General features: G+C 37.6%; 1 protein-coding gene across 1 annotated transcript; it reads right to left on the bottom strand.

Moving 5' to 3' along the window:
• Window positions 1-31509: 31509 nt before the first annotated feature.
• Window positions 31510-56012, bottom strand: Gm28553 (predicted gene 28553). The gene is made up of 7 exons (XM_017318794.1): window positions 55895-56012; window positions 50496-50562; window positions 49841-49875; window positions 34884-35001; window positions 34035-34134; window positions 31899-31997; window positions 31510-31539 (listed from the first exon to the last, which is right to left on the bottom strand). The coding sequence occupies exons 1-7, from the start codon at window positions 56010-56012 to the stop codon at window positions 31510-31512; spliced, it is 567 nt and encodes a 188-aa protein (XP_017174283.1).
• Window positions 56013-72089: the final 16077 nt, after the last annotated feature.

Raw genomic sequence — 72089 nt, 5'->3', positions numbered from 1 at the left:
AATAGAGGAATGCCTACAAAGGACTGGGAGGGACCAATTGGGATAGAATTCAATGTTAACAACTGTGATTACAAGCAGCCCCCCTCCAAGGTTTGCTTAATCTTAGAAGCAATAGGCAAGAGTCTCATGCCCTTACAATGGTTCCTCTTCTAGTCTATCATATAGTACCCCTCCACCCTAGGCCATTGTAAATTCCTGTGCATGGTTGAAACTCAACTATCTATAGTTCTAAGTATCTATTCTGCTTGATCCTTATAACATAACATTCCTTATTTCGAGATAATGGTAAATTCTTGCATATGGTAGTTTGTCCTGAGATTTCTAACTCTATGTAGCAGTTAGTAATGCCTGATTTCTTTCACTGTCTGTCTTACAATACTAGAGGTTAATCTGAATGTACCCAAATAGGCAGCATCCTTACTGAATTCAAAGACCATGGTTTGCTCAAGGACTGCCTAGGAGAGGAATTTATATGTGTGGAATCTAACTTAGCAATATGTCAAAACCAATCCTTAGAGGCACTTACAATAAATCAATATTAAGAGAAAGCACACAGATCCATTTACCGACTAAAGCAAGGGCACTGGAGCATTCATTATACATGTTGCCATGAATACAGGAGACTAAATTTCCATGAATTTTTCGCCTCAGGACCATGTCTAGGCTTTTTGGCCTGTCAGGTGGGTCACTACTCGTGTGTTTGTAGCAGTTGCTGAAATCAAGGCATGGAGGAAAATGGATTGAAGGAGAGTGTTTTGTTAGGTGAGTTAACATAGATTTGGAATGAGGGTATTAACATAGGTTTGCTCTCATACGGGTTTGAGATCATTTTTATATATTTTCATGCATGTGTGTGGTTGAGTGATATTATTATCTAGGAGAAAGATAGAAAACAAAGTAGAATACATATCATAAAAAATATAAAATGGTGTATAGCAATTGCTGTATTATTGCCGTGATAAACCATTATTACCAAGACAACTAGTAGAAGGAAAGCTTTTTTTGTCTTATCATTCCAGAGAGATAAGATTTCGTCATGATGCCACAACTCAGCCCTGAGGCAGAGCTGGGGCTCCAGAACTCCTCCCACATACAAAGATACCTTGACTACCAGATCTGTCATAGCCAAGCTCACAGATGAGATACCCCTTGCAGCAATACCTGGACTACCTGGGACCTCCAGGGTCCCTGTGCAGGCAAAACCTATTTGTCTTGCCCTGCTACAGACACATCTTCTTTTTGGCCCACTTCTTGGCCTGTGCCAGAGCCACTTTTCAAGATCCCATTCCACAACCCTAGACAGCCTGATTCCTGGTAGCTGAATCCCAACCAGTACAGAAGCTCATACAAGGAACAGGATCCAGTCAGAAACAATAAGCCAAGTTAAAATCTGAGATAAACAGATATCAAGAGGCAAGTGAAAAATTGGAAAAGACCCAAAAAAACACTGAAAGCTTTAAAAAATCAACAAAACCCTAAAAAAGAAAACTATATACATTTAAATTCTAAAACTAAGAACATAAAACACTAACAAAATATCCCAAAATTAAAAAAAAAAGACAAACACATTTCTAGAACTCTAAAAAGAGCCCCCCCAAAAAAACTAAAACCTTTAACAAACCCATAAGCCAAAAAGAAACAAACAACAGCAACAAAACAAAACAGATAGAAGGTTTAAAAAAAATCCTAAAATTCTTTAAAAGCCCTAAAAAATCCTAATAACCCAAAATACCTTAAAATCCATATGAATTCAAGAAACATCCAACCCCCCAAAAAATAAACCCCAAAAAACCCTAAAACCCCCCAAAATCCAAAATTATTTTAAAAATCATAAAAAACTAAAACCCTACATAAAGTCCCTAAGTCATTCAATCCCCCCTAAAATTGTAAAAACTCTAAAATACTTATAACACCATAAAGATACCTAAAACCTTAAAAATAGGAAACCCTCAAAAACCTTAGCATCTTTAAACAAACCCTAAAAAAGCCCTAAAAAGCTTTCTAAAATAACCTAAAGTGCTTTATATTTAGTATATTTTATCTATCTACCTATCTACCTCTCTACCTCTCAGCCTATCTTATCTATCTCATCTATCTCTTCTATCTCATCTATCTATCCATCTATCTATCTATCTATCTATCTATCTATCTATCTATCTATCTATCATCTATCCATCCATCCATCCATCCATCCATCCACCCATCCATCCATCTATCCATCCATCCATCCATCCATCCATCCACCCATCTATCTGAGAGTATCTTGCATGGATGACAAAGATGCTATGATCTCTTTGGTGACAGGTGTTATATCTGAATGGTTTTGCATACATGGCCATGTTTATAATTTGTTCTCGGCAAAAAGTCCAAGATCTTTAGGATCAGATGGTGAATAACCTAAAGCCTCTTTTTCCAAACAGGGTTTTTGGGTCTCTTGTGATAAAAAGGAAGTGTCTGAAGGTCATTGTGCAGGTGTTGATAGTTCTACTATACCATGGGCATACAGAGAAAGTCTCTGAGGAAAAAAATCCAGGTTGTATCACTCAAATCCAATTGGACAGATAAAGGAAACCCTAGACTCACTATGGTAGATAGTGAAATTTCCAAAGCTCCTGGAGAAACATTCGCTATTCCTGGCTTGCTTTTTGTACATGACAAGCTTCCAGATTTTCCTGTAGAAGACAGGCATGGGCCTACAACTTCTAGAATAGATAAAGAAGGTTCTGATTCACTTGAGCAGATGAGGGCATTGTCAAAGATTCTAGGGCAGATGATACAGGTCATAGTGTTCCCTGTCCAGATAAAGAAATTACCATGACTCCTTTGGAAAAATGAGTAGATCCTGAAGCATCTGAAGCATATGGATCTGTTTGTTGGACCATTTGTGGAGTAATCAAATAATAATTTGGTCTGTAGCATGAAGTTTAAGACCCCTCTGTAGGTTTAGAGTGATTATGTGTAAATGAATGGATTCAAAATGCTTAAGGAAAAAAGTGAGGAACTAAGATGGACAGAAATTGCAAGTTACACTGGTGAGTCACTGCATATCACATGTCCTGGGGTAGCTGTTGAAAAAGATTGTCCACCTGATGCAAATGATGAATATCCTAGAGTCCCCAGGGGAGATGGCAAAGGTTCTATAGAGCCTTATGCAGTTCCTGAAATACTCAGAGGTCCTTGGATAGATCTAAAAGTCCTTGCTTTATTTGGAGCAGGGTCAGTATATCCCTGACACAGCTGGGAAGTTGGTGAGTCTTCTACTGTATAGTATGTAGATGTGGACTGAGTTCCTATACCTTGTTTATGTAAAGAAGGATTTAAAAGCCTTTGGAACATGTAGAATCTTGGGTAGACCTTTGTGGACATGTGGAAAGACATAAGGTCTCCTGTGCAGAGAGGCAGGGACTCACACCTCCAAGAGGAGAATCTGAAGATGCTGGAGTCCCTTGTTCTGAGGAGGAAAGACCTAGAGAATTAGAAGAACATTCATATCATTGGTATGTATTCATCACTGCCTATGATGAGATAGAAAGTTTCAGAGGCCCCTGGGTAAATTTCAGAGGTGCTAGATACCCTTAGCCAAATGGGAAAGTCTCTGCACATCCTTGGGTAGAATATGAATGTCTAAAAGTTTTTGGAGGTGATGGTGGCAAAGTTCATAGAGTCACTGAAGTTGAATGAGAAGGTTCTATATCCTCTATCACTCAAGGCAAATGCCCTAAACTACTCTGTGAGTCTTTTTTTTTTTTTGTGTGTGTGTGTGTGTCAATATCCATGTGAAACCTGTTGAATTTTCCAGATTTATATGGTTGAAGAAAAAATAACTTTGTATGTGCAAAGTTCCCTCTTCTGTCCTGAAAATTTTCTTGGGCTTTTGAAAAGATGGAAAAGCTTCTAAAACCACATAGGTACAATATGCTCCTGAACACCTAGTAGAGGTGTGAAATGTCCTCCATATGATGGTGAAGGACAAATGGATACTTGACATTTCTGACTAGGTGGGGAAATTCCAGTGTTTTTTGGGAAAGCTGGGAATCTTTATGCAAAATGTTAGTAAGTTGGAAAAAATCCCATATCTGTTTGCAAAGAAGTTGGAGCATTCAAACTATTTTGAGCAGATAAAACATTTTGTGCAGTCCCTTGTTTAGATGTGGACAGTTTTAGAGACATTTGGGTAGAACAGAAATTTCCAAAGGCCTCTTGGGAAGATGAAGAACTTAGAGTTCCCTGTGAAGCTAAAGAAACTCACAGAGGCCTCTGATCAGATGACACAGATCCTGGTAGCACCTGAGTATATTTGGTAGACCCCAAAGGTCCTGGAGTGGGAGGCAAAGTTCTCACAGTCTGCACAGTGTGCCCAGACAAAGAACTTTGCACAGGCAAATTTCCAATTGCAACTGTTCAGATATGTACTTCCCTACTATGGCTTGTGCAGATAAAGAATGCCCCTCTGTGGCCTGAGCAGATGTGGAATACCCTATAGTACTTTCTTTAGATTTAGTCACTTTCAGACACTTTTCTTCTGATAGACAAGAATCCCACAGTTCCTTACTCAGATCTCAAAGATGATGGTGTCATCTGTAGCTATGTAGTAAGATTCAGATGCAGTCCAGCACATCTGTAAGTGTCTGAAGTCTCTCGGAAAGATGGAGCATATTCATTTGTTTCTGATATAGCTGGGCAAGGAGCTGAATGCAGTAGAACCCTGTCAGTAGGCCTTGAGTGATGTGTCATTGCCTGGGCTGAGATGGAAAGTGCCAGAGGCCCCAGGGCTGATTGCAAATGTCCTAGAATTTCTGGACCAGATGGAAATATTTCTGCACCACCTTTAGGAAAAGATGAATGTCTACCAGGTTCTTGAGGTGATGGTGGCAAAGTTCATAGAATTGGCAAAGCAGATGGAGAAGTTTCTATATCCTTCATTACTTGAGGCAATGGGCCCACAGTAGTCTCTGTGTCTTTACATTGTCCCATTCCCAATATCCTTGTGGATTCTGCCAAAGGTTCTACATACCTTTGGATGGATGACAAAGAAATTTGCATAGTCAAAGTTCTCTTTGCAGCTGTGGGACATTCCTTAGACTTTAGAGAGGTCAGAAAATATCCTTGAAACTCTGGACTAGAAAGAGGGTGATCCTGAGTACCTAGTACAGATGATGAGTATGTTACATCTCGTGATGAATGATGAAATGGATTTTTGAGATTTCTGGCGAGGTAGGAACAGACCAATGAACCTTGAAAAAGCTGGGGATTTTTGTCCAAAATGTTAGAAAGAGGAGAAAATCTCATAGCTTCCTGGCAATATGTTGGATGATGCACAGTCTTTGGAGAAGATGTCACAGTTTCTACAGACCCTAATTTTGATGTGGACTGTTTTAGAGACCCTTGCTCAGAAAGGGATATTCCAAAAGCCTCTATGGAAGACGAAGAGCCTAGAGTTCCCGTTGAAGTTAAATAAATTCCCAGAGGCCTCTGATCAGATGACAATGACTCTGAGACTACAAGAGTCACTTGTGTAGACACCAAAGGTCCTGTAGTGGTAGCCAAAGTTTCCAAGTCTGCTTTGCAGACATGGACTTTCATACTGTGGCTTGTGCAGATAAAGAATGCCCCATAGTATCCTGAGCATAAGCATACAACCCTATAGATGTTTCTTTAAATTTAGTCCCTTGTTCAGATAAGCAAGTTTCCACAATTCCTTGTTCAAATCTTGAAGATGATTGTGTTACCGGTAGTGATGTAGTAAGATCCAGATGCAATCCAGATCTTTTGGAACTTTCTGAAGTCCCTTGGGTAAATGGAGAATATTCATTTCTTTCTGAAACTGCTGGGGAAGAAGCTGAATGCAGTACAACCCCATTGGCAGATCCTGAGTTATGTGTCATTGTCTGGGCTGAGATATAAAGTGTCAAAGGCCCCTGGATTGATTGCAAAGGTAATAGATTCCCTAGACCAGTTGAGAGCATTTCTATACCTCCTTTAGGAAAAGATGAATGTCTCACAGGTTCTCGAGGTGATGGTGACTAATTTCCTACAGTAGGGAAAGCAGATTTAGAAGATCTGGCATCCTTCTTCACTTGAGGCAAAGGGTCCAAAAAAGTCTCTGTGTGTTTACATTGTCTTAATTCCAATATACCTATGGAATCTGACAAAGGTAATGGATTCCTTTGAATGGATGACAAAGAACTTTGAAAATGCAAAGTTTCCATTGCAATTGTTAAGTTTTTCTTGTGCCCTTGAGAAGTAAGCAAAAGTATTACAGCTACTCGAGTAGGTATTATATGCCCCTGACCATCTGGTGCAGATAGGTAGTGTTCTGGATAACCTGGCAAATATAAAAATTTCTTCTGATTTTTCTGGCTAGAAAGGAGAGGTTCATTAGTGTGGGGAACATGATGAACATTGTATGTTGAGCACATGGAAAAAATTTGAGAGCCCTCTAGTGTGTAGATTGATATTTGAAAGACTTTGTTAGAGATGCAGAGTACCTACAGGTTCTTGTTTGGGTGTGAACAGAGACTCTTGGACAGATAGGGAAGTTCCCAGAACCCTTTGTACAGATGGTCATGATCCTACCATTCCCTCTGCAGGTAAGGAAATTCCCAGAAGTACTTGGTAAGATGGAAAAAATCCTATTTCCTGCTTGTCACTTTCTTTATAACCTGGGCTGGACAACAAAAGTTGTTGAACTCCCTGGGCAGCTATGGGCTGTCCCAAAGTAGATTCTTGATTGAGGTAAGCTTGTCCATTCACCTGAGTAGATGGTGAGAACAATGGAGAGATTTATGCTACAAGAGTTGCTTGTGAATACAAGTTGTCACAGTTTCTTTTCATAGATGGTGGAGGGGATTGACATGCTTGTATTGGTGAGGAATGTCCAATAGGCTTTGGGACTTGTAGCAATGTTCCTGTCATCCATAGGACACATGAATACATTCCCAAAGAACCTGAGACGAAAGAAAAATGTTAATGAATACACTTGGCACACTCTGAGGTTCCCAGAATCTTTTGGGAAGATGATGACTGCTGGATAGACTGTTGAGCATATAGTGAAAGGCCTAGACATGCCTCAACAGATATGAAAATTTGGTAGACTTCAAAGGTGCTAGATCCCTTGGGACTTCTAAAGAATTCTCCTGAGATCATTGGTCAGGTTGTGAATATCCTGTATGACTTGAGGGATGTGGCAAAGGGCCTGTAGTACTTTGGAATATTGGTGAGGTATCCTGAGATTCTACCATGTTGACTAGTTCCCTCGCTTCTGTTGGAAAGATGCTGAATGTTCTAGAAACCTCGGGAATCGTCAGCAAAAAATCCAAAGTTTCCTGGAAAGGTATAGAATATTCTGGAACTGCTTGTTTACATCTCACAGTTGTTGGAGTACCTGATGTAATTTGTGGAAATTTCTGAGCACATGGTACAGAAGACAAAGGTTTCACTGTCACTTGGGAAGATAACAATGTTTTTTTTGTTGTTGTTTGTTTGTTTTGTTTTGTTTTTGTTTTTTGTTTGTTTGTTTTTCTTTCTTTTTTTTTTTTTTTTTTTTTTTTTAGTTTTCCTGGTGGATGAAGAATTTTTTTCAGATGGAGATGTTTCTGACTTCCTAGGTTCAGATTTGGGAGGTCACATAACCTCTGTAGAAGGCAGAGGATTTGTAGTCCCATGGAAAGATGGCAAGGTATCTAGAGATTCTACCATGTGTGACAAGTACCATAGCTTCTTTTGGAAAGGTGCTGAATGCTCTTAGAATTCCTGAGATAGAAGTAAAAATCCCTCCTTCACCTGGACAGGAACAGAATCTTCTAGAGGCCCTTGGTTACATCTGACATTTGTTAAAGTTCCCGTCATTGTGCATGGAGGTTTCTGAGCATGTGTTGCAGTTGATGAAGGTTTCACATTCCCTTTGGAAGATAACAATGTTTTCTTAGTCCCCTGGTTAGATGGAGAAGATGTAAGAACCTCTGTATCAAATGGTAGATGTCACAGGGTATCTTACAAAAATAGAGAACGTGTAGAAGACTTCCCCAAAAAAAAAAAAAAAAAAAAAAAAAAAAAACTGAAAATTTTCTCAGGTCCTGGTTCAGATGGTGAATTTTTTAGGGCCTAGTTTCAGATTTGGGTAGTCCCATAGCCCCTCTAAGAGACAAAGAATGTTTCTCAGTTCCTTGAGTAGATGGAAATATTTGAGCCTTCCCATGAGCATGTTGAGTAGATCCTAAAGCCCTTGTATTACTTTGTGATGGTTCTACAGTCCCCCGTGGTGATATAGACTGTCACAGAATGTCTTATTCTGATTTGTATTTTGTACCTTTCCTTGTGGGATGATATAAAGACTCTAGTGTTCCTTGTGCCAGTGATGACATTTCAACATTTCTTTGCAAATGGAAATACCCTAGTGTAGATATTGAAGAATGCAGAGTCTGTTTATAAGGTATGTAAGTGGGCAACATGCTCTTGGGTAGACAAGAAAGTTTCCACAGTCCCTTGGTCATTTGTTGAACATTTCAAGGTATTTTGGATAGAGATGTTGTGGGACTCACCTGAGGAATAGTTGTAGCTTTTGATGTTTTTTTTTTTGTTTGTTTGTTTTTCAGCAGGACATGATGCAAGTATTACCTTTTAACAGAATTTCTGAAGTGTCCTATTTCAGAAGGATCAACAATTAACCTGGTTTTTTTGTTTGATTGTTTGTTTTTTTTTTGTTTTTTTTTTTTTGTTTTTTTGTTTTTTTTTTAATTCCTAGAAACTGGATGCCTGTGGATCACTTTGGTAGAGGGCAAATGTCTACTGCTTTCAACCAGACAAGACAAGGAAAATAAACACTCTAGGGTAGATGGAAATAATTGTAAAGCACCCTGTTCAGATATGATAGACATATGACCTTTTGCACAGATGGTGAAGGTCTAAATTTCCTTGTGTATATGTACAAGTCTTGACAATAGCTTCAGAATTAGGAGAAGGCCCTAGAGATACCTGCGTAGATGTGGCCTCTCTTAGAGCTTCATGGACATGTGTAAAAGGTCTAAGAGCCTCATGGGCATTTAGTGAAATTTTTAGACCTCCTTGTGTAACAGTGGAAGTTCCAAGAAAAGTTTCTTCAGCTAGAGAATTGGATAACAACTTCTGTGTAGATATTTCAGGTGTCATAGACTACTTGATGGGCAAACAGGTTCCAAGGGCCCTTTGGAAGATGAAGTAAAATCCAGAGCTTTTTCAGGCATTTGGAATATATTATGGAGACTTATGCAGGCATGGAGAAGGACCAACAGCCCTTGTGCAGGTGGATAAGAATGTGTATTTGGAGAAGAGGGCTGATCCTCTTGAGAGATAGAGAAGTTCTCATAGTCTCCTGTGAAGTTTGGGGAGATCATATGAATTCTTGTGCACAGGTAGAATACATGGAATTCCCTTCTTTGGGCTGTACAGGATGCTACAGACTCCTGTGCGTGCAAATCACATCCGATAGCACCATGTTCACATAGGATTGGACCCAGAACCTTCTTTACAGATGGGATCTGTCCTAGAACATCTTTTGAAGATGTATCATATCCATGAGCCATTTCTAAAGATGGGACTGTGGCTAGAACTCTCTTCTGTAGATTTATCCTGTCCTACAGTCCCTTTATGTGATAGAGTAGTATGCAGAGAGTCCTGTACAGGTTTTGGAAATCCTAGAAACTTGGACATATATGGGGAATTCTTCACAGCCTCTAGTGTGCCTAGTGGCAGCTGAGAGGGTGATATCCTCTTAGTTGTGTATTCTACGACAAATATTGAAATTGTTTAGCTCACTGGAAGTGTTTTGGAATAATCTCTCAGGTGTTTGGGGCCTGCTGACAAATCAAGAGGGCTCTTTTGGCTGATAAGAGATATCTGAATAATTCTTGATCAGATCAGGACTTTCTGAAGACCCATTGTTTGGACAGAGCATCTTTCAGTCTTCTACTAGAATGACAATGTTTGTGTCACATTTCATAGCAGGAGAATGATATAATCTTCCTTTCTGTGGTAGAGAAAACTTAAGAACTGTCTTTGAATCTGTTCCATAGAGGGGGATAATCTTCTTGGCCCCCTGACAGAATGAGAATTTATCATAACCCCTGGGGAAGTTGCCTATGGTTCTAGTTCACTTTGTGCAGAAGTAAAGTAGAGTCCCTTTGGAGGACTTAAGTGATTCTACCACATCTTGAGTATGTGTGGAACACTCAAGTGCAATTCCATGAATGGCAAAGTACTTGAGCTCCTTGTGGAATTTTTTTCTCTCTGCTTGGGCAGGTATGAGCTATGTGAGGCTCACTTAGGAAGTTGTGCATTTAATTCCCTTTTACTGTAAGAGATGACATGAGCCCATTTTATAATGATAAATGACTTTGAAATCCCTCTTGGTTTAATGGGGAAGTTTTGAAACCCCCTTGTTCAGCAGGGTCCGCTCTCAAACTCATTTTACTAAAAGCAGATTGCATATGGCACTTTGGGGGAGAAAGGGAACATCTTTGGCTGTCATTTTGAGAGGACTTAGCTCTCTGCCCCGCCTTGGCATCTGTCAAACATGTTGAATTCTCCTGGGAAGAGGAGGTGGGACTTGATGCATTAGGGACTAATAAGACATCACTGACATTACCGTTAGGCGAAGAAGGTTTGGAGCCCTCTTTGTCTGATGGGGCCTGTTGCTTGACAAGAGAGTTCTTCTCCAAAATGCTTTGGAGGAGAATTGGAAAGAATACAGTTATGTAGGGTAGGGAACAAACTTTTGAACTCCTTCTGGAAGAGGAGGCATTTATGAATTTCTTTTAAGCACACGTGGGAAGTCTATGGGATGCCTGGGCAGATGTGCAATGTCCCATAGAGTCTTGGAAACTTTGCGTTAGTTCTCAAAACTTTTTGGTGCATAAGGACCTGCCCTGAGAATTTGAAGATCCCAGATCTCCTTGGTTAGATTGGGAAGGGTGTAGGGAACCTTGAATGTGTGGGGAAATTACCTGTCCATGTTGTCCAGCAGACGATGGCCCAGGCACTGTGTTATCTTCTTTGAATTTGTGACTGGTATCTCCAGCCCTGTGTTTGGAAGATGCTGCAGGCACTCTGGCACCCGACTGGTCAAAATCCCTAGGTTCTTCAAACCCAGTGGACATAGGCTGGCTTCTTTTCACCTATCTATGCATGGACACAGCAGATGAGGCCACTCATTTTCTGGTGGAAGGTGGTAAAACAGATTGTCTGGTACCCTGCTCAGTGGGTTACTCATGAACTCAGGAAACATCAGAGAAAGTGTAACTGATCATTTTTTTTTGTTCTCTTTTAGCTCCTTCAGAGGGCCCAGGGTCGTGTAAATGGCTAAACGCTTTATAAGAGCTTTGGGTTTCTGTAGCTCGTCTGCAACATGAGCATCAGATTTTTTTGAATGTGTGGTCTTCATAGGGCTTTAGGCACCTGAACTTGTGCCGTTTCTGTATAAGGAGCCCTGGAGGCACAAAGTCCTTCGGGTCTCTGCTGGTCAAATGCTTCCCCTGTTGGCTTAAGGTGTTAAATACAGCTGGGGGTCAGTGAAGTGGGCCCCAGGCTATTCCCCGATTGGGGTAGGGTATCACCTTTCTTTGGGCGACACTGAAGGCAGTACCAGGCTCTAGAAGCAGGGAAACCTGTGGTCTGTGGTCATAGGGTCAAGTCTGTGCTGAGGCTCGCTGCCATCTCTCCACATGTCTTGCCATTTAATCATTAAGAAAATTGTTCAAGAAACATGAAATGGGCGACTGACCCTTAAAGGGGCAAGGAATGGACTTGCCAATGGTGACTTGCAGAAAGAAACAATGAAGCAGCATCCTTTAAGAGTGATGCTCTCTCCTGAAAATTTTGGACATATCGTAAGGCAAATCGCACAGAATATAAGTAACAGTGGCCTCAGGAATCAAGCAAATTTTGAGAACGGCTGTCCTCATGCCTTCTCGGGCCTGTCCCGAGCCTAGATAATGGCTACCCTCTTGCCTGCACAGGCCAATCTGGAACCTGTAGATTGGTTGTCCTTGTTCTTGCACTGGCCAATCCTAGGCTGCCTCACTTTGCAGTTCGGCTTCAGGTAGCACGGCAATCGTCCAAAGTTTCTGAATGAGGAAGGACCCCGAGGACTCTCTTCTTTAGGGTTCAGAGTGCTACCTGGTCTGGTGCCCACTCTAAGGGGTCATGACAAGGAATTGTTGAAGTCAGAGCATGATATGAAATAATGGACATGTTCTTAGGAGGCTGTGATCTCAAGTCCATTTTACACCAGGATAGATCCCTATAACCTGTGGTAGTCAGTGAGATTTTCAGTGACGTCAGTTTCCATCTCATAAATGAATGGGTAAGTTTTATCCATACAATTCCTCCTCAGAGGCTATGGGGATAGACAAACACTGGCATACTTGCTAGGGAAAGAACTGGTGATAGTATTTGAATAGAGCAAAGAATGCATGGAATTGATATCACAGATATTATTCTGTATTTTAAAAACGAACTCTCCTAGATAAATTTGTGACAACTGTGAGTCTAACTGGATGCTGAAAGACATCTCTGAATGACTAATACTTACTGAAATATTACTGTGCAATTAACATGTTATTGTTCAGAGAATAAGGGCAAAACAGTAATCTATTTATAGTGCAGATGCAAGTTTTATTTCCAATATTTTAACTGTTTTTGACTAGATTCAGAACACAGACAAAGTTGGACTCCTGAATGTAGCACTAGTGGCCTTAAAGAATTGTTTTGTCTGTCACAGTTAGCAAGTTGGGTTCTTATTCATTTTCATATTTGGATTGCTTGTTGAAGGTCATATAAATCTCCTGAAGCACAACAGGATAATGGCTCACATCAGTGGCAACACATGGAAAATTCAGTTTATGTCCAATGATGCAGCTGGAATATAGTTGCACAGGATTGTTTATTAAACACTTAGTCAAGCTGATTCTTTGAAAGGTCATGTTTTATAGAAATTGGTACACTGAGAAAGTGTAAAATTGAGGCTATAAGTGAAGATCCTACTTTACTGACACAGAAACTTTTTTTGCCTGTTTTGTACACTTTGCCAGTTTTCTAAGAGCAGTTTTTGATCTTGCTGGATGAAAGGTGTTTATTGGCTCCTCTCTTTGATTTTTGTGAAGGATTTCTGTTTCCCTTTGGCTATGCAGCAATAAAGGCTTGCATCATTCAGAAACTCAGGGACACTTTCTATCAACCAGTTATTTCCTTGTGCCATTGCCTCAGTGCTATGCCATAAGTTCTTTCTTCTTGGAATTCTTGAATGCTTTACCACCCCCTCTCTTTTTTTTTTAACTCCAACTTATCTCAGGAGTTTATATTTAAAAGCTATTTGCTGTCAGAATATCCACTCTTCTCCTACAATCTGGGGTAACTTGTATTCCTGGCTAATTCTGTATTAACTATTCTTATCTGAATTTCTAGTTGGTCTTTTGCTATCTCTGAAAACATTGAATTTAAGTAACAGAACAATCCTGCTAGGCATGAAGAACTTGCTGCATGGTAAAATGGGTAGGAAATTATATGTATCGATTCAGATAATATACACATTTTGAGAATTAGCTGTGCAATCTTAATGTCAGAACAAAATAGCTTTCTGGATTTAAGTTACTGTTACTATGTTTCTTTCAGATAATCTATAAAGGCAAAATGAGTAGTGGTTTATAAATGGAGAAATGCTTGATTTAAGCATGGTGATATTGAAAAGAAAGTTCAATTTTTCACTTTGAAATTAAATCTATGAAGGTGATTACTTGACTTATGTTTTGAAAAGTTTTCTGTGAATTTTTCTAAATATTGGATATGTTTTTAAACATATCATTATTAATAACAGCATTATAATGTTCAAATAAAATGACTTTTATTCATTGTAAATGTAATAATGAAAATAACTGAATAGGTTTGTAGCATTTAACACAGTAATTAATATTCTTTAATAAAGCTTTTAAAATCTATTCCTTTTCTTAAGTTTATTCTCTTACATGAACAAACAACTGAATGACCAGGAAAGACATAAGACCAAGTCTTTTTGTAAACTAAATTAATATCTTTTGACATTTGGCATGTTAAAAGCTTGACACTGGAAGTCAGTCAAACAAAATGTTGGTTTGGATATTTAATAGGGCCTTGGTGTACTTTCTTTTTCATGACTGGAGCTGTATTGATGACACCATTGTGCTTTTATGCTATTTCGTCTAGCAGAGTTTTGTGGAAAAGTAAGACACTCTTGTTTGTCCTGTCTTAATGTTTTCTTACAATTTATCTTCTTATGACTCCTCCTCATCCCTTCTCTCTTTCTCTCAGTCTCTGTCTTTCTGTTTTTCTGTGTCTCTGTCTATCTTTCTCTGTCTCTCTGTCTCTGTCTCTGTCTCTCTCTCTCTCTCTTTCTCTCTCTCTCTCTCTCTCTCTCTCTCTGTGTGTGTGTGTGTGTGTGAGTGTTTGTGTGTGTGTAGAGTGGATGAGGGAGAATGGAGGTGGATCTTAATGGCATGTATATATAATGTTTTTTCATGTATGAAGCTGTACATATATGTAAGTGTATATGTTCATGTGTGTGCATGTGCATGTACAGACCACATGTTAAAGCTGTGTAATTTGATGACTTTCACTCTGTTTACTGAGCAGGGTTTGGGTTGTCTAGCAAGGCAGCTTGACCCAGGATTTCCAGTCTTCCTCTGCTCAGAGTATAGGTGAGCAGACACACTCACTCACCACTGGGTACTGGGTTATCTGAACTCTTTTCCTCACATTTGTGTGGCAAGCACAATATCCCCTTAACTATTTCCCAGCTCCTATTATTTTTAAAAAAATGTTATTAGGAATTGGCTTTTACTTCCTTTATTTCTTTCTCAGCAAGTTCATTGATGGCATATATAAATATGTTGATTTTTTAATGTGACTTTGTATCACTCCAATTTGCTGAAACTGTTTGTATATAAGTTTTCTGTTGAAACTATTAAGGACAGGATTGCATTTTCTACAAATGGGGATCAATTGACTACTTCCTCTCCCATATGTATCCATGGTGGTATGTAAACATGGGCAGCACTGTGTAAATTAGTACACTGGTTTTCAAAACTAGACTTATGAGATAGTCTAGCTGTCACACACCAAGACAAATACTTAAAGATCCCACGTCCTACATCTGATATATGTTCAATGCATGTTTATTGCAATATTCACAATAGCTAGGAAATGGAATCGTTTCTTTTCCATTATGAACTTAATAGATGAAATGTGGTATATAGGGCCGGTGAGATGGCTCAGTGGTTGAGCGCTCTGACTGCTTTTCTGAAGGTCCAGATTTCAAATCCCAGTAACTACTAGGTGGCTCACAACCATCCATAATGAGATCTAATGCCTTCTCCTGCGGTACCTGAATAGAGCTGGAGTGTATATATATATATATATATATATATATATATATATATATATATATATATATATATATATATATATATATGATATAATTTTAGTCAACTGAAAGGTAGCTTGCCACAGACAAACCTCACTTGGGTCCTTGCTCCATGGGCATATCTTGGATTCTGAGTAAAGGTGGGCAAGGATTTAACAAGAAGAGAGGCTGAGAAACAGACAAGACACAAAGGAGTGTGGATCTGAATGTAATTTGTCTCAAAGGGAGCAATAGTCTTATAAGTGACTTTTACACAAAATAGAGGAATGCCTACAAAGGACTGGCAGGGACCAATTGGGATAAAATTCAATGTTAAAAACTGGGATCAAAAGTAGCCTTCCCTAAGGTTTGCTTAATCTTAGAAGTCATAGGCAATGGTTTTGTGCCCTTGCAATAGTTCCTCTTCTAGTCTATCATATAATACCTCGGGCCCCTAGGTCATTGCAAATTCCTGTGTATGTTTGAAGCTCAAATATCTATAGTTCTAATTATCTATTCTGGTTTCTTCTTATAACACAACCTTTCTTATTCCTAGATAATAGTAAATTCTTGCATATGGTAGTAGTTTGCCCTGAGAATTCTAACTCTGTGGAACAGATAGTAATGCCTGATTTCTTTCATTATCTCTCTTACAGTACTAGAGGTAAATCTGAATGTCACTGAATAGGCAGCATCCTTGGTGAATTCAAAGACCATAGTTTGCTCAAGGAATGCCTAGGACAGGAATTCCTAGGTGAGGTATCTAACTTAGCAATATGTCAAAATCAATCCTTAGAGGCACTTACAAAAAAGCAATATTAAGGGAAAGCACACAGATCCATTTACCGACTAAAGCAAGGACATTGGAACATTCATTATACAGGTTACCATGAATACAGGAGATTAAGTTTCCGTGAAGTTTTCGCCTCGGGACCATGTCTAGGCTTTTCGGCCTGTCAGGTGGGTCACTACTGGTGTGTTTGTAGCAGTAGCTGAAATCAAGGCATTTGGAGGAAAATGGATGGAAGGAGAGTGTTTTGTTAGGTGAGTTAACACAGATTTGGAATAAGGTAATTAACATAGTTTTGCTCTCATACGGGTTTGAGGCCATTTTTATATAATTTCGTGCATGTGTAAGGTTGAGTGATAGTATTCTCTTGCAGAAAGATAGAAAACCTAATATATTACTTATCATAATGAACATAAAGGGGAGTTAGCAATTGCTGTATTATTGCTGTGATCAACCACTATTACCAAGGCAACTAGTAGAAGGAAAGCTTTTTTTGTCTTATCATTCCAGAGGGATAAGACTTTATCATGATGCCACAACTCTTCCCTGCAGCAGAGCTGGTGCTCCAGAACTCCTCCCACATACAGAGATATCTTGACTACTAGGAGGTCTGTCATAGCCAAGCTCACAGATGAGATACCACTTGCCACAATACTGTGCCTACCTGGGACCACAAGGGGCCCAGTGAAAGCAAACCATATCTGTCTTGCCCTGGTAGAGATACATTTTCCTTCTGGCCGAAAACTCGGCCTGGGCCAGAGCCACTGCTCCAGATCCAGTCCCACAACCATCGACAACTTTGATTCCCGGAAGCTCCACCACAACCAGTTCATAATCAGCTCGTTGGAGGAACAGGATCCAGTCAGAAACAATAAGGCCAGTAAAAATCTGAGATAAACAAATGGTGAGAGGCAAATATAAAAATTGCAAAAGACCCAAAAAACACTGAAAGTTTAAAAAAATCAAGAAAACCAAAAAAGAAAATATATATATATATATATATATATATGTATATGTATATGTATATGTATATGTATATGTATATGTATATGTATATGTATATGTATATGTATATGTATATGTATATGTATATGTATATGTATATGTATATGTATATGTATATGTATATGTATATGTATATGTATATGTATATGTATATGTATATGTATATGTATATGTATATGTATATGTATATGTATATGTATATGTATATGTATATGTATATGTATATGTATATGTATATGTATATGTATATGTATATGTATATGTATATGTATATGTATATGTATATGTATATGTATATGTATATGTATATGTATATGTATATGTATATGATGTATATGTATATGTATATGTATATGTATATATATATATATATATGACCCTAAAGCCCTAACAAAATATACCAAATTTCTAAAAAATAAAATAAAATAAACAATGACAAACAAACAAAACAAAAGCCTTAAAAAAATAGAAATTAAAAAAAAAATCCTAAAATCCTTTAAAAGCCCTAAAAGACCCTAATACCCTAAAATACTTTAAAATTCAAAGGAAATCAAGAAACATCCATCCCTCTCCAAATATAGACCTCAAGAAAACCCTAAAATCCCAAAAAATCCAGAAATATTTTTAAATCATAAAAAACTAAAACCCTACATAAAATCCCTGTCATTCAAGCCCCCCATCCTAAAAACTCTAAAATACTTAAAACTCCCTAAAAGACTCCTAAAATCTTAAAAAAGAAAACCCTAAAACACTTTAGAATCTTTAACCAAACACTAAAAGAGACCTAAAAAGCTTTTAAAATAACCTAAAATACTTTATATTTATCTATCTACCTATCTACCTTTCTACCTATCATCTACCTACCTACCTACCTAACTACCTACCTACCTACCTATCTTATCTATGTATCTTATCTTATCTATCTATATCTATCTATCTATCTGTCTATCTATCTATCTATCTATCTATCTATCTATCTATCTATCTATCTACCTACCTACCTACCTACCTATCTATCTATCTATATACTTTTTATGGTTTTTCAAGACAGTGTTTCTCTGTGTAATTCTGCCTGTCCTGGAAATCACTTTTTAGACAAGGCTGGCCTTGAAATCAGAAATCTGCCTGCCTCTGCCTGCCATATGCTGGGATTAAAGCCATTGGACATAACAGAAAGGAGACCGGAAAATACTTAAACAAACAAACAAAACAAAACAAAAAAAAAACAAAAATACAAAACAAAACAAAACAAAACAAACAAACAAACAAAAAAACAGGAACTCTAAAAAGACCATTAAAAATTCTAAAAACACTTTAAAAATGCCCTAAAATTCCCCAAAATCTCAAGAACCCTAAAAAGACCTTAAAAATTGTAAAAGCAAAACAAAAAACAAAAAAAAAAAAAAACCAACAACAAAAACATGTCTTTAAAAAGTTGCCTGAAACACTGAGGAAACCCTAAAATTATTTTTTATATGAAAGAACCTTAAAAAAAATCCTAAAAGACATAATTAAAACTTTACAAACCCTAAAGAAAAATCTAAAATTCTAAAGAGAACTCAAGAAGTCTTACTAAAAAAACAAATGAAACAAAGAAACAAAATATAAAACAAACTAATGAAAAAAAAAAACCTAAAACTCTAAAATAACCTTAAAAAAAATAGAACCCCAAAAAAGACACTAAAAACCGCAATGCCCAAAAACCCTGTGTACTGTGGCATGGGAATAGGCACACACGAATATATTAAATGAACAAATGAATTTGAATAAATAAATACAAATATTTTGACTTTAGGCCATGTTTCTGCTATAAGCATTAAAGTTGGCAAAATCAGAGCTGGCAAGAAGGCTCAGCAAGTCAAATTTCTTTTTTTGCTCCCTGGCATCTGGATTTCAAGGACTGAATCCATATGGGAGAAAGGTAGAATTTCACTGAGTTATTCTTATACACAATAAACAAGCAAAAATAATCAATCTGTAATAATTAAGGCCAAATGTTGGCTATTGCATTAACTGTGGTGGAATTAGAACTGGTTATGCTATAAATGTTGCTGAATTCCAAATTGGTTGATGAATGAGTTTTACTGGGATTCCTTACAGGAATAAGTGTGAGGGGTTACTTACAGGAGCAGAAATGACTCAGGGACAGCTACACCACCAAACCCACCCCACTATGGTCCACAAAAACGGGAACCTGGAGAATAGAGCAGACAGCTCAACAGGTTGGAGAGAATCCTTTCAATGTAGCTCAGTGGATCTAAACCTCTTCCAGGCAAGGTAGCTCCAGCTCCCTCTTGTTTCTGCTTCTTTCAGACAACTAGTCTCAACTTCACCAAGACTCTGTAAGACCCCCAAAGCTGGGCCTCCACTCAAGTCCCAGGATGAGCTGCCCAGCACCCCAAAGACTCAAGAGAAAACCACACCTAATGCAAACTGCAAGAGGTTTTATTATCAGGTAGCTGAGGAGGAACTCCTTCTGCCATGCAGGGCAGGGGAGTTTGACCCTGAGCAGTAACATTACAGGACTTTAACAGCTAGCTGAGGAATTGGAAGAAGTTGGAAGGAGAGTTGGCTATAGGTGGGGGTATAGTGGGGGAGTAGTCTGCACCTCCTCTCTATATCCATATCTTTGTAGGTCTTCCTACAATTATCGCATCTCTGGCTGTAAGGCACAGAAACAAAAAGCCTTTTGCTGGCAATAGAATACAAAGAGCTTCTTTCTGATGTTTATTTAGAGATCAAGGGAAAAAAAAAAGGTTGGGAAATGTCCAGGGGCTCTTCCTTCCAGGGATAAATGCTATAAGACAGGGTCTCACATACCCTACTCCTTCTAGTAAATAGTTCTAATATTAGAACTAGGAAAATTAAACCTCTGGCCCAGCTGTCAAATAAAGCCAACATGAGGTCACATCTTCAGAATTTGTTACATTGAGAGCCCCAGAAGCGCTTTAATGAGACTAAAGAGTTTCTCACCAGAGGTGGGATGGAGGGAGGAGGTTCAGTTCCTGAGCCAAGGCCAGTTAGTGCAATCAGGGCTGGGTCAGTGGGCCTCGGTGGGGCCAATAGGAGGAGCCAGACACAGGCTGGAGGAGCAGCAGCAGAGCTTGTCACAAGCACCAGTTAGGGTCCTTTTCGTCTGGGTTTATGGTTGTTAGAAAGGTGGTGTCAGGCCAGGATAGGATGCTCTATTTGAAATTGATGTGGTCCCATTGTGGTTCCTGGTACCTATGTATTGTTTGTTTGTTTGTTTGTGTGTGTGTGTCTGTGTGTGTGTCTGTGTGTCTGTGTGTCTTTGTTTGATTTTTTTTCAGCAATTCCCAGGAATCATTTTTGATCAGTTATAGGGCCTTCAAGTGAGCTGGCAGGGGTTGGGAAAAAGGAACACCAGGTCAAACATTCTCCCTGCTTCATTAGGTCTCCCATGGAGGAGTTCAAAGGGTGTAAGTATAAATTTCCCTGGGAACAAGGCGAAGGTTAGGAGTGTTGTCCAATCTTTTCTGCTGGTCTCTAAAGCCAATCTAGTTAAGGTTTACTTTAATGTTCTCTTTATCTGCTCTACCTGTCCTGAAATCTGGGGTCTATAAGCAATTGTCTTATCTGAGCAACGAAGGAGGGGATGTTGTCTGATGAAATTACCTTAGGGATGTCAAATATTGGGAAAATTTCCTCTAATATCTTCTTTACCATGACATTGGTGGTCTCCTTCTTAGTGTGGAAGGCTTCCATTCACCCTGAAAAAGTGTCTAAAAAAACTAATAAATATTTATTACTGTACTTGGCTGGATTAACGTCAGTAAAATTTATTGCCCAGTATGCCCCTAGCGGGTCACCTCTTAGCTGCTTTCCCGGGGCGAAGCCTGAATTTTAACTGTTAGCAACAGAGTATTCCCGGAAGACTGACAAGGGAATAAAACACCCAGTTCTAAGAGCCTTTTGAGGTGAGGTCTGATGCCCTTGAAGGCCTCTTTGTTCATGGGGTATTATCATACCCCAATAGGAGTCGCACCAGCTTTGAGCATCACAACGATGGGGGCACCCTTTTTGTCATTTTTATACCTGCAGTCTCTGGCCAGGCTTGAGGATATCTCTCTAACCAGTTCCCTTCTAGAACTTTTCTCTAACAGGTTTGAGGCTCACTTTATCTATATTAGTTTTCTGATTTTCAAGCTAAAATTATAGAGATGGTGGAATCCAAGAGACTGAAGTTCCTTCTGAAAAGAAACTTATGTGGGCTTTTATTTTGATAGTAAGTCTCTCCCCAACAATGGGGTGGAGCATTCAGGAATGATGAGAAAGTAATGAGTTACTTGGCTTCTTCTTAAATCAACTTTATTATCAGTGGTCCAAGAGTATGGATTCTGACAAGTAGCCACTATTACTACAGTTTTCTTGTTCTTCAATTTCCCCAGTGGCTCTTTCAGGACTAAAAATTCTGCTCTGGTATCAACAAGGAAATATGTTGTGGTCGCCTCCACAGTTAGGATTACCCTAGGCTCGGGGAGGGGGGCCTGAGGCCCATCTGCCCTAGGCATTGTCATCTGGGTTAAGGACCTTGGGAGGACTTATATCTATTTTTTTGGGGGGGGGGCAGTCTTTTGCCCAGTGTCCATTTTTTTTATTGGTCCTTATCTAGAGGTGGTTGCAAAGGTCCTCTGGAGTTTTGACATCTTCTTGGTGCTGTGTTACCCAGGTACACTGTATGCCTACATCCTCCTCCCTTTCTATAATATTCCTTATCACCTGGAATTATGTCTAAACCCTAGTTAAATTTCTTACAGCCTTCTATCTCGTATAATTTATCTTTTTTCAGACTCTCTCTTTACTCTTTCTCTTTTTTCTTCTCCAGTCTCTCTCTTATAGTACACTTTCTCTGTCTCCTTAACCAGATCTTTCAAAGATAATATTTGCAGACTCTATAGACACTGTAACCTTTTAATGTCAGAAGCAGACTGGCCAATGAAAGCCATGGCCATCGCTGCCTGCTGGCCCTCTGATGTAGGGTCAAAGTGAGTGTAAGGCCTGTATGGTTCTAAGAGGTGCTCAAAAAAACACTGCTGGGTGCTACTTTTCCTCTTGTAGGATCCCTCTTACCTTGGCCAAATTAGTGGGGCACCTGCCAGCTCCTTTCAGCCCTGTTACTAGAGCCCAGAGGAAAACTGTCAACTGCCCCCTACTGTGAGGACTTTCAGGGTCCCAGTCAGGACTTGTCAGAGGCAAGCCTGCATCTATTTCATTCAGAAGATGTGACAGCCATTCATTGACCCCTAGCATGTTCTTTCTTGCCTCCAGCAGTATCTTTTTTTTTCTCCTCTGTGGTGAAAAGAATGCTCAAATTCTGTTGACAGTTATCCCTAGTGGGCTGATGAGAGAACATGAGAGATTACATTAGATGAGTATGGCTAGAGGGATTTCCAGAAAAGGGGGCATGATATGCCTTCAAATTATAGGATCAGTAGAGGAAAATGGCCAGTACTAAAGGGACTGCAGTTGTCTGGGTTCTGATGGAGGAGGGCCGTAAGTATATAAAGGCAGCACTGTGCAGTCTGTTTCCTCTAGGTTCCGAGCTCAACAGCCTCAGGTTCCAGCTGCTGGTCCCACCCCCACATCTCCAGCGGCACCTCAGACATGTTGAGAGGTCTGGGAGGGGACGAGTTGGGGATATGGTGGTAGGGTGTTATGCCATTGTGGAGGTTCTTCTAACTCTGGATATATCTTTGTGGGAGCCAGGGTTGCAGTTCAGACTCCACTATTTTTATCTCAGTTTTTTTTTTCTCTGAGTGGCAGAGAGTTAGGTCTCAGGAGTCTGGCTTTTTCCACTGAACTCAAGGTTTCAACAAGGATGGGGGGGATCTTTGGCTAAATTTTTTTAGATGAGATTCTATGGCACTTGATTTGGTTGAGACCCTGGTCCCCTCTGCCTAAACAACATTTTTAAGGGCAGAAATCACAATCAAATCAAGAGTGTCCTCTGGTGTTAAACCAACACCAAAAGCGTGCCATTCCCTAGAGCAGAAAGTTCTTCAAAATCTCTTTCTGACATCTACAGACGGGTTGTGAATCCTAGTCTTAATTTCAGTCCAAATCACAAGACTCATACGAGGGGAGTGCTAAGAGTCTGTCTCATTGTCAGAGTCACATTCAGGGAGACAAACAAGATATACACACAATAATTTACGATAACTGCAACCAGTACCCAATCAGACAGCCGAGTAAGCACACTCTTAACTTTGCACCCAGTAACAGAAACAGATGACTGAGTGAGCACACTCTCACTTGGCACCCAGTAACAGAAATGGATTGCTGAGTGAGCACCTTTCAATTGGCACACAGTAACAGAAACAGATGGTTGAGTGAGCACCCCTCAATTAGCACCTAGTAACAGAAACAGACGGGTGAGTGAGCACAGTCTCAATTGGCTCCCCGATGGGAAATACCCAGGCATCCCTGGAGCTCCCTCAGACCTTCTGGGATGTCTCCCAGGTTGGCAGGCAGTTACTCCTGACACATCTGTCAGTAACCCTCTCCTCCATCCCAGACAGGGAATTTGTTGCTCTCATGTGCACAGGCTACTGTAAACTAAGAATACAAAATTCAAAAAAAGCCTGCAGACAAAGACATAGACAAAGACATAGACAAAGGCAGGATCTTACCTCTCAGCGGGGATTTCTGAGAACTGGGGTAGGCCACAAATCTCAGCAAATGAACACCCACATGTAAGACCACCAAAAGCTGGGCCTCCACTCAAGTCCTAGGATGAGCTGGCCAGCACCCCAAAGACTCAAGAGAAAACCCCCCCTGATGCCAAATTCAAGAGTTTTTACTAAATCTAGCTGAGGACTGTCAGGATACTCTGGTGGAGTCAGCTTGTGAGGCAGAAATGCCAAAAAGCTCCTCATGAGAAATGAATTTCTAGGACTCTCCTCCTGGATATTCTGGCGAAAGCCAACTCTCCAGTTTGGATCGGTTTGTCAGGCAAAAAGCCTGGAAGCTGTTTCACGAGGATAAGAGTCCAGGGAAATTTTCCTCCCAGAGTTATGGCATCTCTTTCCCTAACCCATTATATTCAAATTTCCACCACATTAATCTAGTGTATAGATTCACGTGCACTCTATTAAGCATCACCTTATAGTAAATGCCTTTTAAGATTGTATTCTAACATAGCTAAAGCCTTTTCCCAGTGTTCTTAGATTCCAGATAGCAGCAAGGAACTTAACCCATTCAGTAAACAATTAAGCACTTGCCATTTTACTCAGCTGTTTACAGATAGAGACTAAAAGTCTCACTGAGATAGAAATCTTTTACTACAGGCTTCATTCCATGTCAAGTATAAGTTGATATACTACCCTGATAAGGAGAAACTCTCCAGACAAGATAAATTTTATTAGACCTAAGAATTTAGAGCTCTGTGATAGCATATTACTCTTAAGGCCTGTCAAGAGTTAACAACCCCCTGATGCTTTTAACCTTAAAGTGTGAAATTCTTGCCTGACATTAGGCTGATCCTAGACAGGGCTTGTTATCCCTAATATAAACATTTAATTAGTCCCTGTAAATTCCTTTCTGCTGTAACTGGTGAATTTCAGTGTATCTTGTATTTTTGTGATTTGTATCCTCTGATAATTCGTTGTTATATAAGTCTAAAGCTCAACCAGTACAATACATTCAGATCCAACACCATTCTCCGTATTCGACTGTCTGTCACTACATCTTATCTCTGCCCATCTACTCTAGAGACCCTTTCTTATGCAGGCACAAGAGACCAGAGGGCCTGTGGCAGAGGACAAACTCCTTCTGCCTTGCAGGGCAGGGGAGTTTGACCCTGAGCAGTAAGAACAGGGGGTTTTAACAGCTAGATGAAGAATTGGGAGGAGTTGGGAGGAGAGTTCGGAGGAGATGGGGAGAGTTGGGAGGAGTTGGGAGTAAACTTGGCTATGGGTGGGGAGTAGTCTGCATATCCTCTCTATCTCCATATCCCTATAGGTCTTCCTACAATTATCACATCTCAGGCTGTAAGGCACAGAAACAAAAAGGCTTTTTGCTGGCTATAGAGAACAAAGAGCTTCTTTCTGAATGTATTTTAGAGATTTGGGAAAACAAGGTTGGGGATTGTCCAGGGTTTTACCTTCCAGGGAGAAATGCTCTAAGCCTTGGCCTCATATTTCTCTTTTGTACCTCATCTTTCTGCATATGAGAGGGACTCTCAGCTTTTATTCCTTTCTCTGGCAGGGAGAAGCCTACTGACTTTTGTCAGTTTGAGGGACTCCTTGAAGCTCTTTGAAGGTGTTTGCCTTCCTGCTTAAAGAGCTTCCTGGATTTCTTTTGAGTTGTTTATCTCTCTGCTTAAGGAGCTTCCTGTAGGGTGGAAGGTTTCAATCCTCTGAGGATACTATTATACAAATGTATATTAAGGGCTTTTGGAGTTATAGTAGTAATAAATTCAATGTTTCTTGTATTGTACAGTTAATAATTTTATGTCACAAAATAATATTATACTAATAATTATTTAAACTGTGTCTTATACTGCTAATATGGTTTCACATATACATGGGAGTTTGGTAGCCTCAGGACTCTGTCCAGGTAGCTGGATCATGTTAATGAATTTTACACTCAGATTGCCATTCATTTTATTTTTAGTTGCCAATTTCAAGGGCAAACCATTTACTTTGCGACTACCAGTACTTTAGATTTTTTTTTTTATTTTCATGACAGGGTTTCTGTGTATACCCCCAGCTGTCCTGAAACACACTTTGAACAGCAGCCTGGCCTCGAACTCAAAAATCTGCCTGCCTCTGCCTCCAAAGTGCTGGGATTAAAGTCGAGTGCCACCACCACCTGGCTAGTACTTTAGATTTCTAAATGGTCCCCTCTGGTAAGTTGGAACAGGAAGAAAATTGTACAGCTAGTCCCCAAAACACACAATCCTGATTAGGTGAGAAAAAGTATAATCGAGGCTGTGTACCCAACATATCCAGTATAGCCCACAAAGGGCATGGTACCTGATACCTGCATTGACATTTTTTTTCGGTCCTGTCAGAGATTAGAGAAACTAGACAAGGAATAGATGTTTTGTTCAAAGTGGTTTGGGAATCCACACCATTGAATTTCCCAAGTGACTGCTAAAGAATGTTTGGCCCAGGCATGTGGGGCTTCCAGCTGAAGTTTAAATCACCCTTCCATTAGGTAAGTCAGTTTTCCCCAACAACTTAAGTATTAGTTCAATTTTGGTTTTGGTTTTGTCCAGGATCTCATTATGTAGGTCAGAGTAATCTGGAACACACTGTGTAAACCAGGCTAGCCTCAAAATCACAGAGGATTCTGACTCTGGAGTGCTTAGGTTTAAACACATGTGCTATTACCACTCCTAGTCCCAATAATTGAAGTTTTAGTGAGTCAAGATTTGTAGCAGGACCGGGGAACCTTGTCTCATACAAAGGATTACAGGAATCCAGTTCTTTTTTTTTTTTTTTTTATCTATCCAGGCCATAGTTCTTCCATGTTAGTTTTTTCACATGCATGGCCAAAATACACCCTTAGCTACTGGACTCTAGTGTCTACCAGGATGCCGCACATGCACACTGTAGTGAAGTCTGCTTGGCAGTCCAAGAGCCCTGGAAGCACTCATGAGTCAAAGAGTTTCAAAATGAACTCAACTCCTGGAGCTTTGGCATTCTCATAACCCACATATTCATACCCTATCCCCTTGTTAGTCTGGTGTACAGATCCATGTGCTCTCTTTTAGTAATATCTTATTATAAGTGCCTTTTAAGATTGATTTCTGACATAGCTAAGCCTTTGCCAGTGTTCCAATGTCCTAGAAAGTCCTTGAGCTGACCATGGGTTTGGAATTCAATGTTGCCTATTCAGTGACATTCAGAATTGCCTTTGGTATTAAACTATCACTTAGAATAAAAGCCAAATCACTCCCACATACAGGAATTTACAATGGTTTAGGCAGTAGATCTGGCTGTGGTTTTAGGGTAATGAGATGGTTAGCTAGAGCCAAACTCCCTAATTAGAAATATGACTTGGGTGTGAAAGCCATTGCCCTAGGAGTGTAAGACCTCACACCTGGCTTCTAAGACTTTAGGTGACCTTAGATAGGGCTGACTTTGTCTCAGTTGTTTTATTGACCAGTTCCTGCCTGTCTTTGTGTTTACATTCCTCTGTTTTGTGTAAGAGCCATTAAGCACCCAGTAACCTCATTTGTACTTTGCCAATGTGTCACCTAACTTCCCTATTTTCTTGTGTATAAAAAGTTTGATGCTCAATTTGACAAATGACATTCAGATAGTACACAATCTCACGTGTTCATCTTTCTGTCATTCGCAGACTCTTTGCCCATCTCGGACTAGTGACTCTTTCCATGCAGAAAGAGGGACCCAGAGGGTCTGTGGCAACAGGACCAAAAACAGATTTCTTGCTATGGGAGCAATGAGAAATGGGCTAATTTTTATTTCCTCATGAAAAGAATGGAAGATCTGGATGTCACTTAATGCATGATAGAAACTCTCTTGACATTTAACACAGACCCTGTGATTGTGCCCTTTCCAATCTGCCAGCCAGTATTCTGTCAGGGGTTTCTTAAGTTAGTGATATTGAAATTAGAATGTTTCCAGGTCCCTAGTTGACAGTCTGATGCAGAAGGCTCCTTTTGAAGGAGCACCATTTTTGCACTTGTAGTGCCAGGTTGTTCATAAGATGTGCTTCCAGTAGGAAATGTAAAAATGGGCTTTAGTGGTACATCTGGCCAGAGTTGAAGGATGTTCACATATATAGTTATCATTTAGCCTGTATGCCCACTCTGAGTGCTACCACTGACTCAATGAAGTTGATCAGCCATAATCTAGGTTTGCAGAGACATATAAAATTATTGACACTGGTTGTCCTAGGTTAGAGAATAGTAACTTTTGGATCATTTGTCCCTGTCCTAAGGGATGGCTCTGGTCGTCTTGTCATTCCACTGTTGGGGAAAACTGCATATCAAAAAATAATGTCTCCCATGTTGGTAGATGGAGTATGTGATTTTTTTTATACTTGAAAAGTGGATGTGACAAATGAAGCTGGGTCCAAGTAAATCCTTATCCCAAATGAGTCAGACAAATACAGTAGATAACAGAATTAGCAGGCTGGGCCCACAAAGCAGGGGAAGATCAGTCCAAGCAAGTAGTTAAAAAAAAAAAATCTGTTCATGCTGTAGGCAGCCAGCACCTAAAAGATGGTGCTGGTCTCCGGTACACCATCGCAGTAAACAACACCACTGAGCAGGTGCTAGACCAAATCTGGCACCAACCCCTCCTGAGTGGGTGCATGCAAATTAACATGTCTGCAGACTGACCAACCCTAGCAGGACGCATAGCCCTCCCCAGTGCTGGGGTGTATTTAAGCAGTCCTCCCTGGGTTCCTGGGGTTCCTGTAGCATTGAGGCATTCCTGCTCTTAAGCTGTTGAAAAGAATTCAACTGTGTTGAATTCTCTTTACCAGGAAGAGGTAGGTGAAACATCACCCCAGCAATTGTGTTCCTCTTTTCTTGCCTTTGGGACGGCCTCAGCAAACCTAGCCCTTTCTGAGCTTCCTAAAACTTGGAAGTTTTATTTGCTTCTGAGTTGTAGGATCCTCCATCCTCCTTATAGGAAAAAATGTATGAGAATTTTGCTTCCTATAAAAACCCAGCAATGTTATATGTGTAGTTTTTTTTATTTTGTTTTGTTTTAATCTCATGTCTGCTCCAGCTGCAGATAGTTTTTGTTTGAAATTCTAGTGATTCATGAGAGAGAATAAAAGAAAGAGCTCCTGAGAGGACCTAGGGCAGATGCTGCTCCTGCTGCACCTGCTTTTGTTATCACAGGATTAAATAAGCAATGCTCTTGTCAATGGAGCAAGTTTGTGGATTTATTTGTGTCAAAGGGCACTGATGGACATACATTGTTGCAAGGAGAAAAACAAGTGCATAATTTAGCATTCTTAGTGATTAGGTAAGGTTAGGTTATCTGAATTTATCTGAAGGCCAAGCCAAATGAAATGTTGTTTTGATTCCTTTTTGGGAATACAAAAATCCATGTCTCAAACTAATATTTATAGATTTTGTCAGTTGCTTTTAATGTGTTAGTGTTATGAAATATTACATAGCAAGGGAATACATTTGCTGGACCCATGCATGTTGTGACCTTCAGAAATTACACCACGGAACAGACCTGGTATAAAGGGAATGATTGGGAGAGGGTAGAGGAGTGAGGAAATGGGGGAGGTATAGAGGCATAGAGGCAGAAACAAAACCATTAGGTCAGAAAAATGTGGGGCAAAGAACAGATAGAGGGCTAGCTGAAAACAAAGAGAGAGACAGAGCTATAGAAACAAGAACAATGGGAACAGAGAGGTTGGGCCTAGAATAGAGAGAGGGGGCTAATCAGTCCTTTTATCCTGCCTTGAAGTTAGCAGTTTAGTTTCTTTCAAGAAAGAAATATACTTTCTATGAATTTTGTAAGTTAACAGGAAATATTTTCATCTCTGAGAGCAATGTTAATTTTAAAGTGTTTATAGGAAATTTTTGTGGGACTACTTTCTTAAGAACAATATAAGCCAGGTATGTTGTCACATACCTGTAATAATACCTACATGGAATGCTGAGATCACCTGGAACCTAAACATTCTAGAACTTCTTGGACAATACACAACATACTATGTGCCTATTTCAAAAATGAAATGAAGTGAAATAAAATCAACCCAATGTACCTTCTTTATTTGTATCTCTTACCTTTGGAAACTAATAAGATAATGAATCAAAAAATAAATAAATTTCAATTATCTGTATGAATGAAAACAATTTTAAATGTTAAGAAGGTTAAAAAAATCACTACAGTGATGGGGAGGAAAGAGCCTGGGTGGGAAATGGGACAAGAAGGTGAACATGATCAGGTATTATGTGTGTGGGGAACATAACTGAAGTGCTGAGGAAAAGCAAAAAGAATGGAAACAGGCAACTTTTTGAGGTAGGAGGTGAGAAAACCCTCGGTTATATCAGAGACCTGGGAGGTGAGAGACCCTAAGGACTCAAAGGGAGGGACCTTAGAAGAAATGCCCTACAGTGGGGAGAGGGAACTTGTAGAGTCCTCCTCCAGTGGAGGGACAGGACATCAAGTGGAAAGATTGAGTTACCATCCCACAGTAAAAAGCTCTAACCCAGAATTGTTCCTGTCTGAAAGAACTGCAAGGAAAAAACATGGAGAAAAGCCTAAAGAAAAGGAGATCCAGTGACAAGACCAAATTGTGATAAAGCTCAAGGAGAGGCATCAAGGCCTGACACTATTACTGATGCTATTCTGTGCTCACAAAAAATGGGCTTATCATGACTGCTCTCTGAAAGACCAAACCAGCAGGTGAAAGAGTCAGATGCTCAAATTTATATGCAACAAATAGACAGAAGCTGGGAACCCCTGTGGATGAATTGGGGAAAAGCTGGAAGAAGCTGAGGAAGAGGTCTACCCGGTAGGAGGACCAACAATCTCAAATAACCTGGACCTCCCAGGATGTCTCAGACACTGAGCCAGCAACCAGGCTTCATACACCAGATGATATAAAGCCACCAACACATATACAGAAAAGGACTGCCAGGTCTGGACTCAGTCAGATGAGGTCCATCTAATCCTCAAGGGACTTCAGGCCCCAGGGAGCAGGGAGGTCTGGTGGAGAGGGGACAGGATGGTGGGGACATACTCTTGGAGATGGGGATTGTGGGCTTGGGGCCCTGGGAGCATGGGGGCATATAGGCAGGAGATATGGGGTGTGGAACAGTAAGAGGGGGAACTAGGAGAAGAATAAAATCTCGACTTTAAAAAAAGTATAAGAATAAATTTTAAATAATTCAACTATATTAGTGTGTGGAATTTCAGTCCACGGGACTATATACCATTCACATATTCATTTAGATTTCCTTTGGAAGTTAATATAAAGATGCACTTACACTTAAACAAGAAAATGATTAAAGATATTTAAAAATAAAGAAGTTCTATTTTAACTCTAAAGGTATAACTGCTAGTTAACTTTGTAATCACATCACTGGGATTAACTTCCTTCTCAGAATCATCAGAATAACAAGGATTAAAGAAACTTTAAAACTCTGTTTCATAGGAAACAAAAAAGTTAGAGATTTTTTTATTTGTTTTATATATATACCAGCAAGTGAAAATTTTTCATGCTTCATTTTTCTGAAGATGGGAAAGTAGAAGAGTACTTCAGATTATTCTCCATGATGGCTCTTTCAAACATAGACATTTTTTTTTCTCAGTTCACCATCTACACCAAAAAGCATATCTTAGTTCTTGGTCCCCAAGTTCATCAAAACCTAAAACAGAAAAGTACCTCTTATTAAATAAATTACCCATGATACAAATATGAAAGATTCTGTGCAGATGATGTATAGGGTAAAGGTTAAGGTCAGGATTAGGATTAGGGTTAGTGTTAGGGTTATGTTTAATAAAGCAGGATAATTATAGTGTTATTAAAGTATGAGGTACATCTGAGGTCAAATTCCCATTTTATCATTTTATATCTTTAATAATTCATACAAAGCCATTAGGATTTTATGGATAATAGCAGTCATTTCAGTAAGAAATAATTCAAAATAATAAGTAGTTAAAACTTTATGATTATTAAAACATATTTAGATTCCTAAGGTCATTTTATGGACCATGTGCAACATACCTCCATGGACTTCTCATGCATTTCTTTAACTGCTTCCAGGGTCTGGTTCTGACTACATTTGGACAGTTTCAATGCTTGTTGTTCTTTTTGACAACTATTCTACAAATGTAAAAGGAAAACATTAGTATAACAATTCTGTTTATTTTTGTTGTTACTGCCATGCAACATGCATGGCAGTCTAACAATAAAACACTAAATGTATATCTAATACTAAAACATTTATGTGAGCAAAAATAATTCTATATGAAAGTTAAAAGGAATAGTTTTCCAACTGATTTAAAATTTTAACAACTATTTTGACTAAATATATATATATATTTACAATAATATGAAATAACATTATGCTACCAATTGTGGGGTAGGAATTTTTTTTAATGTGAAAGAGTTTTTCATAATGCACAGACTGGCCTTAGCCTCCCAAGTTCTTATGTTTATAGGCATGCACCATGTATACATGAACTCGGTAAAATCCTAGTCTTGGAAGCTTAGATTGGTTTTCTCTAGATTCCAATCTCAAGCAACATATAGAAGTAGTAACATAAAGTTCTCATTGTATTCTTTAGGGTTGCGCACAACCATGATAATTTGCATTAAAAAAAAATTAAGACAAGCCCTTTACACCTTTTCACCTTGGGCTACTACAATCCTGTTTTGCCCTTTATTCACTGTGATCAATTTTTTACCTCACATTTGCACTCAAATCATCATAATTAAGTAAAATTACCTCTAATTTGCAATGCTTATCTTTAAAAAAAGTGCACCTGCATACATTTGGAGACAAAGGGTTAATATTGGGTGTCATCTTTGATTTCACAGTACTGTTTCAGAGACAGAATCTCACTAAACCTAGAGCTCATCATTTATGCTACACCTGCTGGCTACAAAGATCTGGAGATCTTCTTTTCTCTGAACTAAATCTGAGATTGGTTGTTTTAAAATGCTCACAACCACACCAACTTTTTTTTGTTGTTGTGGTGGTGGTTTGTTTTTAGTGTTGCTAGTTTGTTGTTGTTTATTTTGTTGTTGTTGGTGGTGGTGTGGGCATTCATCCCAATGCAGGGAATATAAGCTGGGGTCTCCATGCCTACACAGGAGAAAGATTACCAATTAAACCATCTTCCAGCCCTGTAAATCAATCTTATTGGGCCCACATGCAGCATATGACACATTTAGGGATCTTTTCTTCTTTAAAACTTTCCTTCACTCATGGTAGTTTTCTTTCTACCAGTGGTTCTCTTCCTTTACTGGCTCCCTCTCACCAGCTGCCATATGCAGAATTACAAATTTTGAAGTACCCTGCTGTTCTGTCTTTAGACTCCTTATTTACAGGGATGATCACTTTCCCTTGAAATGTCATCCAGAGTCCAATGTTTAAAAACTGTCTTCAATTGGAGTATTTATTACTTATCTTTAGTTCCTATCTCTTTCCAGAACTGACTCATAATGGCAGGTTCCTCAATGCCTTCTGAGGCAAGAATGAATTTGCTGTTCCTTTCAAATTGAATACTTTCCAAACTATTAACCAGTAAATAAAATAAAATAGTTAATATGATTATCGTTGTCTCAGATCTTACTTGGAAACCAGGTGATGACTCTACAGGTAGAGTAATGGAGACGTGATCTAAAATTGTTTGCTGATATTCTTCCACAGGAAAATTCTTCCAGGGCTGTTGAGATTGTTTGTTTCCATCCTCTGTTGTTACTAAATCTTTACTAAATTTAGGACTGTAAGAACTGATTTACCAAATTGAGTTGGTTTTTTAATATAAACAACAGAGTCCAGGTGAAACCAATAAATAAGCTTTCTCTCTTCTTTGAACTCTGATATATTGTGGTTTTTTTGTTTTTTGTTTTTTTTGTTTTTTTTTTTTTTGTAGTCACTGGTAATCATCTCTTGATCTTTCTGCAAATGTCTGCCTCTTGAAAATTTATGATCTGGTATACCATAAAATGCCTAATCGTTTTCATTGATATAGTATGCAATCAATAGTTTATATCTCAGTAAGACTAGAACAGAAGCAAGGATAGATAGATAATGGAACTTAATTTAGTTTCATATGCTCAACTCAAGGCTAGTTGTTCCATTCCTACTTAGTAATACTAGGTTAAATATTAAGTTTTTTTTATGGTACCAACCACTGATTTTTCTTTTTCTTCATTGAATTTCTGTACATCCATATCAGACTTCTGAAATGTAGTTATATACTGCTCACAAAATTTGTTGTTGATGTTCTTCCTGTAAAGCACAGTAACAAAAGCAGGCACATTTCATACCAATATGAAAATGAACACTCAGAACAAATTCAATTGAACATTTCATACTATAAAAAGAAAAATAGCAGTATAAAATATCTAATGGGAAATCATTATAGATTTTTCCGCTAACATATTATCAGAGAGGTTTTCATTTACGTTTTAGCTTTTCAAAATTAAAGAAATATAAACACACACAACACACACGTAACACACACACACACACACACACACACACACACATATATACATGTACAAAATTTAATTATATTTCAATGTGGTTTTTTTTTCATTATTTTCTACCAAATATAAGTTCTAATTTATTTTTCATACATTGCCTTAGTAAAGACAGTGCAAAACATGTCAACTAAAATATACAAATTGTCTGCATATGTAATTGTAGTTGTTCCTTTTGAATATTGTTAAACATAATAATCCATAAATTACATTCCTAAGACTATGTGCAAGACTTCTGTATTTCCACAATGAATGTAAATTAAAATTTAAATCTCATTAACATTGACTTAAAGCAGAAAATAAAATTTTCATAGATTTCTATGAATTAGATTTAGTTTGCTTGAAGGCATGATGTTATAGGGTTAACTGTTTAGACAAAATCAAAGCCACACATTTTTACTAAAGAATCAGACATGATATAATTTTTTTTAAACTGCAGCCACATATAATTTTTAAAATGATACACATTTGACCCTACAAATATAACAACTCTACCTCTCTCGTTCGTTCGTTTTGCAAAATCTTTCTAATTTCTGGTTGCTGCCTTTGAAAGATTCTTTGACATAAGTTTCCATCCATTTTCTCTTTATGTGAAGCGTCTTATAAATGTCATCTATATTAAAAATAAAGAGTCATTTTGAAGAAAAATTAGATGATTCCATGTATTCAAGTAAAAATAGATATAGATAAATTTCATTCAATAATGCTATGGAAACTTAAAATTAAATGATAGATATCACAAACATGCTTCATACTTTAGAATACTTAGGGTTTGGTATGTTCAGATGAAGGATGTTCAACCTGTAAAGTCTACAGAAATGTTCCACAACATAGAAAAAAACAGTCCATGTATTTTGGATAAGAAATATCTAATCTTATCTGAATTTTAATTTCTGTAAGGAAAATAATTTTGAGCTTCAAGAACAGTTTTCAAAAGAACAAATGCACAAAACAAAGGATCAAAAGTATACTTAATTCTTCATAAGGAAACACTTTTAATAAAGGCTAATTCTTTTCCAAATCTAAAAAAGATGATGCAACTGAAAGAACAAACTTGACTGTGGAACTGTTAGACCCATTGTTTAAAATATTCAATTAAAATAAGAGGGCAACCGGTCATATTGGTTCCCATGTTAATCCTAGTATTCTGGAGGAAAAGGCAGAGAGATATTTGTGTATTCCAGGTTAAGCTGGTCAATATACTGAGTTCCAGGACAGACAGAGCTACAAATGAGACCCTGTCAGAATCAAACCTGCGTTTGATTCCTAGCACCTACATAATGTGCACAAATACCTCCAACTCCAGTTCCAGGGGATGTGATGCCCTGTTCTAAATTCTGCATGCACCAGGTACATATGTATATGACTCACAGACATACTTATAGGCAAAATACCTATATAAATAAAAATAGATAAAAATGTTAAAATCTATGTTTAAAACAATGATCTCCAAGTTTTTTTTTAATCAAAATAAAATTATTTCTAAAGTGAATTGGTAATTATATTTCAGAACATATCCTTTAAAAAAACACTTGAAGAAAATTATGGTAGGAACTTTTGATCAGTAACTGCTGCAGTTCATGAAAATTGTAATGCTTCAGAAAATGTTTAGTACCTTTCTAGCATGCACAGTTAGCTTTCAGTAACTAGGATGAAGCTATATTTCGGTGTACATGTTTAATATTCTCACCATCCATAGTACTAGACAAAATCAGATTATTAAATGATTATTCTGCCTCCTCTAAATAGAGCAAATCCTTCAGTTGAAAAAAATAATTTGGTAAAATGGGTAACTTGAAAGAAGCAAAATATTATTTTTTAAAAATATAATATTGTTTCATGGGGGTAGAGATATGGCTCAGCAGTTAAGAGTACTTCCTGTTCTTTGCAAAGGACATAGGTTTGGTGTCTAGCACTCATATGGTGGCTCACAACTATCTGACTCCAGTTCCAGGTATCTGAAATAATCAACTGATATCTGAACAACAGGTACACATGTGGTGCACATATATAACTGTAAGCAAAACACTAATACACATAAATAAGTCCAAAAATAGGTATTAGGAGCATTGTTTAGTAAGCCATGTAAAGATGTTTTTTTGTGTGTGTATGATCCTAGTATTGGAAGCTTAAGCAGGAGATTTCCAGTGTAAAGACTGCATAGGTTAAATAGGAAAATGCAGGCCAGCCTGAACTACATAATGACACCATATCTCAAAGACAAGTTACTGTCTTCTGAGAAAGCTCACTTAGCATTCAGTTACATATAATTTAAAACAGATACTTTAGAATCTGAGTATCATTCTCTCATTGTTTAGTAAGTTGTCTTCCACTTACAGTTACATAATTCATTTCATAAAAAAAAAAAAACAATGAAGGGATTGGAGAGATGATTCAGCAGTTAAGAGCACTGGTTCCCTTCCAGCTTTCTGAGATTGGAGTACCAAAACACACAAGGTGGCTCACTACCTATAACTTCAGTTTCAGGGGATTCAAGGCCTTCATCTGGCTTCCTCAGGTACAAGACACACTAGTTGTGCACATACACACGTGAAAGAAAAAAAAAACAATAACCATAACATAAAATTTAAAAATAAGTTATAAGGGTTACATTAAAGAATTCAGTTTTGCACTGTGCCATATAAAGAAGGAAGCACAGAAGACTCCTAGAAAAGAAACTGACTTAATATAAAATTAGCACTGGATCAATGAAAATATGTTTCATGTACAGAATTTTGTATACATATCACTTAGCTATGAGTACATGGAACTGTGAAATTGTTTACATCTATTTTTTTTCCTTTTAAAATTCCTTCAAAGCTGTTACAAAAAAGCCTCAGTAGTCAAGAGGGCCTACTGTGAAAAGAGGAGGTTCACAAAGTACTTTTTTTTTTTAAGGTAAGTAATGTTACTTCATGCTTATCAAAGGATAATTCATCAAAGATGAACTCACAATTCTGAATATCTATGCTCCAAATACAAGGGCAACCAAATTCATAAAGAAATTTTACTAGAACTCAAAGTACATATTGTACCCCATATAATAATAGTGAGAAACTTCAACACCCCACTCTGAGCAACGCAGAGGTCCTGGAAAAAAAGAAATGAAAAAGAGACACTGTGAAACTAATGAGAAGTTATGAAACAATCGGATTCATCAGATACATATATATGTATCTGTCACACACACACAGACACACACATCCAAACATGCACACATATATTGAAGCAAATTCACACACAGTTCTCACTAGATGAAGAGAAATTATTTGAAAAAAAATCAACAAACCTTCATGATAATAGTCTTGGATAGATTAAGAATTTTAAGCACATACCTAAATATAGAAGCAAACCAGAAGCCAACATCAAATTAAATGGAAAGAAACTTGATGCAATCCCACTAAAATAAGACAAGACAGGACTAGACAAGGCTTCTTACTCTTTCCCTACCAATTCACTATAGTACTACAAGTTCTAGACAGAGCAACTAGAAAACAAAAATTGGTCAAAGGAATAAAAATTGGAAAGGAATAAATCAAAATATCACTATTAGCAGATAATAAAATAGTATACTTAATTTTCCACAAAAATTCCATCAGAGAACCCATAAACCTGAAAAACAACTTCAGCAAAGTGCCTAGATATACAATTAACTCAAACAAAACAGTACCTTTCTTCTACTCAAAAGATAAACAGGATGAAAGGCAATTATGGAAACAACACCTTTCAAAAGTCACAAATTATAGTTCCTTGATGTGACTCAAACCAAGCAGGTGAAAGATTTCTATGACAAGAACTTCAAGTCTCTGAAGAAAGAAACTGAAAAATCTCAGAAGATGGAAAGGTCTCCCATGGTCATAGATTAAGTTAGTAAAAATGGCTGTCTTCCCAAAAGCAATCTACAGATTCCATGCACTCTCCATCAAAATTTAAACTCAATTCTTCGTAGAGACAGAAAGAGCAATATGCAAAACCATTCGGAATATCAAAACTACAGAATATCCCAAAACTATTCTCAACAATAAAAGAACTTCAGGGGGAATCATCCCTGACCTTAAGCTGTATTATGCAGAAATAGTGATAAAAAATGTATGGTAATGGTACAGAGACAATGCCTTCATGAAATGGAGAGATCTAAAATATATCATCCTGTGTGATCTCAAAGGAAAAAAAAACATGGTATGCACTCACTGATAAGTGGATATTATCCTAAAAGCTCAGAATACCCAAAATGTAATTCACAGACCACATGAAGCTGAAGAAGAAGGAAGACAAAAGTGTAGGTGTTTCAGTCCTTCTTAGAATGGGGAACATAATATTCCTGATAGGAAATGTGGAGATCAGGGCAGAGACTTAAGGAATGACCATCCAGATTCTGTCCAACCTTTGGATCCATCCCATATACAGAAACCAGGCACAGTCACTATTGTGGATACCAACAAGTGCTTGCTGATAGGAGCATAATATGACTGTCTCCTGAGAGGCTCTGCCAGGGCTTGGCAAGAACAGAGGCTGATGCTCACAGCCAACAATCAGACTGATCATGGGGTCCCCAGGGGAGCAGTTAGAGGAAGAACTGAAGGAGCTGAAGGGGTTTGCAACCTTACAGGAAGAACAACAATATGAACCGAGCAGACAGACCAGAGCACTCAGGGACTAAGCCACCAAACAAAGAGGGGCACCCATGACTCTAGCGGCATATAGAGCAGAGGATGGTATTGTCAGACATCAGTGGGAGGAGAGGTCCTTGGTCCTGTGAAAGCTCCATGCCCCAGTGTAGGCAAATGCCAGGGTAGGGAGGTGGAGTATGTGGGTGAGGGAACAGGCTCATAGAAACAAAGCAAGTGTCAAATGGAATAGGGATTTCCTGGGATTAAACCAGGAAATGGCTGATATTTGAAATGTAAATAAATACACACACACTCACACACACACACACACACACACACACACACACACACACACACAGATGGCTTTAACTGTGTCTTCAGGTGGGTTTACATCTAATCACAGGATGATCTAAATTTTTCCCATTCCTGCTAGTTTTTTGATAAATTAGAGTAAATGTGTCTGCATCTCAATCTCCAAATAAAATCATAGTTGCTCTTATCACAACCAAGCTCCTCAACCTTTTTACCTTTTTCATCACAATACAAATCTAAGACAAATCTTAAATATAAAATTCTTCCTGGCTGGACAAATATTTTACTGCTACAGCAAGAAGCTCTGGTTTCAATCTTCAGGAATGAAAAATAAAAACCCCCAAAATTTAGATATAAAAAATAAAGAAGGCATGATTCCTCGGGCCCCATTACATTTCTGAGGCTGAGGACTTCAGGTACAAGGCCAGTCCAGGCTGCAATTGAGGTTTCAGACAATCCTGAGATATAGAGCTAGAGGTTACTTTCCTAAACCAAAACAACAAATAAATAAAGACAGCCTGGTCTGAATTATGTCTGAATTCCCAGCACTTCTGAGGCTGAGAGAAGCCTCTAGTATTTGAGGCAGTTTGGAACCTATATATAGAAATTTCGGCAATGTGGCATTTTCACAACACGTTAAAATGTAGACTGGTCTTCAGTTTCTTTTTAATAAATTCCTGGTGGGAAGCAGTTGCACAGAAGAGGGTTTTGTCTGTTTCATCCACTAAGTGAAGTCCAGTTTACTCACACCTCACATCCCCAGTCCCCAAGAATACTTTCAGGGTCTCCATTTCCTTGGCCTTCCTGATTTCTGCTAGGAGCTAGTCTGTTCAAACTCTTGCACTTACAGTGAAGTTCTCAGTTTTTCTCAGCAGAGGCCTAAGTGGGAAATGTCGATTGTGAACCTGGAAGTAGCAACTTCCTGAGTCCAGTGAGGGTCACCTAATCTCATTACTCCTGAAGAAACACCTCCAAAACTCCACCTTCATCCCCACCCAGACCCCTAGCTGAACCAGGATTAACCAACAGACAATTGACTACCTCCACTGAGACTTCATCCTACCATGATTCCTCAAGAATTTTGCTTCCTCAAGAACTCTTTGTAGCCACCATACTGGGTAACAGGGTTTGAACAGCAGGAAAATAATCTCAGACAAGCCCATTGCTGATTGGCTGTGTTTGCACATGAGTACTAAGGGTAAGAGAGGCTCTTTCAGTCATCTGTGATTAAAGCTTCAAAAAGCGGGTAGTATTTTAACTTCCACTACTACCCAGAGGCTTTCCATTTTCTAAGTTTGCAATACTAACTTGAAAGTTAAAATAAAATGAACTCCAAAGACGACTCTCCTACTTTGTTTCAGATGAAGGGACTGTTCTGTGTAACTCTAAATTGTTTTTTTTTTTTTGTTTGTTTGTTTTGTTTTTTTGTTTCTTTTTTTTTGGTTTTTTTTTTAAACTAAAGTGTTTTTGCATGTTTGTATTTATATAACATGTATGACTAGTTCCCCTAGAAACTAGAATAGGATGCCAAAATCCCTGGATCTAGAATTAAAAATGATTTTGAGAATTATGTGCGTCCTAGGAACTAAACCTTGGTTCTGTACAAAAGCAACAAGTGTTCTTAATTTCTAAGCCATCTTTCCATTCCTATCCTGTGTGTGCTGGACCATTTCTCACGATAGATGTTTAATTTTACTATATAATGGAGAGTATAAAAAATGACTTTGTTAATGTTGTCTATTTCCAGAAACAGAAAAACAAACAAACAAACAAACAAAACAGCAACAAAAAAAACATAATTTTAATGGATTGTGTAAATCATAAATAGTTTCAGGATAAAAATGGAGTGTATACATTTCAGTATATGGGTGCATAAGGAGGCCAGATATAGACATCTGTTTTATTCTCAATTATATTCCAAATTTCTTTTTCATTTTCAGTTTTTTTTTTTTCAAGTCAGGGTTTATCTGTATAGCTCTGGTTAACCAGGAACTCACCCTGTATACCAGGGTGGCATCAAAATCAAAAATCTCCCTGCCTCTGCCTCCCAACGTCTGGGATTAAGGCATGTGCCACCACTGACTGACCCAACTTAAAACTTGAGATAGGTTCTCTCTGAATATGCAGCTAACCAATGCCACTACCTCGGCTAGCCAGCAAGCTGTCTCCACCTACTCAGCACTGGTTGGCAGCCTGCATTTTAGAAGTGGATTCTAGGCCCCCACTTTTATTTTCAAGAAAAACATTTTACTAAAACAGCCATCTCTCTAGCCACTCTTCAAGGTTTGTTCTGTTGCTATAGACACTGCAATTTTTTGTTTGTTTGTTTTTTGTTTGTTTGGTTTCTTTTTCTATTTCTCTAATCATGCCTAAGTTTAGGCTCCTAAAATGCTTAGTGGTGGTTTTGCTTGTTTCCTTACAACAGCAAATTGGTTTTCTTGCTCACTTTACAATTTGCAGCTAATTTGGCACACTGGACGAACTGACATTTCATTTACTAGTCTTACTGCTGTGTTTTGTTTCTTTGGTGCTTTTTTTTTTTTTTTTTTTTTAATTTGCTGGGTTTGTTTTTTTTTGCTGGTTTTTTGTTTTTGTTTTTGTTTTCACCACTGAAGATGAAATTTATAACTTTTAATGGTGCTTTACCACTGAGCTACATCTTTAGTTAATCTTTAGTTTTGAATGTTGGATGAGAAGTTATCTGTGTGTATTTTTTAACGAAAACTATAATTTCTGTGAAGCCTACAATTATCCCCCTATGCTATAGGTTCTATAGAGATCTGTTTCCCTCGTTTGGCCTCTTCAAGAAACAGGGAAATATTTTTAAAACACATACCTCCAGATTTATCCAACATACTGCCTACTTCATGTCTGTGAAGACAGAACAATAAAAAATTAAAGCAAGAAATATAGTAGACTGGTAGGCCATTTTTTTTACCACACACAAAACTTTACACAGAACCTTCTTTAATTTTTTATAATAAATATATAATGTTTGGTTTGGAACAAATGTCATATGCATATAAAATATATGGTGGACTACCAACTTGAACTTGGATTATTTACTTTTAACAATTCATACGTTTACACCCCACAAGGAGTTTATTCATAACTCTCCCACAATTGCCAAGACCCTTTTTTCCCCCAGATAGTCCCCTACTTATTTTTATGATGTTTCTCCTTTTCTTTGAGTGTGTCAAAGATCACATGCAGGTGGTCCTATTGTATGAGTTCCTATGTGTTTGTGATCACAAAGTCTAAAGGATCCCAAGCTGGGCTTGAACTTAACATATATCAGCATCTGACATTGAAATGCTGATCTTCCTGAATCTAGTTTTCCAGTGAAGGTAACACAAACACTACTTTTGAAGTACTCTATTGAACTGGCAAAAAAAAAAAAAAAAGAAAGAAAGAAAAAAGAAGAGAAAAAAAGAAAAAGAATTGCAAATATTACCCCATGTCTTCATCTCCTTTTACTTGAGGCGATGTATTTTCATCTTTACCAATTGCTGGATTATTTACTGTATTGACAATAGAAAATGTAAACATTTGAAAGTATGCAATATTAGTAATAGTTAATAAAATACTATCAATTTGAATTTCTTTGGAAAAACTGCCCATTTTGAGTTTTTGAAACAGATTTTAAAAATTAAGTAAAATTAAGTACATCCAGGAAATCTAGGACACAAGGAGAAGAAAAAACATAAGGATAACAGGTATAGATGAGAAGTAAGATTTCCAAATTATAGGGCCAGTGAATATCTTCAACAAAACTATAAAAGAAACCTTTCCTAACCTAATGAAAGAGATGTCCATGAACATACAAGAAGCATGCAGAACTCCAAATAGTTTGGACCAGAAAAACAACAACAAAAACAAAAATCCCTGCCATCATATATTAATCAAAGCACCAAATGAACAAAACAAAGAAAGAATATTAAAAGCAGTAAGGTAAAATGGTCAAGTAACATATACAGGAATTCCTATCAGAATGACACCTAACTTCTCCCCAGAGACTATGAAAGCCATAAGATCCACGGTAGATATCATACAGACACTAAGAGAGCAGAAATAAGAGCCAAAGCTATAATATGCAGTAAATCTATTTTACCATAGATTGAGAAAACAAGGTATTCCGTGAAAAAACAATATTTACACAATATCTTTGAACAAACCAAACCCTTCAAGGGATAATAAAGGGAAAACTCCAATATAAGGAGGGAAATCACATGCTAGCAAAAGCAAGATATTAATCTTGAAGTAAACCTAAAAGAAGATAGCTACATGAACAAAATTCCAACAAAAATAACAGGAAGAAACAAAGACTTTGTCTTAGTATCTCTTAATATCACCATATTCTATTCACCAATTAGAAAGAAATAGACAAACAGACTGGATGTGTAAGCAAGACCCAGCATACCAGAAACAAACCTCAGTGACAAAGACAGACATTTCCTCACAGTAAAAGGCTGGAAAACAATTTTCTAAGCAAATGTTCCAAAGAAACAAATTTGGAGTAGCCATTCTAATATCAAATAAATTTGACTTTCAACCCAATGTTATCAAAAAAGACAAGGAGTGACACTTCATATTCATCAAAGTTAAAATTTACCAAGATGAATTTTCAATTCTAAACATTTATAGTCCAAATGCAATGGCATCCATATTCATATAAGAAACTTTAGTACAGCTCAAAATGCACATTGCACCACACACAATAATAGCAGAAGACTTCAACAACCCTCCTCATCAATGGAAAGATCCTGGAAAGAAAAATTAAAAAAAGACACAGTTAAACTAACAGAAGTTATGAAACAAATACATTAGTTGATATCTATAGAACATTTTATTCTAGAACAAAAATTGTCCATTCTGCTCAGCACCTCATGACGCCTTCTCCAAAATTAACAATATAATCAGTCACAAAACATGCCTCAACAGATATAAAAATATCCAAATAATCTCATACATCCTATCTAATCACCAAGGACTAAGGCTGATCTGAAATAATAATATAAATAATTGAAAACCCATGTACACGTAGAAGGTGAACAAAAATCCAGTCAGTGATAAATCAGGTAGGGAAGAAATAAAAAAAAAATAAATGTAAGACTTTTTAGAGTTTAAAAAAAAATGAAGTTACTACATACCGAAAGTTGTGGAACACAACTAAAGCAGTGTTAAAGGGAATCTCATAGCTCTGAATGCCTCTAAATAGAAACTGGAGAGAAGATACAGTAGTAGGTTGACAGCACACCTAAAACCCCTTGAATAACAGGAAGGAAATTCACCCAAGAGGAGTTGAAGGCAGGAACTAATCACACTCAAGGCTGAAATCAAACAAGTGGAAACAAAGGAACTATAACATAAAAATCAAACAAACTAGGAGCTGGACCTTTGAGAAAGTCAACAAGATAGATAAAACATAAGCCAGACTAATTACAGGGCACAGGGAAAATATCAACATTAACAAAACCAGTAATGAAAAGGGAGACATAACAACAGATACTTAGTAAATCCAAAAAAATCATCAGATCCTACTATATAAGCCTGTAACTTAGCAAAAGTGGAAAATCTGGATGAATTGGACAATTATCTAGACAGATGTCAGGTACTAAATTTCAATCAGGTTGAGATAAACCCTGTAAACTCTCCCATAATCCCCAAAGAAATAGAAGCAGTCATTAAGAGCTCCCCCCTCAAAAAAAAAAAAAAAAAAAAAAGCCCCGTATCTGATGGGTTTAGTACAGATTTCTATCAGGCTTTCAATGAAACACCAATACCAACAATCTTCAATCTATTATGCAAAAACAAAAGAAAATGAACACTACTTAATTTGTTCTATGAAGCCACATTTACTCTTATACCCAAACCATACAAAAACCCAATGAAGACAGGATACTTCAGACCAATTTAACTTATAAATATTGATGCAAAAGTACTCAATAACATCCTGTTAAACACAATCCAAGAACACATCAAAATGATCATCCTTCATGATCAAGCGGCTTCATCCCAGGGATACAGGAATGGTTCAATATATGGGAATCCATCAATGTAATCCAATATGTAAAGAATCTCAAGGAAAAAAACACAGTATTATCTCATTAGACGCTGAGGAATCATTTAAAAAAAATCAACACACCTTCATGATGAAGTCTTGGATAGATTCAGAAAGCAAGGCCCATAACTAAACATAGTAGCAAACCAGGATCCAACATCAAAATAAATGGAGAGAAACTCGATGCAATCCCACTAATATATGACAAGGCTTCCCACTCTCTCCCTATCTATTCACTATAGTACTAGAAGTTCTAGCCAGATTAAATAGACAACAAAAAGAGGTCAAAAAGTTAAAAATTGGAAAAGAACAAATGAAAATATCACTATTAATAGGTAATAAGATAGTATATTTAGTGACCCCAAAAAAATCCTCTAAAGAACCCTTAAGCCTGAGAAACAACTTTAGCAAAGTGATTGGATATACAATTAACTCAAATAGATCAGTAGCCTTCCTCTACTCAAAGGATAAACAGGCTGAAAAGGAAGTTATGGAAGCAACACTCTTCACAATAGTCTCATATTTTAATAACTTGGTGTGACACGAAAAAAGCAAGTCAAAGTTCTGTAGGACAAGAACTTCATGTCTCTGAAGATAGAATTGAAATTCTCAGAAGATGGAAAGATCTCCCATGGCCATAGATTGGTGTCCCAAATAATTTAGTAAAAATGTCTATCTTGCCATAAGTAAGCTCTGATTCCATGCCCTCTCCATCAATATTCAAACTTAATTCTTTATAAAGATAGAAAGAGCAATATGCAAAATCATTTGGAATAACGAAAATCCAGGATATTGTAAAACTATTCACAACAATAAAAGAACTTCAGGGGGAATCATCCCTGACCTCAAGCTGTATTATAGAGAAATAGTGATAAAAATGTATAGTGACCATAAAGAAAAAATGACTTCAGGAAGTTCACATGCAAATGGATATGTCTAAAGTATATCATCCTGTATGAGGTAACACAATCCCAAAGGAAAAAATATGGTATGCACTCACTGATAAGTGGATATTATCCTAAAAGTTCAGAATACCCAAAATGTAATTCACAGACCACATAAACCTTAAGAAGGAAGAAAAAAGTGTGCATGTTTCCGTCCTTCTCAGAATGGGGATCAAAATACTACTGGGAGGAAATATGGAGACAAAGTGCAGGGCAGAGACTGAAGGAACGACCATTCAGAATCTGCCCCACCTGTGGATCCATCCCGTATATAAACACCAGACCCTGTCACTATTGTGGATACCAACAAATGATTGCTGAAAGGAGCCTAATAAGGCTGTGTCCTTAGGGGCTCTGCCAGAGGTTGGCAAAAACAGAGGCTCATGCTCACAGCCAACAATCAGACTGATTATGGGGTCCACAGTGGAGGAGTTAGAGGAAGGACTGAAGGAGCTGAAGGGGTTTGTAATCTTACAGGAAGAACAATAATATGAACCAAGCAGACCGCCCCCCTCCCCCCAGAGCACTCAGGGACGAAGCCAGCAAACAAAGAGGGGGACCATGGCTCCAGCTAAATACATAGCAGAGGATGTCCTTGTCAAACATCAGTGAGAGGAGAGGTCCTTGGTCATGTGAAGATTGGTGTCCCAGTGTAGGCAAATACCAGAGCAGGGACATGGGTGTTGGTGGGTGGGGGAACATGCTCATAGAAGCAGAGGGAGGGTGGAATGGTAAAGGGAATTTCTGGGGTGAAACCAGGAAATGACTAATATTTGAAATGTAAATAAACACACACACACACACACACACACACACATAATATGATGGCTTTAACTGTGACTTCAAGTGGGTTTATATGCAATCACAGGATGATCTAAATTTTGGTCCCATTGTTGCTAGGGTTTTGATAAATTAGAGTAAATGTGTTTGCATCTCAATCTCCAAATGAAATCATGGTTGCTTTTATCATAACCAAGCTCCTCAATTTTTTTCATCATAATACAAATCTAAAGCAGATCTAAAATATAAAGTTTTTCTGGCTGGACAAATATTTTACTGCTACAGCAAGAAGCTCTGGTTTCAATCTTCAACAAGGAAAAAAGGAATAAAAAACAAACAAACAAACAAACAAACAAAAATTTAAATATAAAAAATAAAGAACACATATTTCCTCAGGCCCAGGTACATTTGTAAGGCTGGGGACTTCAGTTTCAAGGCCAGTCAAAGCTGCAGGTGAGGTTTCAGACAATCCTGAGATATAGAGTTAGAGCTTACTGTCCTAAACCAAAACAACAAATAAATAACAACAACCTGGCCTGAATTATGTCTGAAGTCCCAGCACTTCTGAGGCTGAGAGGAGCCTCTGTATTTTGAGGCAATTGGAGCCTATACATAGAAATTTCGGGAATCTGCCATTTTAACAACAGGTAGAGGTAAATGAAGACTGGTTTTCAGTTCGTTTTTAATGAATTCCTGGCAGGCAGCAGCAGCTAAAAGAAGGTTTTAGTCTGTTGGCTCCACTAACTGACTTCCAATTTACTCACTCCTCACCTCCCCAAGCCCCAAGAAGACTTCCAGGGTCTCCAATTCCCTGGCCTTCCTGCTTTCTGTTAGAAGATAATTCTGTTCAAACCCCTGCCCTTAGCGAAGTTCTCTGTTTTTCTCAGCAGAGAACTAAGTGGGAAAAGTTGATTGTGAGCCTGGAAGCAGTACCTTCCTGAGTCCAGTGAGGGTCACCTCCTCTCCTTACTCCTAAAGTAACACCTCCACCCCTCCACCTTCTTCCCCACACAGGCCCCCAGCTCAAACAGTATTAATCATCTTTCAACAGACAATTGACTACCTCTACTGAGACTTCTCCCTACCATGCTTCCTCAAGAACCTTGCTTCCACAAGAACTCGGCTTGATGACTACCACAAAGCATACTGGGTAACAGGGTTTGGATAGCGGGAAAACAATCTCAGCCAAGGCCCTTGATTGGCAGTGTTTGCACATGTGTACTAAGGGTGAAAAAGGCTCAATCAGTCGTCTGTCATTGAAGAGCAAAAAGGAGGTAGTATTTTAGCTGCCACTACTACCCAGAGGCTTTCCATTTTCCAAGTTTACAATACTAACTTGAAAGCTAAAATAAAACGGACCCCAAACAAGACTTTCCTACTTTGTTTCAGATGAAGGTGCTGTTGTTTGTAATTTTCAATTGTTTTATTTATTTAAGTAATTTGTTTTTGCATGTTTGTGTTTATAAACATGCATGTGTGGTGCACATAGAAACTAGAAGAGAATTCCAAAACCCATGGATATAGAATTAAAAATGGTTTTGAGCCATTGTGTGGGTCCTAGGAACTAAAACTTGGTTCTGTCCAAGAACAACAAGTGCTCTTAATTTCTAAGCCATCTTTCCATCCCTGTCCTTTGTGTCTTTTAAGGTGTGCTGATCATTTTTCTTGAAAGATGTTTATTTGTACTATACAGTGGAGATTACAAAATTATAACACTTTCTTAATATTGACAATTTGCTCATAGAGAAAAAACAAAAAGACAAAAACCATCATTTTAATGGATTGTGTAAATCAGATAAAGAGTATTGTAAAAAACTGATGCATATACATTCCAGTATAAGTATGCATAAGAGGGCGACAAATAGACATTTGCTGCATTCTCAATCACATTCCAACTTCCTTTTTTTTTTTTTTTTTTTTTTTTCAAGGCAGGGTTGTAGTCCTGGACCTCACCCTGGTTACCAACTGCTGGGATTATGGCATGAACCACCTCTGACTGCCCAAATTTAAAACATGAGACAGGTTCTCTCTGAATCTGCAGCTCACCAATGCCACTAGCCTGGCTAGCCAGCAAGCTGTCTCCAACTACTTTTCACTGGGTTGCAGCCTGCATTTTTAAAGCCGATTTAAGACCCCCTCCTTAATTTATATACTTTCAAATAAAGCACATTACCAAAACAGCCATCTCTCTAGCCCCTCTGAGAGGTTTGTTCTCTTGTGGTAGCCACTGTATATTTTTTTTTATTCTCTAATCATGCCTAAGTTTAGGCTCCTAAAATGCTTATTGCTGGTTTTGCTTGTTTCCTTACAAGAGCAAACTGGGTTTCTTGCTCATTTTACAATTTGCAGTTAATTTGGCAAACTGGATAACCTAACATTTCATTTGCAAGACTTATAACTGTGTTTTGCTTGTTTGGTAGGATTTTTGTTAATTTGGTGCATTTGTTCGTTTGTTTGGGGTTTTTATTGTTATTGTTTTGTTTTGTTTCTTTGTTTGTTTTTGTTTGTTTATTTTTGCCACTGAAGATGAAACTCATCACTTTTAAATGGTGATTTACCACTGAGCTACATCTTCAGCTAATCTTGCATTCTGAATGTTTGCTGAGAAGTTATCTCATATGTGTTTTAAAGGAAACTACAATTACTGTGAACCCAAAATTATCCCCTTTTGCTATACAGTCTAGAAATCTGATGCCCTCTTCTGACCTCTTTAAAAAACAGGCAAATACCTCCAAAAACACATACCTTCAGATTTATCCAATATACTGTCTACTTCATCTCTGTGAAGAAAGGAAAATAAAAAAATTAATGCAAGAAATATAGTGGACTGGTAGGCATTTTTCTTACCCACACAAAACTTTAAAAAGAACTTTCTTTTAATTATTTATAATAAATATATAATGTTTGGTTAAGAACAAATGTCATATATATATATATATACATATATATATATACATATGTATATGTATGTGTATATATATATATGTATGTATGTATGTATGTATACATATATATATATATATGTATGTATATATTACATGGTGGAGTATCAAAGTGATCTTGTATCCTTTACTTTTACCAATTCATACATTTACACCCACAGTAGTTTATTCATTACTCTCCCACTCTTGCTGAGACCCTTCTTCTTGCCAGATGGTCCCCCTCTTATTTTCATGATTTTTCTCCTTTTCTTTGTGTGTATATCTTGGAAGATCTCAGGCAGGTGGTCATATTATACTAGTTGCTATGTGTTTGTTATCACAAGGTCTGAAGGACCTCAACATATAGCAGTGTCTGATTTGTATTGCTATCTTCCTGAATCTACTTCTCCAGTGAAGGTAATACAAACACTACTTATGAAGTAATCTATTGAGCTGGCAAAAAATATTGAAAATGTTACCCCATATCTTCATCTGCTTCTGCTTGAGGCGATATATTCTCATTTTTATCAAATGCTGGGCTTTTTACTGTATTAACAATAGAAAACAGAAACATTTGAAAGGATTCTATATAAGTAATAGTTAATAAAGTACTATCAATTTGAATTTATCTGGAAAAACTCTCCATGTAAATTTTTGGAAGAGATTTTAGAAAGGAAATATTTACACCGAGAAAATCCAGGACACAAGGAGATGACAAAACTTAAGGATAATAGGTATCAATGACAAGTAAGTTTTTCAAATTTAGGGACAGTGAATATATTCAACAAAATTATAGAAGAAAACTTCCCTAACCTAAAGAAAGAGTTGCCTATGAATATACAAGTAGCCTACAAAACTCCAAATAGTTTGGACCACAAGAGAAATTTCTTCCATCATATAGAAATCAAAACTCCAAATGCATAATAAAAAAAAAAAAAAGAAAAGAAAAAGAAGAATATTAAAAGCACTAAGGGAAAATGGTCAAGTGACTTATAAAGGAAATCCTATCAAAACTATACCTAACTTATCCCCAGAGATTATGAAAGCCATAATATCCAGGGCAGATGTCATACAGACCCTAAGGGAAAAGAAATGCCAGACAAGGCTACTAGACGCATCAAAAAATTTTACAATAGATTGAGAAAACAAGGTATTCTGTGAAAAAAAACGATATCTACACAATATGCTCGAACAAATCCAGCCCATCAAGTGGGTAATAATGGGAAAACTCCAATATAAGGAGGGAAATTACACTCTAGAAAAACCAAGAAATTGATCTTGAAGCAAACCTAAAAGAAGAAAGCTACATGAATCACATTCCAACTCTAACAACAAAAATAACAGGAAGCAACAACTACTTTTCCTTAATATCTCATAATATCAGCGGACACAATTCACCAATAAAAAGACATAGAATAACAGACAGGATGTGTAAGCAAGACCAAGCATACTAGAAACAAATCTCAGGGACAAATACAGATATTACCTTAGAGTAAAAGGCTGGAAAACAATTATCCAAGGAAATGTTACAAAGAAACAAGTTGGAGTAGCCATTCTAATATCAAATAAATTCGACTTTCAACCCAAAGTTATCAAAAAAAAAGAGGAGGGACACTTCATATTCATCAATGTTAAAATTTGCCAAAATGAATTCCCAATTCTGAACATTTATACGCCAAATGCAATGTCATCCACACTCATAAAAGAAACTTTAGTAAAGCTCAAAAACACACATGAATAGAGCATTAAAAGAAACCTTGACTAAATTGGTTTTAGAGACCTGCAGAAAAGATTATGCAGCTCTTTTTCCCTTCACCTTGTTCTGAGTATGGAACACCACAGGGAAATTTAAACTTACACCATTCGAACTCCTCAACTGGGGACCCCCCCCCCCCTTTAACAGAAGCAGGTGGAATGTTTGACCCTCATGTTTCTTTTTCAGAACTCCCACTAGCTCACTTGAAGGACCTACAACTGGTCAGAAAAGATGCCTTGGAAATGTTGAAACACAATAAAAAACTTAAACAAAAACAAAAAAACAAAAAACATACGAACCAGAAACCATCTTGGTGCCACATAAATTTCAAACAGGAGTACCTGTCCTGGTCTGGTGCCACCATTCTGGCAAACTTGAACTCAGATCAAAAGGACTTTCCCTGATGATTCTCACAAGCCCTGCTGCCACACCTCCAGCATGTGCCCAGTTCTGGCATCCAGCCTGCCATGGCCCACTGGCCTGGCACTGCTCACACACAGTGGGCACTGCACAGGAACCTCCCTCCCTCCCTCCTCCCAATGGCAAGAGGCTCTTTTGTCTCATTCAATGGGCTTCTGAGGTTCTCAATCTTACATATCCTAAAGCTGTGACCTCATGTTGGCTTTGTTTGGCAGCTGGGCCAGAGGTTTAATTTTCTAACTTATAAGATCAGAACTATGTACTAGAAGGAATGGGAAATGTGAGACCACAACTTAGAGCGTTTCTCCCTGGAAGGTAAAGCACCTGGACATTCTCCAAGATTGTTTTCCCTGATTTATAAAAATACAGCCAGAAAGAGACTCTATGTTCTCTACAGCCACCAAAAATCCTTTTGGTTTCTGAGCCTTACAGCTAGAGATTCAAAATTGGAGTTTTGACAAGGACATCTGGGCAGAGAGGAACACTCCTCCCATCTCTTCCCAACTCCTCCAAACTCTCCTCCCAACTCATCCCAATTCCTCAGCTAGCTAATAAAAACCTTCTTCTGTCACATCTCAGAGTCATACGCCCCTGCCCTGCACAGTGGAAGGAGTTTGTCCTTAGCTAGCTGATAATAAAAACTCTTGCAGTTTGCATCAGGTGTCGATTTCTCTCAAGTCATTGGGGTGCTGGCCAGCTCATTCCGGGACTTTACTGGACTTGAGAGGAGGTCCATCTTCGGGGTCTTACACATGGAGACCTAATACCAAAACTCTTCAAACTAATATGCAAAATCAAAAGAGAAGGAACACTATTGAATTTGTTCTATGAAGCCAGATTACAATTATATTCAAACCATACAAAAACACAATGAAGAAAGGAAACTTCAGACCATTTTCCCTTATGAATTTCGAAGCAAAAATACTCAATAAAATCACTGCAAACCAAATAAAAGAATACATCAAAACGATCATCCATCATGGTCAAGTAGACTTCATCCCTGTAATGCAGGGATGGTTTAATATATGGAAATTTGTCAACTTAATCCACTATAGAAACAAACTCAAAGACGAAAACAACATGATCACCTCATTAGATGCTGAGAAAGCATTTGACAAAACACAACACCCATTCATAATAAAAGTCCAGGAAAGGTCAGGAATTCAAGGCCCATATCTAAACATAAAAAAAAAAATACAATAGACAGCAAACGAGTAGGAAACATTAAACTAAATGAAACAATCTCATTAAAATCAGGGCCTAGACAAGGCTGCCCACTTTCTTCATACCTATTGAATATAGTAGTTGAAGTCCTAACCAGAGCAATTAGACAACAAAAGGAAAACAAATGAATACAAATTGGAAAGGAAGAAGTCAAAATATCACTATTTCCAGAATATATGATAGCATGTATCAGTGACCCAAAAATGCACCAGAGAAATCGTAACCATATATATGACTTCAGTGCAGTAGGTGAATATAAAATTAACTCAAACATATCAGTGGCCTTTCTCTACTCAAAGGAAAAAGAGGATGAGAAAGAAATTTGGGAAAACTCACCCTTCACAATACTCACAAATAATATAAAATAGCTTGGTGTGACTCTAACTTAGAAAGTGAAAGATATATATGATAAAAACTTCATGTCTCTGAAGAAAGAAATGAAACAAGATCTCAGAACATGGAAAGAACTCCCATGCTCATGGATTGGAAGGATTAATATAGTAAAAATGGCTGTTCTGCCAAAAGTAGTTTATAGATTCAATATAATCCCCATCAAAATTCCAACTCAATTCTTTACTGAGTTAGAAAGGGCAATTTACAAATTCTCCTGGAATTTGAAAAAAACAAACAAGCAACAACAACAACAACAACAAAAAACCAACAACAACAACAACAACAAAAAACAAAAACCTGGTATAGGAAAAACTATTCCCAACAATAAAAGAACCTCTTGTGGAATCACCATGCCTGACCTCAAAGTGCACTACAAAGCAATTGTGATAAACACTACATGGTACAGGTATAGTGGTAGACAGGTAGATAAATGAAATAGAACTGAAGTCAGAGAAATAAACCTTTAGTCACTTGATCTTTGACAAAGGAGCTAAAACCATCTAGTGGAAAGGAGACAGCATTTTCAACAAATGGTGTTTGTTCAATTGGCAGTTAGCATGTAGGAGAATGTAAATTGATCTATTCTCATCCCCTGTGCAATGCTCAAGTCTAAGTCGATCAAGGGACTGCACATAAAACCAGAGACACTGAAACTTATAAAGGAGAAAGTGGGGAATAGCCTGGAATACATGGGCAAAGGGGGGATATTCTTGAAAAAAATACTACCAATGTCTTGTGCTATAAGATTAAAAATGGACAAATGGGACCTAATAAAACTGATAAGGTTATACCCAGAAGTTCAAACTTGTAATAAGGAAACATGCTTCACTTTGTCCATAGCAGCCTTTTGTATAATAACAAGAAGCTGAAATGAACCCAGATGACTCTCTTTAGAGGAATGTATATAGAAAATATGGCACATTTATTTAATGAATTACTACACAGCTATTAAAAACAATGAATTCATGAAATTTTTATACAAATGGATGGATCTGGATGATATCTTCCTAAGAGAGTTAACCCAATCACAAAACACACACATGATATTCACACATTGATGAGTGGATATTATCCCTGAAGCTCAGAATAACCAAGGTAAATGTGCAAAACCCATGAAACTGAAGAAGGAAGACCAAAGTGTGGATATGCCGTTCCTTCTTAGAATGGGGAACCAAATAATCATGGAGGGAGTTACAGAGACAAAGATTGGAGCTGAGAATAAAAGAATACAGAGACTGCCTCACTTGGGGATCCATCCCATATACAACCACCAAATCTACTGAAGATGCCAACAAGGGATTGGGTGCAGGAGAATGATATAGTTGTCTCCTGAGAGGATCTGCTAATGCCTGACAAATAAAAAAGTGGATGTTCACAGACATCCTTTGGACTTAGCACAGGGTCCCCAATTATGGAGCTGGAGAAAATACCTAAGGAGCTTAAGGAGTTTGCAGGCCCCTAGAAGAAAAAACAACATGAACTAACAAGTACCCCACAATTCCATGGGATTAAACCACCAATCAATGAAAACAAATAATGGGATATATGATTCCAGCTTCTTATGTAGCAGAGGATGGACTAGTCAGGCATCGATGGGAGGAGAGACACTTGTTCCTGTAAAGATCCTATGCCCCAGTATGGGGGAATACCTGGGTTAGGAATTGGTAGATGATGTGTTGGGGAAATGGGGGAGAGGGGAGAGGACAGGAGATTTTTTGGAGTGGAAACTAGAAACGGGGATAATATTTGAAATGTAAATAAGGAAAAGTTATAATAGAAAAAGAAAGGAAATAATTTATTTGCAAGTTTTATGAAATAAATTCATGTTTGGCAAACATATTATACAAACAATGTTCATGTCTTTTCTTGAGGTGAAATCAAGAAAGTTCTTCTCTCTCAACATATGCTGATATAGTTCCAAGAGTAGGTTTATGTGCTGCAAAACCTTGTATATAGGAATAGAGAGATATAGGTAAAATTAGAAATGAAGTATATGTAAACTCTTAACAAAGACTTCTTCCATTTCAGGTGACTAGGTAAAGTCTAATGAACTGGAGGACACAATTAATACTGGAAATGCGATACCTTCCGAAAGAGCCTCCTCTGAAACTTTTATGTCATCGTCCTCATCATCAAAGTCCAAAAGTAATAAGTAACCTTCCTTTGGTATCACCTTCAATTTCTTAAGAGCCATTCTTCTCATAAGAACTCAGTAGTCTTCTTAGTTTAAAAAAAAAACAATAAAAATAAAAAGGAAAAAAAAAGAACTTAGTTACCTGATTAAAAATTATCATTTAAATAATTAAAAATAACAAAAAATCAAATAATTATTTTAGCTCAATGAAAGATCATTTCTTTTTTTACTTAACATGTATATTTTTAATCAATTGCCTTTATCAGAGAGTTCTGTGTACATATTCAATATGGTGATGCATATATATATACACTTACCCGTACCATTTCCTCCGTGTATCCCATTTATCATGTCCCTCTCCCTCACAACTTGTTTTAAAAACTTCTTTAACTCACTTCTTTAAAAACCTCCTTTAGAACCTAAATTATTCGTCTGCCATTTCTCAGTTTAAAAAGAGACAAAAACTGGCCAACCTTCAACATATGAGTCCTCCCCTCCTCCCAAAAAACGATGAGCAACATCCTTTAACCTTTGAGGTATCTGAATTTTGGTCCTATCTCCCACAGAATATTTTTAAACAAAACATCAGCAATTCTGTTTACCAGTTTATCTCAGTCTAACGTAAACTCACAGTTCTATCCAGAAAGATAAAGAACATGGTAACTGTATATTCATATCAAAAAGATCCACCACTAAGTCTACAAAAAAACATGAACTACCACCATCACCCACACAGAAAGACCTTATATTGGAGAAATTAGGCATTTGGGGAAGCCGAGGATTTCAAACATCTGAAGATTGTAAGTTCAAGGCCAGGCCAAGCCGGGCCAGCTGAAACTACAAAGATAGATCCCATCCTACAGAACCTAAACTGAGAGAAAAAGCTGAACTTGGTGGTGCAAGTCTTTAATCCCAATACATGGGAGACTGAGACAGAAAGATCTGTGGTCAGAATCCATCCCCAATGACTTATGAATCTCTTACAATTATCTCCTCTTCTTCTTTTCATTCATCTTCCTATGCCATTCTACTGTCTGCAATGTTCATACAGTCTATACCAAAGGAACACACCATAGAGAAGACAATGAGGAGGGAGGAATCCTCAGTGTGTTTCTAAGGGATCCTGAATATCACACAGGACAATCGCCAAGGCATCTCACCAATGGCTCCCTGTTCCCTGACCCACAGTCCTGCAGCTGGTTCTCTGATCCTATCCCCAGGCCCCAAGCTTTTCTCTTCCAAGGGTTCCGAATTCTCTATGGCCCTGACCTGTTCGATCCTCTTCCATGAATACGGTCCTCCACCTTCCATTCACCCTCAGATTCCACAGAAAATGGCGATCAGGAGGCTTTTCCTCACATAGTGGCCTCCTGGGCCTGAGATTCCCCACCCTGTCACACCTTGATTAACTGTCCAACAACCCTGATCAGGGCAGACTATCACTTACAGCTCATCTAAGAGGAGAACACCTTCCAAACCGCACCCTTCTGTGCTTAGCTCCTCAATGGCAAAAAAAAAAAAAAAAAAAAAAAAAAACCGTTGTCAGGGGCCACACCCAGACAGAAGCCTCAGAGGATCCTTTGTGATGCCAGCTGGAGCAAATAGGTCTCACCAAAGGACTGTGCTGATTGGCTGAATACACCCTGCGCATGCGTTCACGGAATACCAAGTACTTTGAAGGGAGATTTTAGAAGGTGGGAGTAATCTACTGGCTTTAAGACAAATGATTTCCAGTTTGTTGGTTGACAAGTGCTTACAAACTTGAAAATCCAGAACAAATATGTAACATATGAAATACAGCAAATGGCTCTACTTAATTTCAGCTGTAGAGGCTCTTGTAAGCATTTTTGGTTTTTTATTTATTTATGTGCATAAACATTTAATAATGTGGACTTCTGCATGTACACACGCACACCAGAAGAGTCTATGCTGCCCTAAGAGTTCAGAAGGGAGCATGCAGATTTCCTACAACCCCTGGTACTCTCCTTTCTCTACTTTCCTAGTCCTCAGCTTGATAGAAGAGTGTGCTAGGCAGTGCAGGCCCTCTCTCTCACACTTATGTGCTTGGCCACTCAGGCCCACTCTCTCACTTAGGCATTAGGCTGGGCAGGTCCTCTCTCTCTCTCTCTCTCTCTCTCTCTCTCTCTCTCTCTCTCTCTCTCTCTCTCTCTCTCTCTCTCTCTCTCTCTCTTAGGTGCTAGGCTTCACATGTCCTCTCTCTCTCTTATGTGCTAGACTGCCCAGGGCCCTTCTCTCTCTTATGTGCTAGGCTTCCCAGGACCTCCCTCTCACTTAGATGTTAGTCCTTGCAGGCCCTCTTTTTCACTTATGTGCTAGGCTGGGCAGGGCCTCTCTCTCACTTATATGCTGGGCTGCCCAGGTCCCCTCTCTCACTTATGTGCTAGGCTGAGCAGCCCCTCTCTCTCACTTATGCCTCTGTTGCCTACAGACGCTGCAAGAGAGCACTGTTTCTCTGAAACTGTGATTGTGCATATGTTATGAGCCACAATGTGGGTGCTTTGTGCCTGGTCCTCTGCATAGAATAGGTGCTTTTATTATTATTATTATTATTATTATTATTATTATTATTATTATTATTATTATTAAATTTCAAGACAGGGTTTTTCAGTGTAGCACTGTCTGTCCTGGAACTTACACCAGGCTGATTTTGAACTCAAAAATCCTTGTCCTCTGCCTCCCAAGTGCTGTGATTGAAGGCATGAACCACCACTGCCTAACCAAAAGTTGCCCTTAACAGCTAGTTTTTCCATTTTTTCAACTAGTCTAGTGTGTATTTCATGTACCCAAGAGCATTCCGCCCATTAACTTGCAGTGTTTTCCTACTTGTGCATTAGATTTCCAAGGCTGGTTTGGTGGAAAGAAATGAAAGGAAGTAGTTAGACACTTTAATAATAATAATAATAATAATAATAATAATAATAATAATAGAAACATTTTAATGTGTTTAAGTCTATCATTTTTAAAATGTATGAGTCCTCTTTTTATGGGTTCACCTTCATGAAAGAAGGGGTCATCAGATCACTTTATATATGGTAGTAAGCCACCATGTTGTTGCTGGGAATTGAACTCAGGAACTGTAAAATAATAGCCGGTTCTCATAACTGCTGAGCAATCCCACCAGTTCTAGAAATATATTTTGATTTAATTTTTATTGCATTATGATAAGAAAATATACATAATTTCAATTTATCTGAATTTGTTAACATCTAAAAACATATTTTGAGTAAACAGACTTACATCACATTCTTCTTTTTATTTTGTACCCCAACTCCTCCAGCTGATGCCCACTCAAAACCTATCAACCTTCCATTTTTTATCATGTTCCTTAATATTTATAAAATATTGTAACAATAAAAATGAATATTAAAAATGTTGTTTGATAGAAACAACAATCAATTTATATATTTGTCTGCAGCAATACTGAAAATTCTTTTTTCTCATAAATTTTAAATAACTGCAAATATATTAACTCTATGATATATTAAAATAATATATCACTATTAGTTTTTTTGGTGAACATAAATAGTCTTTTGGTTTGTTTGTTGTTTGTTTGTTTGTTTGTTTGTTGTGTTTTTAGGAGATCTTAAAATTCTTGACTTACAGATTATGCTAACAGGACCCTGAAGTTGTCTTGTGTGAGGATAGTCCAGTGACTGGCAAATACAGAAGTGGATGCTCACAATCATCTATTGGATGGAACACAGGACTCCCAATGGAGGAGCTAGAGAAAGTACCCAAGGAACTGAGATGGTTTGAAACCCTAAATAAGAACAACAATATTAACTAACCAGTACCTCCAGAGCTCATGTCTCTAGTTGAATGTGTAGCAGGAGATGGTCTGGTAGGCCATCTGTGGGGAGAGAGGCCTATGGTTTTGTGAAGGTTATATGCCTCAGCTCAGGGTACTGCTAGGGAATGTAGGTGGGAGTAGGTATGTTGGGGATCAAGGAGAGGTAAGGGGGGAGGCGGGAGGGGACTTTTGGAATGTAAACGAAGAAAGTATATAATAATTGTAAAATTAAAAAAAAAATCTTGGCTTACTGTGATACAAAAAAAAAAAAAGAAAAGAAAAAAAGAAGAACAATTTATGGACACTGGATTTCATTGTAATAAGGCTGTACTTGAATGTCCCTCACATCACCAAAGTATTTTACCTCCATAGTACTAAGGGTAGAGTTGATATATCTGCTGTGGCAAGGAATGAACTGTAGGCATGATTTTTGGATACTAATTTCCTGCTATGTTCAAAGCTATTTGATTTGAGTGATTGTTGTCATTCTCAGGCCACATGTAACAGGGTACATTCACTTATGGAATGGGTGTTTATTAAGATGGTCTATCCATGAAGTCATTGATCAACTGTTTCAATGAAGAATTGTTCTGCTTGGAGAGTGTCACAGAAGTTAGTTGATGATAGAATTCAGTTTTATTGGATGTGATGTTTTTCCAAAAGCATTCACCTTAGAATAATAGTAACTTATAAAGTCCTCTTCAGAATTTATACAATAATAATAAATATCAAGCAAAGCCTTTAGTCTCACTCTTTGCTGTTCTCTTATAAGCCACCTCCCAAATTAATTGTCTACATTTATTTTGGTTTATAAAGAGTTTTGAAAAATTTAAGCTGTTCTGAAAACCATAGTATAGTGTAAAATTATCAAATAAACAATCCTACTAATACAGAGGCTGAGATAGGGGAACCATGTTTTCAAGACCATTATGTGGCACACAGCAATACAGTGTTATGTATAAACAAGAAGAAAGACTATATGGATTATACAATATTGGACTTATTAATCCTATTTACCAAATTAGGAACAACATAATGAAAAACGGACAATTTCTAATTCCTCATATTTTTGAATTTCATTCAATTAGGTTATGATGGTAATATTAATTTTCATATTAATAGATATTAAGGTAAAGTGATTGTTACTTTCTATTAGTTTTATTCTTAGAGGTGGAAGCATGTTTTTGTGGATTTGTTGTAAGATTACTTTCTTGTTTCTTCTATGGTGTAGTTTCACTCCTTGTGTTGTTGTATTCCACCTATTATTCTTTGTAGGGCTGGATTTAAGGAAAGATTATGTGTAAAATTGGCTTTGTCGTTGTATATATTGTTTTCTCCGTCTATGGTGATTGAGAGTTTTGTTAGGTATAGGAGCCTAGGCTGGCATTCATGTTCTCTAGAGGTGGAATAGATGCTGGGATTAATATCTTTTTTATGAAAATACATCCATGAGTTGAGAGAGGAGGACTTCCACTGGCCTTTGTACCCTAGTGCCATGTTCTAGGTGCTGCTAGTGAATGGGGAAATAAGTGACACCCCAGTGACAACAGAAACCACCTCTTTCAGAATCCAACCTAAGAATGTCAGGCAGAGTTTATTTTGGCTGACTCATGGTAAACAGATCTTATATAGAGAGGGTGGGACTCATGTATCACTTCAGAAAATGCTTTTAAGTTTAGTCTTATATATTTTACAGAGAAGGAAAAGAGAGAAATAACTTCATGAAGGATAACACCCAAGAAAGCAAATGATCAAGGCATCTTTATAGCAACACACAAATCTGCCCAACAGTAGTGTTTACTAGTGGTTTGTTGGTGTTAAAAAGCCATGGAGGCTACTGGACCATAGAGGGGCTGGAGAAAGTCAGATTGCTTTTTGTTATTGTTTTATTTTATTTTAACATTTCCCTTTTGAATTCAGGCAGTCTCATTTTAGATTTTTCCTGCTGCTAAGACCACTAGTGTTCTCTGGTACATTCAACCTTACTGATCTCCAGGCGACTAGACTTGTCAGGATCAGAGTGGAAACTGGATATTTTACAACCAATTATCTGGTCCACTTGCCTACCTCTGGTTATCCCAGTTTCTCCACCTAAATTCGTTACTGATAATTTCCTCAGTATGCAGCCTGCCATGATTCACAGACAGGTACAACAACTGCTTCTGACTCAGTATTAAATTCAAGTCCTTTCTCTTCTTCAGAAATGTTAATATTTGACGATATACAAATTTATTATCTGAGGTAGAATGGGCTATGCTAACCCATGGAAGAAGACACTCTACAGTGTTGTAATGCTGGCCATCTACAAGCTAACCACCTGACTAGTTTAACTGGTTAACTATAACTCCTTTCCTTTGTGTATACATTGTGTAACCTGGACTGTAACAGTGAAAAATATACTCTGGAAGATATTGCCTTTTGGATTATAATTGATTTAGATTGCTTCTTCACTGTTGAATCAGGAACTGCTACAGAAAAATAAAATATTTTCTATGTTATTTTTTGTTTTGGGGTTGTTTGTTTTCTTTGTTTTTTTAACATACAATTTCTCTGCATAACCCTGGCTGTCCTCAAGATCAATCTGTACAGCAGGTTTACCACAAACTCACCTGCCTTTGTGTCCCAAGTTCTGGGTTTAAAACACACACCACCACCATCCAGCTCAGCGTGAAAGTTCTTAATTTTAGTGAGGATCAATTATTTCTCTTAGAATGAATATTTCTTCCATGAAATCTAGCACTCTTAACTCTCTTAATCATACATATACTCCAATTTTCCTAATTTTTTTTTGTTCTTACCTGCCCTTGTAAATTATTTTACATACAGTATGAAGTTGAGATTGAGTGTGAGGCTGACTCTTTTACCTATTATGTGTCACTGCTCTCGGGTGAAACAAAACATACAGCACAAATTATATATATGCATAATTTTATAAAACTATGGTGTATATATTATATATAATTTATTTTATATGTAATATATTTTATCATTTATAATATTTTGTTATATAATATACTGTAAATGTAGTTTAAATATACTTTAAAGTGAATTACAGGGTGTGATCCAACAATAGCTGTCTACCAATTGATATTCTAAGAACCTCATAGTTATTCAGTCAATGAGGTGGATTGTCTCAGGTAGTCTCCAGTGTATTATGGAATACTGAAAATGGCCTGTATTGACAGTGAAGAAATGGGCTTCCCAATGAGGGCAAACAGGCAAAGAAAACAAACTTTCTTCTTCCATGTCTTTCATATAGGTTGCAGAACATTTATATAAGTGTGTGCCAGGTTTAAAGTGACTTTTCCCACTTGAAAGATTCAGATTCAAAATGGATCTTACCATCTCAAATTACTAAGAAAAAATCCATTAATGTCTTGCCCAGTCATTTGGATTTTAGTTAATTTTTGATGCAGTAAAGTTCAAACCCAAGAACACTCATCACATTGTCCAATTTGCTCCCCATCATTTATTGACATTTATAGCCTTCCTTCATTGAATTGCTTGTGTGTTTTGTTAAAAGTTACTTGGCAATTTGTATACATATGTCCAGACTGAGCTGATTGACTTTTTGTTGTTATTATTTAACTCTTAAACAATTATAGATAAGCCCTCATATCTATTATACAATATTTTTCTATTTTATTCATTCTTGTTATTCTTTGCATTGTGAAGAAAGAGATGGCTCAATTCTTAAACAGTACATGATAAACTTCCCGTTCTGTTTATAGCACCAAATATAGTTTAACAAAAAAACTGTCTAATGTCAGGCAGTGTGGGAACAGGTCTTCAATCCCAGCATTTGGGGGGTGGGGGTATAGGCAGGCGAATTTCTGAGTTTGAGGCCACCTTGGTCTACAGAGTGAGTTTTTGGAAAGCCAGGGGTAAACAAACAAACTTTGTCTAGAAAACAAAACAAAACAAAACAAAACAAAAGAACAAAAAAAAACAAGAATAAAAACCTACTTGTGTCTCTAAGTCTTCTGGTCTCTTTGGATTCTGAATACATATCACACACACACACACACACACACATGCACCCTCACACACAGAAAAACACCGTTCAGATTTTAAAATACATTATCTGACTCACTAAGAAATAAAACTACATCTGTGTTCCTGTTGCCAGAAAACCTTTAATCATAATACAAATTTAGTTGAACATGAATGATTTTATACAGGAGAGAATCCTGTTTAACTGTATTGAATGTGGGAGACCATTCCTTCAAAAATGTCACCTCATTAAGCACCAGCTGACCCACATTGCTGACCATCCCTATACATGTAACCTGTGTGAGAAAATGTTTAACAGATGATCAAGGCTTCTCAGACACCAGAATGTACTTAGTCAGAAAACTCAGACAGAATGGCCAAGCTAAGGAAAATTAGCATATTGCAGGGACAGAATGTAAAGAAGGTTTAAAATCTAGAAAATTTGGGAGAGTTATGTTTCATATCATAAAAAAAGATACAATAGAATTCTACGTTGTTTCCCACTGTCTTTCATTATCTGTGTTATCCACACATTTTTTTTTGTATTAGTAATAAAAGAAATGAGTATTTGTTTGACATTTGTATCCATACCTATGTTTTTGTTAGACATCTGTGTCCATAGCAATGTTTTCTTAGACACTATCCTCTGGTTTCAGGTACCATGGACTATGATTTAATTCTTCACTTTTCTCAGAAGAGATGTAAAATGCTATTATGGCCCTTGAAGTCAGAAAGAATTAATATTCATGGCATAGTTTCAGTGGCTATAATGTTGACCGTCATAGAATACCAAAACAAAGATTCAGGTAAATTTATGAACAAGATGATAAGACTGTGTCTTCCTTCAGTGTAAGCATGGTAGTTGTCACCTCAGTTTCTCCCTTGACATTGTCTATTTTCAAGGAAGCTTGGGGAACACAAGAAGACCTGAAAGCCAGCACAAACCTAAGAAAGTTGTAAGCATTTGAAGTCCACTTACAGATCTCACTGTCCATACTAGTTATCCATCTCTGTGGAAGTAAAAGAGAGCAGTAAAGTGACTTTGATTATTTTGGCTTTTATTACACACACTGGAATTTTTAAATGATTGCATACCACTCCTGTGCCTAAAGGGATGTACAATTTGTGATTTCTTAATTTTAAATGAGTATAGCAGTTTTCTCTATAGAAAAGTTTGAGCATTAATTTATTGATAAGGTCAGTGCATGGGAGCTTCTGTACCCTCTCCAACATGGTATGCATCTGATACTCGAGGGTCTCATCCACTAGTAGTCTGGCAGAGAAACACATGTGGCTTATACATTTGGTCCCAATTAGAAGCAGGGTAGATTGAATCCCAGGTTTATGTTGAAATAGCAACTGCTTGGTCAGGAGGATACTTCTTAAGATGGCCGTGTAGTCAGAGAAGTGAATCCTGGCTTGTGAGTTCATGAAAGACAAATTATATTTTGCTAGCTACTTTAAGCAACATAGTAGGTTCACACACCAAGACACACAGACACAGACACAAACACCAATACGAATTCACTGTAGATCTCAGATAATAAAATTCTCCTTAATAATAATTGTTGAGATGAGTTTTCTCTAACACCAGAAAATAATCTGTCCTGGAGCTGATTTTTTAAATTAGTTAATCAATCAACATCCCAAACCTAGTATTCCTTCTCTTCTCTGCTCCCTGACTTCTCCTCCACTCCTGCTACCCCAATCCACTCTTCCTCAATTTTTCTTCAGAAATGAGATCTTCCATGATAACTTCTAGTTTTGGCTATTGTAGTTGCACATCCACTCATATTAATGATAGACAAGGCCTGGCAGAATTTCATTCCATTGGCTATGGAAATAGAGCTAAGTGGAAGACAGGCTATGTGAACAAATCTTAACAAAAATTTACTCTCATTAACCATAAAGTCTTTTTTATTTCTCTTTTTATTAATTAGGTATTTTCCTCGTTTACATTTCCAATGCTATCCCAAATGTTGCCCATACCATCCCCCCACTCCCCTACCCACCCACTCCCCCTTTTTGGCCCTGGCGTCCCCCTGTACTGGAGCATATAAAGTTTGCAAGTCCAAAGGGCCTCTCTTTCCTGTGATGGCTCACTAGGCCATCTTTTGATACATATGCAGCTAGAGACAAGAGCTCTGGGGTACTGATTAGTTCATATTGTTGTTCCACCTATAGGGTTGCAGTTCCCTTTAGCCCCTTGGGTACTTTCTCTAGCTCCTGCATTGGGGGCCGTTTGACCCATTCCAATAGGTAACTGTGAGCATCCACTTCTGTGTTTGCTAGGCCTCGGCATAGTCTCACAAGAGACAGCTATATCTGGATCCTTTCAGCAAAATCTTGCTAGTGTATGCAATGGTGTCAGCGTTTGGAAGCTAATTATGGGATGTATCCCTGGATATGGCAATCACTAGATGCTCCATCTTTTCGTCACAGCTCCAAATTTTGTCTCTGTAACTCCTTCCATGGGTGTTTTGTTAACTATATTACAAGTACAGCTTTACATTTTTCTCTTTAATATTTTTACATTTTCTACATCTTCCAAGCCTGGTGGACAAAGTGCTCTTTTAGTCAAATTGTATTAATTCATACCAATATTGTCCAGGGAAGTTTCTTGGTAAGCCCTTTAGAGCATCAGTTTCTTGCTTTCAGCTGTTCCTTCATCATGAGGAATAAAGTATAAACACAGTACATAGCCACAGTTTCTGTCATCGATGAGGACTTGGTCTGTGAAAGATACTATGCAGATTCTTAGCCTCTGAACTTGGCAATGGTTTACAGATGCTGATGTGAGCAAAATGAGGAACTAAAGGACAACTTTGTTAGGTCTCAGGTCTTCTTGTGCACACTGTTAACAGATAATAATATGGGGAATGAGATCTAGTTTTTTAGTGCAGAGTCATTTGCCCCTGGTCAATATTAAAAGTTTTAAACATTTCTTGAATATCATTTACTGAAATTGAATAAATTTTAAATTTAAATTATGTAATTATAACAAAAAGAAAAACAACAGCAATTAATAAATAATAATGATAATAATAATAATAATAATAATAATAATAATAATAATAAACAATAATACAGTGAGACTGATGAGCCTTCAGTGACAGGACTTGAGTGTCTATGATAGAATTTGAGTCAGGCATTGTGTACTCACACATTAATTATGAGGATCTTGCTTAATTTTGTGTACATAGAACTGGATTATCACATGGATCTTTTCCCCCTCTTATATTCTGAGCATGTGAAGAAAAGTGATGTTTCTCTTTCTTATACAATTAAACAGATTCCATAAAAGCTTATCTTCTCCCACTTCTAAATAAGCATTTTCGTTTAATTTATTGCCATGTTGTATGCTTTAACTGTTTGGTAGTTGTCTGTTAATTTTTGGTTTATCTTACATATAAAGCAAGTTTGATAAAAATTTGGTACGGAATTTTATGCATTTTATAATTGTAAAAATATTATTTTCACTCAACTCAAAGTGCTCTGTGGTTATAAATTGGCCTCTCAGTTAGTAATACACAACACAAATTCAATTCCACTTAACCCTTCTGAAAATGAACTTGCATGGTATTGTCTGATGTGAAGCTAATAAATCTATTTAACTAAACCAGAGACATTTGTGTTAGGAAGGAAACTACTACTGTCTGTTGTTTAGAAAATGGAAAAGTTACTTCTACAGTAAAAGAAAGAAAGGAGGGCCTGCCTTCAGCAATTGTGGGAAGTCTGTGTTGCATGTGCATTTTTCAGTTCAGCAGCATCTAGGGCACTCAGAATACACAGAGATTTCTTCATATGTGGTGAGAAAAACCAAATCTACAGGAATCCCAGGCAAGTGCTTCAAGCGAAGTCTTAGTCTTGCGAAAGTAGATGTAAAACCTCCCTTCTGCATGGGAGGTTTGTAGGAAACAAACAAGCTCCAAATCCTATAAATGTAGTCTCTCTGAAACTTCCAGTAGGAGGTCTGCTTGTTTTTATATGATTTTATACATTTTAATGTACTTACATTATGGGTACATGTGTTTGATTAAGTACATATGTGTGTAACTGTGCACAAACCACTGCACATGTGTAGAGATTGCAGGACAGTGTGGAAGAGACAATCCTCTTCTTCTACCATGTATATTATTTCAGAGATGAAGTTCAGGTACGCGGTCTTGAGTGGCTAGTAACCTTACTTGAGTGGCTAGTGGGCCACCTCATACATTCCTTGAGCTTTAATTCTTTACATCCTCTAAAGATTGCCTGTTCATTCATCACGTCAAAACCCACAGAGACTATGAAGGTGGTCATGCTGCAAACCAGCATGAGTATAGAAAATGAAGCAACCAAAGTTTAAATGAGCCATTGATATTTCTTATCATCCTATCACTCCCATAGGTCGAAGTGGTTAAAACTCTCACCCAAGGCCTTCTAATATCAGTTGCATTGAACTAAAAGTGTCTGTAGCAGTATCTGTATGCACAGCGCCTGCAAGGTCTGAGATAGAAAGAGCCCAAGCAATGAGAGGGAAGGGCGTGCATGCCACTATCTTTATCTCAGAAGTTATTTCTAGTTTGTAGCTTGGAAAGGAAAACATTCAAATTTCCACTAGGGTATCACTGGGTATGCAAACCATGCTTAAATCTAAGTCTCTAGTTCAGCATTGCCTGGCAAATGAAAATCAAACTGGATAATAATCTTGGAGGTCCTTTATATAATAAGGTATTGGCAGGGTTCTTTAAAGAATACCTTAATGGTCCTTTGTTTATATATTATGGTTTGCAGTTTTTTTTGTTTTTATGGGATTTCTGAGTGTTTGTGAACATATATGTCTCTGTGTCTACATGTATATTTCTTGTGCTTTTTCTTTGCCTCTTTTTCATTATGTTTGCTTTGTTCTGTTCTGGTTCATATGTTTATTTTGTATCTTAATCTTCATTATTATTGTCATTAGTATCATTAATAGTATCATTATTATTTAGATGCCTGTTTGTATTTTAATAAAGGGAGAAAGAAAAAGTGTGAATTTGGGTGGGTCGAGAAGTGGAGAGGTTGTAGAAGGATTTGGGGGGACAGTAATCTGAATCTATTGAATGAAAAACTGTATTTTCAATGAAAAGTGTCTTCCCAGAAATTTTGATCTTACTATTAGTACAAAGGAATCAAAAACTTATTTTTTAAAGAATCATATTGTATACAGAGGAAAAAAATGAGAGCTTTTCCAACTGAGAAATGTTTCATTTTGCAAGTATGGTAAGGACCCTAGAGGTAATAATCAAGAACACAGAGCACAACACAAAGCAGAAAAAAGTACAAAGCACACACAAATATACAGGCAGGAATCAAATTAGTCAATTTATTGACCTTTTTAATGGAGCACAAATCCTCATCCATTCTCCATTCGGACAAAACAGATTTGCTGTTGTCTCCAATGACTTTGAGTAGGAATTCATCCAGTAACCTTTCTCATCTATTTCATTAGAGCTGACTCATCCCTGCCAAGATTCCAGTACAGGAAAAATAGACTCCATCATCCACTTGGGTATGTGTGTTTCCAAGTTCCTTCATATATATTCTTCCTTATGCTTGATGAACCCCTACATTAAATTATTTTTTCCTACCTCATAACTATAATTTCCTACTGTTATAAATCCTAACATACATACCTGACATAAAGATAGTCTTAGACAACTCCAGATGATCACATGATTAGACAACTAAAATAGATCACATCTATCCTAGTACAGTTCTGGAAGGCAGAAAGTGTAAAAATCAAGGAGCTGGCTAGTCTTACTAGTATTTCCTGGCACTGTGAATGGCAACCTATAAGTTCTAAGTCCTTGTGACACTTTCATGGGAGTTGTCTAGGACTATCTTTATGTCAGGTATTTATGTTAGGATTTATAACAGTAGGAAATTACAGTTATGAAGTAGGAAAAAAATAATTCTATGTAAGGGCTCACCAAGCATGAGGAAGAATATATATGAAGGAACTGTAGCATTAGAAAGGTTGAGAACCACTCTCTGGATGCTTGAAAACAGAAAGCATAATGGAGTCATAGGCTGGTCTTGGCATCAGTCTGATATCTGCTTCAGACTAATATCTTGCTTCCTTTTGTTTCTTGTGACCATGAGGGGAATAACCTAGATAGTATAGTCAAAGGACCAATCTGAGGACATGTTCAGAATCCATTTTGTGAAAACATGTGCTGTTGTATCATTTGGACAGGGCTGTCTTTGGAACCAGTGCATGCACATGAGTGCTTTGGTGCTTTGCTCTTTCTTTCTTTCTTTCTTTCTTTCTTTCTTTCTTTCTTTCTTTCTTTCTTTCTTTCTTTCTTTCTTTCTTTCTTTCTTTCTTTCTTACTATCTTTCTTTCTTTCTTATTTTTTTTTGAGCCAGGTTTTCTCTGTGTAGGCTTGGCTGTTTTAGAACTCATTCTGAAAACCTGGTTGGCCTTGAACTCATAAATTTGCCTGCCTCTGCCTACCAAGTCCAGGGAATAAAGGCTTGCAACACCACACCCAGCTTCTTTGATTTTTTTTTTATTCTGCTATTAACTTATTGTTCCCAAGGTTTTTTATTTTATTATTTTATTTTATTAGACATTTTCTATATTTACATTTTAAATGTTATCCCATTTCAAGTTTTCCCCTCTAAAAACCCAATAACATGTCCCTCCTCCCCCTACTGACCAACCTAAGCACTCCTGCTTCCCTGTCATGCCATTCCCTTACACTGAGGTATAGAGTCTCTCAGGACCAGGATCCCTTCCTCTCACTGTGTCCAACTAGGCCATCATTTGCTACATATTCGGTGGCAGCGATGGGCCCCTCACTTTGCATTATTTGGTTGGTCTTTTTTTTTTAATTACATATATTTTAACTTACATTTCAAATGTTGTATTCTTTCCCAGTTTCCCACTCCTCCACAAACCCCCTATCACATCCCCTGTCCCCCTGCTTCAATGAGGGTGTTCCTTCACCTGTGCACCCTCTCCCACCTCACAGTGTGGTGGCTAACAAGTTTATATCTCTGTATCCTTATCATTCAACACCATATTGGGGATCCTGCAGCTTATAGGGAAAAGATGTCCAGATTCTGAGAACTGCAGGGTACCATCCAATACATCAATCTCAAGCCACATGTGGGTACATCTTCCTAAAAAACGTGTCGTCCTGTTAATAGCTTTCAGTTGGATCTTTAAGTACCTCAGCCAAGATTGAGGTGACTGCTCCCTGCATAATCACTGCCCACTTCATTTTGGGGAGCATCTGTGCCAGGAAGTCAGGGTAGATATCCACATAGTTGATGCGGATTTCAGTGGCCTGCAGGCACAGATGGAAGTCATGCATGTCCAAGCCTTACACATTTGAGCTTAGGAGATAGTATGTGAGCAGTTTCATGTTGTCTTTTTGGATTTCTGCATAGGACATATTGTCTTTCATTAATTTTGGGATTTATTTACATTTTAAATGATAGCGCCTTTCCCATTTTCCATTCAACAAATCCCCAACCCATCCACCATCTCCTCCCTTCCCTTTGAAAAAAGGCTTAGTTTGTATTATATTTCTATATTGCACTCCATCACTGAGTGAAATCAAGACAGGACACATGTAGGAGTATAGGCAGGATACATGGAGAAAGGCTGCTTATTGGATTGCTTTCTCAGCACAGTTTTCTCAGCTTTTTTTCTTACAAAATTTAAAAGCTTTTTTTTTAACTTTTATTTTAATAACATACCCACAAACACACACATGCACACACACCCACACACACACACACACACACAAACACAAGACATAAGATCACTAAAGAACAAGCGAAATGATTGTAAAGCAATGTCCTAAATGTATTTCATTATCTCCAGTGCCACATTTATAAGTCAATTCTAGAGGCCTTATGTCTAATCATATTTGGCAAATGGATATAACCCATTATGCAGAATTTGGAAAACTAAAATATGAACATGTTTGTATCGATACTTGTTCAGGATTTCTTTTTGCTTTTTTCTGCTTCTCTCCATAAAGGGAAGGTTTCTAAAAACGTAATTGATCATTGCCCACAAGCATTTAATGCAATAGGATTGCCTAAACATATCAAAACAGATAATGGGCCATCCTATTCTAGTAAAAATTTTATTTCATTCTTTAAGGAATTTGGAATCAAAATAAAACTTGAATTCCTTATAAGCCCATGGCAAACGGAATAGTTCAATGTGCTCATCAGACCTTAAAGAATTGGCCTTTTATGACAAAACAGTGGCAGTTATATCCCCCAAGGTCACCAAAGGCGCATCTTGCCTTTACTTTATTTGATCTAAATTTTTTGCAAACTGATATTAAAGGTCA

This window comes from Mus musculus, chromosome Y (genome assembly GCF_000001635.26).
Source record: "Mus musculus strain C57BL/6J chromosome Y, GRCm38.p6 C57BL/6J".
NCBI lineage: Eukaryota > Metazoa > Chordata > Mammalia > Rodentia > Muridae > Mus > Mus musculus.
This window is presented reverse-complemented; position numbering and strand designations above follow the sequence as displayed.

Excerpts from the sequence above, each read along its gene's own strand:
- Gm28553 (XM_017318794.1), bottom strand. The coding sequence starts at position 56,012 with ATGAGAAGAATGGCTCTTAAGAAATTGAAGGTGATACCAAAGGAAGGT. Across the intron at positions 34,135-34,883 it reads AAAACGAACGAACGAGAGAG|GAAGAACATCAACAACAAAT; the intron begins GTAGAGTTGTTA and ends TGTGCTTTACAG. Across the intron at positions 31,540-31,898 it reads TGCATGAGAAGTCCATGGAG|GTTTTGATGAACTTGGGGAC; the intron begins GTATGTTGCACA and ends TTTCTGTTTTAG.